The 64,945-nt window shown below is 45.1% G+C and overlaps 1 protein-coding gene across 2 annotated transcripts; it reads right to left on the bottom strand.

Annotated features, from left to right (window-relative positions):
* Positions 1 to 4,702: 4,702 nt before the first annotated feature.
* On the bottom strand, positions 4,703 to 63,863 carry LOC142955197 (nuclear factor of activated T-cells, cytoplasmic 1-like). Of its 2 annotated transcripts, XM_076096643.1 has the most exons (10): positions 63,743 to 63,863; positions 59,503 to 60,577; positions 57,573 to 57,732; positions 48,954 to 49,156; positions 45,370 to 45,542; positions 44,254 to 44,394; positions 35,156 to 35,211; positions 33,026 to 33,158; positions 26,080 to 26,706; positions 4,703 to 6,720 (listed from the first exon to the last, which is right to left on the bottom strand). In XM_076096643.1, the coding sequence occupies exons 1-10, from the start codon at positions 63,861 to 63,863 to the stop codon at positions 6,665 to 6,667; spliced, it is 2,745 nt and encodes a 914-aa protein (XP_075952758.1). In that variant the 3' UTR covers positions 4,703 to 6,664. The 2 variants fall into 2 exon arrangements, 1 of the variants encoding a protein (XP_075952758.1); XR_012955811.1 differs by lacking the exons at positions 26,080 to 26,706; positions 33,026 to 33,158; positions 35,156 to 35,211; ... (4 more) ...; positions 59,503 to 60,577; positions 63,743 to 63,863 and adding an exon at positions 8,404 to 9,112.
* Between the last annotated feature and the right edge of the window lie 1,082 nt (positions 63,864 to 64,945).

Raw genomic sequence — 64,945 nt, 5'->3', positions numbered from 1 at the left:
TGGAGTTTGTGGTTAGACATTATTTATTATAATCCCTACTCCTAGTTGGACAAATCATAACCAAACCACCAACAAGAAAGAAATAACTAAAGCAGCGAACTCTCACTCCATCATGTCGGGAAGTCAGTTCGCATGGGTTGCATGTGGGGTCAGCTTTAGGTCATACTGGGCATCCATTAGTGGCCTTATTTAGAGTCTGATTCTTTTAAGAGGAGTGATTGGCCAGCAAAGACAAAGAATCATTACCTTTGCCCGCCCCCTCCCTGCCAGCAGTCAATAATGAGGGATCATTAAAATGAATAGATGGACATTCCCCTTTTCTCCGGATCCTTATTGCAAAATCAGTGTCAGGGGAAATGAAGATTGAGCTCGGAGAAGGCGTCTAAAAGCCTCACAGTGATTGTCGTGAACTCATCTCCAGTGCCAGGCTCCTTTATCTACTGTAAGAGTCTGCACCTGCCTGAACTCTTGACTAGCAAGGGCTTTTACTGTAGCCCATTAAGAGCATCCCTAATGTGCGCTACAATGTACTTCAACGTAAACATTCTGCATGTGTGCCGAAACATTTACAGCAAACAATGGAAGAATTATTGCTTTGGATGTCTTGGACGGTTTCTTTTTTTGATGCAGAAATAGAGCTCTCAGAGTAAAAGGGATAATGAAAACATCGACTTTGATGTGGAGAGTGGAGAACTCATGTGTTGTGATCATACAAACAGACTCTTAAAGGTGCAATGTGCAATGTCTAGACACATGCTCCAAAGAAATAGGGGGCAGCACTTCACCACTACTACACATAATATAACTTAATTTACAGTCACCAGTCACCAGTGGCTCCAGGAGACTTATCCCACCCCAACACAAATCCAGCTACTGTGGCACAAACCCCAGCTCCGGGAGTCCCAGCAGGCTGGTGGAGTGCTGGGTTTTCCCTGTGGCTGAATTCAACCTAACGGCTAACTGGAGGTCTGTCCGTCTCCCGGAGCCGCCGTTCCCTCTCCTCCCGGCGTAGCAGCTTGCCGGCGGGAAAGACTAAATAAAAGTGTTTTCTGGTTCGTGCCACTTGATTTAATCCAATGAACACAATATCAAAATGTACACAGACCATGGATGTAATATTGACAAAAGGGCGGGGACTAGCAGGTTAGCATGCTCACTTCAGTAGATATCTCTGCAACACAATACATAGACGTCTTTGACTTAACATCAACACTGCAACCTCTTTACATCTAGTTGATAGTGTTACTTCATTTTTTAAACAAAAATTCTGGCCATAGCTCACACCTTGCATCCGATAGTTCTCACTTTTCACATCCGTCTGTTATTCAAACATCTGTCCCGCCGCTAAATTTGTATAAATCCTTGCACAACATGTCACGCATCACAAAAGAGAGAGAGAGAGAGCGAATCAAGCTGAATGATCGCAGATGGAGAATAAAAGACGGCACACGATTTTCCAGGCCCCCATCTGGTTGCCTTTCGGAAGGTCTCTTAAAGTGTCTTTTAAAAAGGTGATTTGTCTGTGCGGTCCACAGTGACCATGTCAGCGGGTCATCTGCTGGTCCTGTCACACGTGAAACGGTCCCATGAAAGGGGTCGGTGTACACCTGTGGAGCCCCCACCGAAAACCCCACCCTAAAGAGATTTAAAAAACACATGTAAACACATGCTCGATTCCACACACACATGTGGTCCTCGTCTTCTTTCTTTATTATCCATAAGGTAATCGATTAGACGGTCTGTTTATAGTCATCTGACATGTAGCTCTGAAAAAAAAAATCACCAAAAGTGGCTCAAGGGAATTAAAAAATCTAACGTGGGACTGGCTTATGGGACAAAACTATCAGAGGTCCCTAAGTATGGTCAAGCAATCATCTCTTTAAGCATCTCTTAAAGCCACCCCCATGGTTCTCTCAACATGCCCTCCATAACAGAGGTATACTGAGGATTTACTGCTTTCAGATGGCCGATGAGAGACGAGGGCAGCAGCTCCAGTGCTGTGCCTATATGCACTCACTTTATAAAAGCCCGAATCAAGGGCTCTGTGGGAATACATCGGGGGAGGAAGCAGGGCCGTAAAGACGCTATAAATCCATACAATGAAACTTCTGAGCCGTACCCTCTGCCAGGTGCTGTGAGCATGCGGACCCTGGGGAGAAAATGGCACGCGCTGCAATCATCATGAGCAGGGAATGCTTCTTGCATGTCTACGTTGTTGTCTCCACTGCGGGGGGGGGGGGGGATGCTGCGTCTGCCAGTCATTCATTCAGCCAGTCAGTCAGATCACCACTCAGTCACTCAGTCATTGTCACTCTGACAAACAAAGAAAACATAGAGCTAAACTGTGGTTGTCAGTCTTGAATGAAAACAACAAATTCAGCACCTTGAGGGGAATAGACATGCTTATTCACTCTCTAAAAATTTGGTGAGAAGTTTGACAGAACTTTCTGATGCTTCCATTCAACCTGAAGCTACAGACAGGAGACAGTTAGCTAAGCTTAGCGTAATAGAAACAAGAGGAAACAGCCATACGCAGCCTTTTTGCGTAGTATCTTGACACTGAAGGTTTGCGCGTAGTTAGCGTTGTGAAACGGTCTCGGTCAACGTTGTAACACGTAGTTAATGTTGTGAAAAAACACTTAGTTAGGGTTACAAAAATCATTGTGGTTCAGCTGAAAATAAGTACGTTTTGTAGAGTAAACTACGAGTCATGTGACTCAGAGGCGTAACGTGACATAACGTTGTCAAATCACTTAACTCGGTTTCACGCGGGATATGAGCACAAGTCCTGTGTTTGCATGAGGCAAACACCCACCCGCCCTTAGAGGACCTCTCACTCTTTCTGCTACTTTCACTGAGTGTCTAATACTGATATGGATGGGTTTACATTGGAGTTAGTTGAAAATCCAGTGCGTCTCATATACGGCGCAAAAGGGTGCCTTGTGCATCGGTATCGAGACGCCAAGGACCTCTGCCCAAGCGTCAGTATTGACGGGTGAGACCGGGCTGGTCCAAAGGTAACAAAATCTGCCAATCAGCACCTCTATAGCTCACTAATAAACACACTGTATCTCATTATATTTTGCAAAGAAAGTCAAATTTTGTCATCCCTTTTGTGTCGTTAGTAGCTTTTTTATTATTAAAAGGAAGTCTCAGCCTGCTGGAGGAGAATGAGAGACAAACACATTTGAGTTGTAGTTAGTTGTTATAGTGCTATTGAGGAGTAAGGAGCACAGCAGCATCTAACCGGACCCAAGTGATATTTGCAGGTATGTTTGTGTGCTGTTTAATGTACTGCAGCTGAGGAGTTATTTAGCTATCTAGCCTACAAACTGAGGTTAGCGGTGCGTTCTTGCCTGGTGAATGTTTGGAGAAGGCAGGACAAATGATTTCAAGAGCGGATGTGTATGTTGAAGTAAAAAAAATGAAAGCAATTCAATTTCAGTTGGACTTTAATAGTGTAGCACATGCATAATTCAGTGTTTGACTCTTACAACTGAAATATTATGAACAAAATATGAATGCAATGATGTAAAATGCTTTTAAAGTACTTCATGAATCGTATTGCTGCGTGCAGGTTATGTACTTTTGCTCATCAAAAAGTAGATGCCGGTCTTTCAACAGATGTCAATAGATTTTGAAGCTCCATTTGTTTTCATATCATGGATATTCCACTGATTTTAGTTAGTCTCTCTGCTTGACTGCTGCCTGAGTGGAAACTATGGCCCGGGGTCATCTCGCCACTGTGTCAAAGGGTATACGGCGCCGTCAGAGGAAGATCAAGGTAAGAAGGACAGGGTGCCAGGAAAAAGGGGCGTGGCTGCATCTGTAAATAGTTGGGCTATTTTAGGTTTACCACGGTCATACAGGGGAGCACCGCCTAGGCCTGCCTTCTGTCACTATGGGGATGGGCGCTTCATAACTTTGCTGGATGGAAAACGTCTGGAGGACTGGCAGCTCCCACGGCGCTGTGTCGTTTCACTCATAACTAACCACCGCTAACAATACTCACCGGAAAACACACAGGCCTCTGCTTGTACTTGGCAGATCAGCAGCTTGTTGCATTTCATCCTGCTAAAAGTACAGTGGTAGGTTTGTTTGTATTTCACTTTGAAACAAAAGTGGAATGTCAAATGCCATCTGTTGACGGATTGAAGTGCCCTCTTTGCTGGAAATCCCATAGGAAAAATTGTAAGATGTAAATCACAGAGTGCCTGCAACTATTCTGTAGCAATAGTAACGGTAATAAAGTAAAATGGATAAATACATGTGAATATTAATTTTAAAAAACTGATACACTGTATTTTTGTGCATCCCCAAAAAAGGTTTGGGATAAAAAAAAAAAAGAAGGTTTTCCCTCCTCTTGTCAATGTCGAAATGTCTCTATTTCAGGCTTTATTAGGGATATAGCTCCAGGTTGGAACAGTCAGAGGTTTACTAAGGTCAAGCCATATAACACAAGAGAATCACACAGCCAAGTTAAAGTGAAGACCTTAAAACTGAAGCATAGCCATATGGGCCATACTTGTAATAGTCAAAGAATGCTTTTAGAGGAAAAATACTGAATCCATTACCAACTGATTGACTATATTTTTTTTAAACAAAATGTATAATCTTGGACACATAGAACTAACTAAGTTTTTACAAACTCCAAACATATTTAAAGAAAAACATTTACTTTTAGTAAAAAAAAAAAAAAAGGTATTTTGAAAAGGCTTTAATCATTGATGCACTTGCTCACACGTAAATACAACATCAAAGTGATCGAGAACTTAGGTTATGTATGGTCACCATTATGCCATTTATTAAGTCATTGTTGAGAACACATTGAATGCACTTAAAACACATTTCATTTTTCATAAATATTTCATATTAAAGAGAAATATGTTTCACCTTGTGCCAACAGAGAAAAGCATTATAGAGTCGCAACTATCTTGTAGCCAAGAAAGAGAGTAAGGCACAAAATAGAAACCTTATTCATACAGTTTAGTCATGCTATTATACGATATGTCCGGAAATGTATTAGGAAGCTATATTGTGAGCTACTGTCAGCTAAATGATCCCCAATGTTAGTACTCTGTGCATGCTCCAAAAAGACAGATAACATGGGAACGACTGCAGCTGTGTGAAAGAAGAGTTGACGAAGACACGTTTATGACACGACAGTGGAATATCAATCTACAATATTTGGTCTGGAAGCAAGGAAACCTGCTCTGTTTCTACGGTAAAGTGCATAATGTTTTTTTTTTTGTTTTTTTGTACGGGGAACAGCTCCACGCTAAAGTCTCCGACAGAAAAAGGAAACTTCGGACAATAATTTCACCAAAGATAAAATCCTTTGGTTAAAAGCACATCAATTATTGCCAGCTGTAAGTAACAGTCCTGCCAACTCCTCAGTGGAATCGGCCGAATGACGAGTAAAACTGAGCCTGCCGCACGCGCAGGTCATCCCTGTGCCTATTTACATGCAAACTTGCAGTGCAGAAGAAGTAACAGACAAATATCGATATTGTTCCCGGAGTATTCTCATCTAAATTCAGCAGGTAAGCATACCGTTGTTCAACTTTCTTATAGCTGGGGGAGAAGAAATCTCTGATACCTGCCTCAATAAGCCTGTGCAACCAGGGACTGCCGTCATAGGATATGTGCTATATTTGTCTCTGATTGTCTGTGCATCATTATGTCATGGTGTGGGTGGGAGGGCTGGAAGACCGGGGCAGGTGGATTAAAAAAAACAAAAAAAAGGCACTAAGGTGAAAAGCATAATGCAGGGTAGTAGAAATGGTACAAGTCATATCAGAGAGAGAAGTTGAAAACTAAATAGCAAACTGCATGATATAAGCATAAGGCATACATGAGTACATTTTCAAATACATGTTTATACAAAAGCATATCATACAATAACATTCACTATAAATGAACAATGAGATAATGAGGAAGCGAGAAAAAAAAAAATACATTTCTAATCTATTCACAGATTCCCTACATATTTTCCAGCCTTTTATTCTGTTTCCCTGTAAACAAATCATTGAAATGATACAAAAAAGTCATATAAAAACTTCCAACTTTGGGTTACAATGAACCATTTGCATTTGTGTGTCACTGCCGCCGTCGTCTGCTGTCAATATCACTGCTGTAAGGCACCAATTCGGTTGTTGTGGACTGACTGCACAAACAAATGAACCAAAGTGATGAAAGCATGACACCTATCGTCCCATTGGCCTGTCCATGCATTAACATATAGATCACACTGGAAATGAAGATTGTCATTTGTCAACGATAGAAGTATTTCAGTCTCATTGAGCTGTTTGGTCCGCTAAACAACCTCTGCTGTGAATTAAGGCAAGTGTCGTCGTATACGTTGCCCCTGATTTCACTTCCCTTTATGTAAATATAACATTCATCTGTTTGTTCGTATAGAGCCTGCCAGCGATTGTCATTGTGAAGCTGCAGCGAGCCTTCGAGCTGATGGGGATGATGGTCAGGTGGGAGATCCTGGTCAAAAATGTACTCTTCATCATCTGGATCTCTAGTTTTCTTTTTGTCCTCTGTCGATGCCGCTGCTGTTTGAGTGCATGTGTGTGTGTGTGTGTGTGTGTGTGTGTGTGTGTGTGTGTGTGTGTGTGTGTGTGTGTGTGTGCTGCTGCAGAAGACTTCTGGACGTCTATGCATGAGTGTGCACGGAAATGCTGGAGAGGTCGTTCCTGATGATCTCGTTAACTGTGGAAAGAAAAAAGAAGTCGTGAATTATTATTAACTTGTCACGTTGAATGGCAACTCTGATCATGATTACATTTAGTGAAGAGAGGCGGGCTAGAAGTTACAGAGGTAAGGCTTATGACAAGGAGGTTGTCAGTTTCAGGCTGGTACATACAACAAAACTGCATTGAGGGATTATGTATCTGTTTTTGATGTATCACAAATACGTTTCTATTCTACCCTGCAGATTTCCATGTGGGTATAGATGGGTCAAACAAACACAGGACTTTCACACAGGAGACAGCCGTTTGTGTCCCGTGTGAAACCTGAAGATGACATTGACTAATTTTGAATTACGTCTGTGACATAAATAATCTTACAAACATACTTATTCTGAGCCAATTCATGATCTTTTTAATAAACATAACCAAGTCATTTTTTTGTTTTGTTTCAATTTACAACATTAACTACGTGTTTAAAACTGCGACTGCAATCCGGGAGAAAATAAGTTTCCCTCGAAACATCACTGAGAATACAGTTTCATTTTATGGAATGTAATTTTGCAGGAGACAGGGTTGTCAGTTTGAATCGCTGCCATTTTCAACCAGGCAAAGTGTGCCACTGCCCTGCTTGAAGGGGCTCGAGAAGTACTTATCACAAGAGAATTGTGAGACATGTTCTATTTGTGTTTGATTTGAAATGTTGCCTCTAACCAATGAAATCACATCAAATGTGGCATTTATTTTTTTCCTAACAGAGAACACTTGAAACTTTGACTGAAGACGATGTTACTCTAGTGCTTGCAGCCTGCAATAAATACTGTCACACGAGGCAATGCTGCACTGAATGCTCGGCGTAGATGGCGTCAAGTTGAAAAATACTGCAATCCAAACATATCACTGTGGATACCAGCCTTTTTAAACTCCTATCTGCCCCGTACACACATCTCTGTTTTGAAGTCATGGTCTTGTCTTTCCTGCACTAGTTCCTGTGCCCGCGCCTTTCCCACAGTCGGGCAGACACAGATCTGTCCCCTGCCTTTATCGGCTCTGTGTTCTTTGGCAAAACAGAGGGAAGTGGCTGTGAAGATGGCGAGGACCCTGAGCCCTGTAGCTCAACGCAAACAAGAAAGCTCCTCAGTCATAAAGCGGGCCGATGCAGACAGAGACAGAGAGAGAGACAGAGACAGAGACAGAGAGAGAGAGAGAGAGAGAGAGAGAGAGAGAGAGAGAGAGAGAGAGAGAAAGAAAGTCTGGTGAAACCACCATCCGCAGTGAGGAGCCGAGACAGGAAGTCCACCCACTCGGAGGCCCACAGGCCTGCAGTTTGTTATCACTAGATACTGTTTGGCGATTGGCGAAGCATCTGCACGAGTCCTTTTAATACTCAACCGTTTCAATGCTATCGGTACAATGCCATATTGAACGGCTATGCTAACTTGTCTTTTACAACAATGTTGCTGATGTCAGCTGAACTGACCTATGGGATATGAAGTGCAGAAACCCCACAGCAATATGTACATGTGTTACATAAGGATGGAGACAGAAATGCATACGCAAATAACAACATAAATAATGTGTCACAGATTGCAACTTTTAAAGAAGTAGGCCACACACACACACACACACACACACACACACACACACACACACACACACACACACACACACACACAAACAAACAAACAGATTGCTTGGGACTCACCTCCCTTAGCAGGAGGAACTCCCATTGGAAAAATCCCACCTGTGCCAACACTGCTGGGTGTTTTCAACTCGATTCCGCTCCAGGCCAAACATGCATTTACATGCTGAGGTTATTTTTAGCTCTGCCATTGCAGGACATAAAGGAAGTGCAAGCGAGCACATGTAAAAATGAGATGATCAAACTTTTAATGTCCATGCTCTTCTCTGTCAGCCGAGGTGAGAAAACAGCTCCAAGGTAATTTTGAAGAAGGGAAGGGAAAACCCAACAGCTCGCCGGCAAAAAGCCACAAATGTACCATTTATTTTTCTCAGAGGGAAAGCAGTGGCTTCCTTTCTTCTTTTCAGTCATTGTGAAAAATAAAAATAGTGACGTCTCCTCCGCCCACATATAAACTGCGGTGTTATTTTGCTGCGTGTTATCAACTAATATTTTCCATCGGCATGCTCGACAATGTTCCATTCTGAAGAAACGAGTGATGAAGAGAGAAGAAAGGTAAAACTCTGGCCTCTGTGTTTTCATCTATGTACTCTGTGAGCAATGTGAGAATCTCAGAAGCAGGATGTGGCCGACTGTTATACCACAAGACAACACCAAGCTGCTATTTATAGCTGTTCAAAAGGGTAGCTTGCTTTCTACTTGCACTGACTTCTGGGAAACCGAGAAGTTGTAAAGAACAGTTGAGGCAACCTGAATGTGCACAGAAACACATAAACAGGTAATTCCTTTGAATAAACGCATGTGCACATGCTATATTGCAAACCTGTCAGATTGATTTTTGGCGACAGCTAACCAAATGCATTGGGTTGAATTTTGTAAAAAAAAAGAAAAGAAAAGTTAATTGAATAGATTTAATTTAGTTTACACTTTTGATTATTTTTTGTCAAAAAAGAAAATGTCTCAATGCTGACAAAAGATCAGGTGTCACAGTTCTGCCAATGAATATTTTTCAATTTTTCCTTTTAAGTCAAACTTTTGTGTCTCACCTTCCGTGAAGTGACTAGATAACCACAAATATGCAGCATAAGAGGAGACAGGAAGACGTGGGGAACAATTTGTCCAGAGAGGAAATTGGCTCCAAAAATGAAAGATCTCTGTGGACTAGGCCGTGTAAAGCTAGTTGCAGTGGTAAAAACATGACAGATAATTATTTTCCTCTTTCCTGGTTTCTATGTGCTATTGTATTAAAGAACGCAATGTTACCCAATAATGTGTTTGCTGTCAGATACGTAGATAAATGAACTCTCTGTGGCCTGGCATCGTTCGCAACAGCATCGGAAACTTATTTTGTTTTTTTTCTTTTTCCAGTTGCCCCAGGTTAATAATGGAAAGCTGTAACTGGGAGGACACCCTCTCATGACTAAACAAAAACAGTGGAAAATTAAACTCCAAATATTCCACTGCTGTAAAAAAACTGCCCTGCTAGTCTTAGTTAAAAAGAGTGACATCCTTTATTAGCCGTAGTGCCGGTGCAATCAGTTAACCGCAGTCTGGACCTGTCAGGACGTAGAGTTAGGGCTGGGCGGCTGTGAGATCTATTTCAGGCAGGTGTGAGTGACACACAAATATGACGAAGCTTCACACTGATGCCAGCCGTGTTGAACACTTCAATGGACAATTCAGCTCCTTTGTGAAGGCCTACCAGTGTTTCTTGGCAGTGGCTTGCAGCCAGTGTGACTGCTGGCTGAATGAACGTTGACGTCGCTAAAATAATCTGTCTGTATCAACTGTGACGGAGAGTGATGTGCTTCGAACTGCCAGAAAGGGGTGGTGCAGTACCTCACCAGTGTGGTGCTTACATCAACAACACAGTGCGGGTCGACTGTTATAAACTGCACCTATGCAACTAGACAGGTCGTCTTAGACTAACCACAGCAGAGAGCCCAGACTGAGCGGGCTCTCATACCAGAAATAGCACAGCTTGCGTAGGTGTAGACATGATGCTACAGGTAGCGTGAAGACACAATCCAAGCAAGGAAGTCCAGTAATGCATCTATGTTTTTGAAGATGCCAAAACACTGCACAGCAGTTTATAATTGCAATGAACCAGGATTTTACAGCTGTGGAAAGTTACTATTTCTCCATTTTTTGATGATGGTAACGCCACATCAATATGAATCGCTGCAAATATTGGGGAAAAACGGCAGCGATTCCAAAACCAATCAAAACTAATAAAGACACGTTGAGATGTACAAAAAGTTACTTCGTGCTTATATGAGAAACACTTGGAAACTGTAAAAATGCGAGGAATTTTTGAGTTATGGTGCTGCAAATTTGGCCTCTTTCGTACTCAGTAATCCAAGCATGGGCATTGTGACCTCAATCGTCTACTCTGAGAGTTCAGTGTAAACCTGACCTGCACTGGGGATTTAGTTAGCATTGTTAGAGGAGAGTGCTGTGCATTGGGGTTCGATAACAGCCGGGCTTCCTCAGAGAACAGAGGATGCCCTATGTGGTTGGGTGAGAAGCAGAGCCTCCAGGACTGAGAGCCGCTTCGAGGTTCCTGCCGTCGTAACACGATCTCCGTTCGGTCAAATCAGGCCTGACTGGCAATGACCCGGCAGAGAGTGACTTCACCTTCCCCTGGCTTCCCTCAGCTGACCATCAAAAACACAACCTCTGAACTCTCGTTTGTAACGGAGGACTTCCTGCCAGGGACTTCTGTTCTCACTTGGAGTCTCTTGATGCCGAAGGAGCAGGAGGGCACCTTCCTGACTTTCTCTCACTTTCACTGCACGAATAAACGGCAGCTGTGCGAGGGTCAAGGACCTTCACACTGTAGCGTGTAGTAGCACACCAGGTTTGTGAGAAAGAGGAGGTAGCTTCCGTCGATTGTGGCACTCACGGCATCGTTTGAGCAAACAAGTCTGAGTCACTCAGGCTCTTTCGCTTAAACACGGATAAACACTGGCTTCAAATCTGCGCAGGCGCTCACGGAGAGCTAAAGGAGACTGGCTGCACGACAGACTCAGATTCAAACGTCATCTGAACCGCTTTCATGTGATTTGGTGGGGAAGTCGAACTAAAGCTCAAGACTTGCTGGGAGAGAGACAATTGAATTTCCTGGTACATATTACTTTTGTTTCCCCACTATATCAAATCTTCTCTTGGGCCTCAGCAGAAACACTTAATGGACAATTTGCTGCCTCCCACGCACGGCTCAAGCGGCTGGACGCAGAGAGAGAGAGAGAGAGAGAGAGAGAGAGAGAGAGAGAGAGAGAGAGAGAGAGAGGCGCAGACAACGTCACTTATCTTGTGCTGATAACCAGCAGCGTCAAAAATGGGGAGGGGTCAAAGGTCAGAACACACACATAAATGACACAGAGGGAGAGGGAAATAAAGATGGAGCGACTGAAGAGAGAACGATCATTATTCCCACAGATAAACACAAATGGAAAGAGACAAGAGTGTTCCACTAATGCTTCATCATGATAAAGTGCTTCATAAATTCATCCGAGCCTCGCAGGTAGACAGCTTCTAATCCATCGCAGGGATCCCTTTGGGCCTAATGATGTGATGATATGTACAGACAGCATATTTCATCCCCACAGCTAGGCGGATGTGTGAAGCCCTGGGCTTTCCCATGTGGAACCACTCAGTCTCCTCAACCGACACAGGAGATGGGGAGAAGAAGAAGAAGAAGAAGAAGAAGAAGAAGAAGAAGAAGAAGAAGAAGAAGAAGAAGAAGAAGAAGAAGAAGAAGAAGAAAAAAGAGATAGAGCTGCAGAGCCACAGTTTGTTTTAAAACAAAGCTGAGTCCTACCATTGTTATGCCGATGACACCCAGCTGGTCTTGTCATTTCCCCCCGGGGACACTCAAGTGGAGACACGCATTGCTGCGTGCTTGGCTGACATCTCGATGTGGATGACGACACACCACCTCAAGCTCAACCTGGACAAAACCGAGCTACTGTTCCTCCCGGGGAAGGGTTGCCCGCACCGAGACCTGTCCATCACCATTGATGATACCGTGGTGACGCCAACTCAGACTGTGAGAAACCTGGGTGTGACCCTGGATGACCAACTGTCGTTCTCAGCAAACATTGCATCGGTTACACGCTCCTGCAGATTCCTGCTCTACAACATCAGGAGGATTCGCCCCTTCCTCACTGATGAGACGGCGCAGGTGCTAATCCAGGCTCTTGTCATCTCCCGCCTGGACTACTGCAACTCACTACTTGCCGGAGCCCCGGCGCTGGCCATCAGACCTCTGGAGCTTGTCCAGAAAGCTGCAGCTCGCCTGGTGTTCAATCGCCCCAAGTTCTCCCACACAACTTGCCTTCTCCGTTCTCTACACTGGCTACCTGTAAGAGCCCGCATCCAGTTTAAGACTCTGGTGCTAGCCTACAGGGCAGTGAAAGGAACAGCTCCTTCCTATCTCCAGGCCATGGTCAAGCCCTACACCCCGGCCCGACCACTTCGCTCTGCTACCTCGGGGCGACTGGTTGCCCCGTCGCTCAGAGGTCCCTGCGGCCGATCGACCCGGTCGCGGCTGTTTTCTGTCCTGGCCCCACAGTGGTGGAATGAACTCCCCACTGACGTCAGGACGGCAGAGTCGCTGCCCATCTTTCGGCGCAGGCTGAAAACTCACCTCTTCAAGAAGGCCTACCCTTCCGCTTAGCACTTACCTAGCATCTACTGTATTCATACTAGCTTATTGCACTTATTGTTTTTATATTAGCTTGTGGCACTTATTGCATTCCTTTGTTTCTGCACTGTACGTTGGCTCTGGTTTATGCTCTTAGATGCTTGTTTGAGGTAGGGACATGCACTTATTACTTCTGGTGACTAGTTGTTCTCTCGAAAACCGATGTTGAATACACTTATTGTAAGTCACTTTGGATAAAAGCGTCTGCTAAATGACTGTAATGTAATGTAATGAGTTTACTCTGAGAGCTGAGGTTTTACAACTGCCCTGCAGCAGCTGTGTGGTACTGCGAAAACACAGCTGTGCCATGGGCTGCAGCCAATCATCTCCTCACATTGTGAACGACGACGCCATGAAATCTATGATTTAGACGTAGAGTCAAGGGTGTTATTTCCACTGGGTCAATCCTTCTCTTGTCCCCCACACTTTTATAGTTTCAGGTTGATTTTTCTCTCTGAACATGTCCACACGGGGTACATCTTACTGTCCAGCAGCCACAGTCCACATGACAGAAGATCTGAGTTGATAAAAGTGTTGAAACACTTTGACTTCCAGTATTACCTCAAAGCATCAAATTTAAGGAGAAGTGGAGCTGCGAGTGCTTTGCATATGTCCTGGGGCTGGCCTGTCAGGCAGCATACAGGCTAAGCTACGTTATTGCTGCAGGTTGTTTGGGGTAGTATGCAGACTGGAATGGATACCTGCAGACGCCCTCGGGCAGTCATGGAAACAGTGTTGATTTTGTTAATCGCCATCAGTGGGCGACTCTTATGGTTGCAAAACGTCTGGTTGTATAGAAGTCTGTGATAAAAATGACCCTACTCCTCACTTGATTTATTATCTCAGTAAACATTGTAAACATGGGTTTACGGTCTCATTCGCTAGTTTCAGGTCTTCTTCAATACATTATGTTCATGTCGTAAATTATGGTCCATTTAGAGTTAGACCATAAAGCAGGGTATGCTTTAGGGGCGGGGCTACCTTCTTGATTGACAGGTCGCTACCGTGGCGTTGACCTGCCTGGGAGTTGTCCGTGTTTTCGTCTTCGAACTTAAACCCTTTCACGGTGTGTTTTCAGTTCATGAAAGTTGAATGTAACATTTTGGTCACCTAAACATGTCTTACTCAGCGTTTGGTTGCACTTAGCTCCACCCTCTGGTTTCATTTCTGGTTCCATAAGAAACAAGATGGTGAGGGCCAAAATGCCGAACTGCAGGCTTAAAAAACGGCAGTCCACAAACCCGAGTGTGATTTGACTAAGACGAGAAGACGATGAGATGGCACCGACGTCAATAAACACTAACGGTGATGCCATCAAACACGCGATATCATTGACAAATAAAGACAAGGGAAGAGAAGGTGACACTTTTTTGTCACCTTCTCATCCCCTCTCTTTCTCAAACACACACAGAGCAGGGATACCAAAAGAGGAGTGATACAAACCCTCTTTTGGAGAGGCGAAGAGAAAAGAAGAAATAAAGCACAGAGTGTAAACAACAAGTGCTCTGATGTCACTGAGGAGATCTCCAATCAATATGTCTGCTGCTGTTTTTAGTCAAGGGCTCCTGGCTCAGTTGGATAAGAGAGCTGGAGCAGCACTGAGAAATAACAATGACACACTCAGTGCATCATGTGGAGAGTCAGAAGGGAGCTGGGCTCTAATGTGCCTCTCTTTTCAGAGGACATGCTTTATAGTTGACAGCGGAATCGGACATGTTGCCAAAGCGAACGGCCTGACCCTGGAGAAATGAGGTGTCGGCCTAGTCCAGATCAGAATCACTCAAAAACACTCGAAAGCAGTTACTAGAAATGCTGTGATCCGGGCTGGCTTGAGAACCATAAAGCAGCAGTATCCCAAATTAGAAATCTAAAGACAACAACTTTTAGTGAAAGCCCCACCACTGATGTGCTTTTTTTGGCCACGGCGGTGCACAACCTTTGTCTTTGATCTTGCATGGTGTGCTGCGCCTCTCCCTATCTCAACTCACTCTGTCTCTCTTTGTGAGTCTGCCACTTCCCTCTCCTCCTCCTCCTACTCTCATTTCCTCCCGGGCCCAGGAGGCCACGGGTGTGCTCACTCGAGGCTGGTCTCCTGAGAGGATGAAGGGGAGGTGTTTACATGGTTGGAGCTGCTCTCCAGTGCCCTCATCACTGACTGCTCTGTAATCATTGTGCAGTCGGTTTGCATCGCATAACAAAATAAAAACATATATATTAACAGTCCAGGAACAATGAACCTAATTTAGTTTAAGAAACTGATATGTTTTTCTTTTCTTATCCATTTTGTAATCTTGTGACCCTTATTTATATGTTGGGTTCTGACCTCTAGGTTGGGAACTATTGATCTAGCACACTAACTGCCATAAGTGCACTGGCACATAAATATACTGTGTGCACTTTTTCAACAGAAAAAGAAAAAGGATGCCACAGTACCGCCCACTCAGTGATTTTGATTGCACAGTTAAGTTTAGTTGTGTCGAGTTGTATTTATTTAGCTGCAGCGGAGGAACAGCACAGCCAAACTCAACAATCAAAGTGTTTATCAAAAGCTAGCATAAAAGTAAGAAGCTAAAGAGCTTCTGACATTCAGTGTGCATGGATGACTTGAGACTGTGAGAAATCAAAAGCTCAGTTTCACACAACTAGCGAAGCATGACCGCGTAAAGCAAACACTGAGGCCCGAAAATACACCGAAAGCTGAGTGAAACGCAGACATTTTTGCGATCGAGATATGAAAGGAGACGGATTAAAACTCCTTGCTCGGCTCATTGCCGATGGGGTCTATGGTAAAATAACTCAGCCATCTGATGAACTCGCGGTGATTGATTCAGAATTAGAAACGTATGCTCCCGCGGAGGCCGAGGCGGACGGCCTCGAGATTTCACTGGTTTTGAAAATGGCACACCATGAAATAAATATGAGCATGTTGAAGCAATCATACTTCGGTGCGTTGCAGCTGTCCGAGTGAGAATTTGGCAGCGCGCTTGCATGCAGTGCGATTTATAACCGCGTTTGTGTTGTGCTTCTTTAAATCACCTGTTGCCTGTCAGTCGTTACGTGAGATTTCACAATTGTTTTTGTTTTATTTATATGCAGAGAAACTGTGCTCTCCGTGTCCAAAACGGTGTACCTCAGTGCAAACTTTATTGTTCGCTATCCATCACAGATAGATGGCTCAGAGAGGCTCCTTCCTGTTTTTTGTAATGTGCATGTCTGCCTGTGAGTGTGTATCTGCACACCATGGCCTTTGGTTAACCTGTCTGTTTGGCCATCCGAGCATTAGCTCTGCTTGCCGTCGTCTGTTAGCAGGAGCTTTGCGCTGTAAGGACACCAGAACTGCTGTCAGCTGTTTGCTCGGTTGGTCAGTTACTTCAAAACTAATTGGTTGTAAGGAGCATCCAGGCCTTAGAAGGGACCCTAGCACCGTTTTTAGACTCTTCCTCTCTTCTTCGTTTTCCTCTAAGAACGACAGCACAGGTCAGTCATCTTCAGCTCAAAACTAGCGACAAGCATATTCTGCTGAAAGTCACATTTCCACTGATCCAGCTTCTTGACGAGCTGGAGAAAGGTTTGTTTCTTTGCAGGCTGCATTACATAGTATACTAAAGGTAAGTAAATCTTAAAAAGCTCCTGCTGCACACAAGGACATGGTATCTCTCCCTTCAACATCCCCGCTGAGCTCGAGTGCTCTGTACTCAAGCAGAGTGTGATCTGATTAACACCCTGTCTGCTGACCCCGAGAGCTACCCTTCAACTTTAAAATCCTCGACGCCCGCGGGGATTCGAAGACATGCAGTGGAGGAGCCGGCCTCAGGCCACATCGTGGATCTATTCAAGTAGACCAGTCTGGAGGCAGGACGATAGGCTCTCTTGGCAAATGTTTCCCTTATCTCCTTTCCATCGACCTCGCTTTTGATTTTCGCAGGCAGAAGAACTTTCATCCATCTGGAAACCGTGCAGTTTTCAAGAAACTGAGGCGTTGCCAGAGTCAGAGATGAAGACGGGGGCTACTCCTCAAGGGATTGTAGGTGAGACAGACACGTTTGCTGTCATCTGTAAATCATAGAACCGCATTTTCACCTGCTTCTGTTTGTGCTGTTTCAAATCACACAGCTTTTACAGTTGCTGGGGCTCAGGGACTGAACCCGCCACTTAAATACCTTCACAGAAACAAGAGCCTGTTATTTTACTCTATGACGCAGTAAATCTAACGGATTTAATTAAAATGTACATGACATTTCGGTTCACATGGTGTTTATGGGGCGAGCTTTCCAACTCAAGCTCCCTGTTGATTTGAAACAACGGATTTACAACATGAACAGAGAGAATTGTCTTGTCTTCTACTGGACGGTCCAATGGGTTTGAGGAGTCCAACAGAAGAGTAAGTCGTGAATTTGAGCATACAAATCCGATGAAGTTAAATGATACCACTTCCTAATAAGGCACACTCTTTAAAGTGTTTATAATCATAAGTCCATATTAATGGTTAGTAAATAACTTGTGTTAAGTTTTGTTTACTAATAAATACCCTGAAAGTTGATGTTAAGCAATGATTTTTAAAGAATTTTTGCACTTAACACTTAACCCCCACTTTAACCCCTGTATTTAGCATAAATAACAAGTATATTAATATGTAATAAATAGTTTATAGCAGGAAATATATAAGGACGTTTCAAGTGTTAATTTATGTACTTTGCAACAATTTAAACTATAAAGCATGTGGTTAACGAGTGATTGGTACCACAGTAAAGCATTGAACACGTCATTACAATGTGTGTAATCGCATTCATTCATTAACTTTCTAAACAGATGCATGAATCATTCAAAGAAAGGATTCAAAACTGTTCATGAATGTGTTCAGAAGATTCAGTTTGACGACAACTTTCCTACTCAAGGTCCACTTGCTAGATTTCTACCGGGGCTTTTAGCTGCAAGCCATGACCTTCATCAGGGGATGAACTGTTTTCAGTTGTCACGAGATAGAAGAAAAAGTATGCATTTATAAATACCCAATTAATAAAGATAACACATAACTATAAAAGTATGCCAATATGTAATACTTTATATAATACTAATCATTTGAATACATAAACCCTTAAAATGTCCTTATATCCGCTTGTATACGATATCAAAGTTATGTTATAAACCGTTTATTACTTTTTTTTATACTGCTTAGAAATGCTAAGTAAGGGATGTGGGAGTAGGGTCAGGGGGTCGGTTAAAATAAAGTGCCATATTTCAGTGCTAAACACAGCACAGCAGTTAGTTAAAAGCCCCTTGGCCTTTCTTGAGCTAAAGACATTAACGGGGAGGTTAGGGTAGCGCCACTGGTAGCCTTTCATCAGTTAATCTCTCAATGCTTAACACTATAAAAAAGGCTTACTGAGCGTGAAAGGATTTCCCTGTTTGTTAGCACGTTGTTTTGAAAGGAACTGAGCTCAGCTGAGTACAATCAGGAGAGTCGGGGGACCCGTTGAGGTTTATAACTGCCATGGGTCATATGTCAACAGCAGGACACTTACAGTTCAGTGGTTATGATCATTCCCTCCCCTGAAGTAAACCCTGGCACCCACTGCTTGGTAAGTCTCTGCACTGCAAGCGGCCACTGGTGGGAGAGGAAGAAAATGTGATCTTTAACTTCGCCGGTGTTTATCTTTCTTTGACTTTTATTGTTTGGGTTTTAACGCGGTTTGAGCTGTGAAAGGAGCACACACTGTCTCTGTGTATGTGTGTGTGTGTGTGTGTGTGTGTGTGTGTGTGTGTGTGTGTGTGAAGAACAGGGACAGTTGGAGAAGCTGCTAGGGAAAAATCACCAAGATCGCATGCTACTTTCTTCCACATCACATTTTCCCCTCTTTCTCTTAGTCCGTCTGTGTGTCTGTGTCTCCTTTATTCCTTTATGGTTGACCTGATTCTCCTCATGCTCGCTGAGTATTCCTGGATGTGATGAGGACATGATGAGTATCTTCTGACCCCAAAATCTCAAAAACACTTAAGATGGGGCTGTCCCTCTATTTGAGGCCCGTAAGTCAGATATCACGCTGAAAAAAAAATTAAATCACAGATCCTCCCCTCAAGTGTTTGTCTCGGGAAAGAGTTCTAATAGCTTTTTTGACAAATTCATTATTTTGACAGTTGCATTTCACGTTGACCTGCCTGTGTTTGGAGTGATTTGTCAATGGACTGTAACACAGAAACAGGGCACATGTGCATTCGGTTTATTGCCCTGTGACAGATTCGACTGGGACTCTCACTCTTTCAAAGTTTATATCTACATCTGTATTTCCCTTCTCCATGCACCCCCTCCTCCTCTCTCTCTCTCTCTCTCTCTCTCTCTCTCTCTCTCTCTCTCTCTCTCTCTCTCTCTTGATGACTGACTGGCTCCCCCCTCTCTTTTTCCTGAGGTATCTACACATGGAGGAGACGGCAAACTCTGCCAAGAGTTGCAAAACCCGACGGCTTTCCCCAACCCCACCGGCTGGATCAGACTTCTCTGCTGACATCCGTCGCTGCAGGATACTATTTCACTGAGCTAACAGATTTCAGATGAGGGGCTGTTATTAAGCGGTCTGGGACAGAGATCTGCTCCTGTTTACTGATGCCGCAGGTATTTATTTCCCCTAAATACAAAACCCTGGAACTGTGGTTTTTATGTTCAAGTGTCCAAGAGCAAGACACCCCGTGAGCTCCAGGGATGTTGTCCAGAAGCTGATCCTGACCCCTAACATCCCCGTGGAGAGCCAACAAATAAAAATTTGTTTTTCTGCGAATAAATTCTGCTTGTTGGGTGTTTAGTATGTTCCCTGGACTGTATGAGTTTTCCATGTGCTCATATTTTTTAATGCTAGCAGGAAATATCCAAGATTTGAGGCTAATTTATGGTTTCTGTGACTGCGTAGCGTTTGTGGTGTTCGCAGTAATATCAGATATTTCCACAGAGGAACAGTGATTTATGGTAAATGCAAATGTAAAGTAGCGGTGTAATGTTTGCGGGGATTACAGAATGTTCTTCTAATCACAAACACACCAACATGTCATCAACATCATAACCTCAGAGCTCTGCACATGCCACAGAGACCCTTTGCCCAATGAACACCTGACGCAGAAAAGAGCGTAAATTGATTGGATCTAGCCGTAAAGTAAGTGGATGCGGGCTTGGACCATGCTGAAAAACAACCGTAACCAAGGCGTAGGTAGCAAACTCGCAGCCTTGTGGAAGAAGGAGACTCTCTCAGTTGTCATCGCGTCAACCACACTGACATTTGTCATGTTGTGATTCAGTAATGAGAGTGTCTGGCGTGAGGTTGTAGCTCCATGATCACAGATGTACACAGGAAGATCCCATCCAAGCCACAGGCCCTGTCTGAGTCCTGACCCGATGTGATCCGTGCGGCTCGGTGGCTTTTCAACGCGTGTTTCCTAAACCTCAGAATGTGAGCCACAGAGGCTGAGCCTCCTAAACTGCTGCGTCGGGAGAAACTATAAGAAATACATGACGTATGATGAACTGAAGTAATATAACTTTAATGAATAGACTCAAACTTGTTGGAGAAGAAAGCCCTGTGGCTTTTACACGGCTGTATGTGATTGTGTACTTCACTGAAGTCCATTTGGCCTTTGATGCCGTGTAACTGACTTCCATACGAAGTCAATATTGTGTGCCTTGTTTTTACAGTTTGGAAAAATGGACAAAAATAAGACATAAATCCCTACAGTAGCAAATCTTGCGACTCTGCGTCACACACTTCTGACAATTGTGGCAAAATAAACACTAAACCCATTCAAAATCGAAAGTCTCCCATCTACATGTGTGCGTGTATCAGATCCCAGACACAAAAGAAACCCAATTTGTTTAGATAATTTAGCTGCAGACACATTCTTTCTCAGTGACTGTGGATATTATGACAGAGCGACTGAAACCAGACCAGATCCTCTGGCTAGCACGAACACACATAAAAGCCAGCACGCTGCGGTAATGAATGTACTGAACTCTTACAGATTCATCTAGCTGTGCTTATCAAAACGAATATTCCCAAAGGTTTTTAACAAAGAGCTCAAAATCAAAGAGCTTATACTATGTGCCACTGTCATATGTAACCACTTAGATCCAATTATTTGCTAAACTGAAAGTAATCTTGGACAATAGTGTCTATAATTGAGCTGGTCACAACCAGGAATCTAAAGGCTCTGTTCAGCCAACGGGACAGAGATAAAAGAGATGTAAGAGGAAACAGAGGATGCGAAGGTAATCCAGAGGACTTCCACTCAACTGCGAAGGTATTCCTCTTCTATTGCAAAGACGCGATGGTATTCTCTGGGTTTTATTACTGTAATGTACTGTATTACAAACTAAGGCAGTGTTTAAGCAGACCTGCTTTAAAAATCACTTCAAGTTTCCTGTGTGCAGCTACAGGTTGTCGTTTTTTTTTTTTTTACCACCCATTTGGCTCCTCTATTCCAATGTTATACGACCACAGTTAAGAAGTTTGTCAGATCAAGTGATACTTTTGTGTCTTTTAGTGAAGTTTTATCAGCGAATTGATCAATTATTATCATCCACAACCTCGTATACAACCAGGTCAACAAATATCTTCACGTTCACCCCTTCAAGTATTTGGTGAGCTCTGTAATACCAGCATAGCAGCTCTATTTGCACAGTATAAGTAATGGTTTTGGATCTTAATGAGAATAAATTGAATCAAATCTATTGCTGATCCCAAAAGTCTAGTTGTTGATCCATTGCTTCGGTGGTCAATGACTCTTAAAACACAATCCTAGAGTGCAGCCGAGCTATTCCTTTTTTCCTACGACTATAAAATCGGCAAAGCTCTAACTTCGGCTTAAACCTCACCGTGTTAAGAGCTACCAGGAAAGCAGGATCTCTAATGAGAACGCAAGCAATGACAACAAGAGTAAAAAAGCAACAGCAACACATCCTCTTTGTGGTCATAAATAATAAAAAAGCCATCACCCTTCTTCTTGCACCCGTCAATATCAATATGTCTAGAAGGAGACTGTGTTCTTGGCATTGCACTTAACTACAAGACAGCCTTTCTCTCTGTGCACTATTAGCTTGAGATTGACCTGCTCCTAAAAGGCCAGAGGGGGGTCAGAGGTGGAGTGTTGTGAAAGCACCGGCGGTCAGCACTTCCACATCTACCTGACTCTATCAACGAAAAGAGACACACACACAAATACGTACTGTCTCAACATACAGGAGCAGCTCTGCGTTAGCGACACCCATTAGACACTTCAACCTCCACTTTAATGAACACCGCGCCCCCTGCCCCCCAAAATCCTCCTCCAATCCCAGAGCCAGCCTTGCGGCAAACTCCAATGTTAGAGACTCAGCATGTTTTCAGCGCGGTGCGGACGTGCTCTCAATCATCATTAGGGGTTTTTGCGGAGTCCTGGGGTCTGGGAAAATTGCCAGAATGTGTAAAAGTTTCCACGAGGAAAGCCTTGAGTTGCCTTCGGAGGCATCAGTGGTGGACGGAGATCCTCAGGAAGGTTAGAATGCCTTTTTTTATTTTATTTGTAAGTTGCCAGAGGGAGGGAAGGCAAGGAGGAAAGGAGAGCCGACAACAATTCTGTTTTCATTTTGAGAAAAACAAGCCTAGTAGAGTTTCAAATGCATCAACCTTGAATTGGGGAGGAAACAATCACAAGGAAAACTACCCTGAAACACGAGGCAATCAGAGCGCACATGTCAAATGTCAGAAAATCGACAGAGGCTGCGTTGCACCCTGTGTTTTTCTTATTTTGGGGAATAAGGGCCCTCTGTTTCCCGGAGAGGCAGCTGGTAGAAATCTGGCCCTCTGATTAGCACTAGCTCATTTGCTGTCTGCTGCGTTCAGCTGCACTTCATGATATCACCCATCGCAGCGGCAGCTAATGAGACAGGACACACGGCAGCAGCCTCACAGGACCAAACAGCCAGCGCACTACGTCTGCTCTACACACACACACACACACATCTGCAGCAAAACACCTATAAACACCAGGAATAGAGCGCCTAGTGAAGGGTTTCGCAACAAGTGATGTGGGGAACTTACCAAAATAGCTTGTGTAAAAAAAAGAAGAAAAAAGCCACGTTTAATATCAAAGGTGTCCATGCGTGTTCGCGTGGGTATATGTGGACGGACATGTGTGCCAGTGGTTGTTTGAGACAAGAGGGGGGTATGATGTCACCAGGAGTGCTCTTTCAGACGTGTGACAAAGCCTGTCGTCACTTTAGCAAATTTATTTTGGGCCTAATTAGTACGGCTAACACGGCAAACTCAAATGCGGCAGACCGTGTTTTTCATAAATTCTATTTTTGTGCGCACTGATGTCATTTGACTGGCATTTTGCTCACAGTCATGTGCCTTGTAAAGTACAGATAGTGGGCTGTGAGCAAGCACGAAACATCTGAAAGCTTGGGTTTTATTTGAGTCCCACCGCGCGTTGTTTACGACGGTGAGTCAACGACGGTGAGTCAACAACGCAACCATGCAGAGTCTTCCAGGAGCGCTGGGTGTTTCATCCTCAACCCCATATACTCTGAACCCCGCTGACCTGCTGCTTTATGAGAAGTGAGACTGAAACAGGTGAGAGCCAACAAGCCACCGAGTGAAAACAACTTCTCCCACGTCGATCTGACTGCCAACTGGATTCTTCCCATAAAATCTTACTGCAGACGCCCTGAATCGTTGCCTCGTGTCTTGCACTATAGCTAGTAAGCTTCTATCGCAGCAGAGGGAAGAGTTTAGCAGATTACAATGGAGACTGCGTACGGCAGTCAGGGGGGTTTACATCCCAGACTCCCTCCGCATGCTAACCAAGCTCCTCGCGGTACAGTAGCTCACCGTTGATAAGTTGAGTGATTTCTCAGGGGCTGCGTAAAATCTGGGCCTGGCCAGAGAGACACATTTCCTCTGGCTGATGAGAGCCGGAGGCCTCGGCGTTCGAGCGTGGGAGGCGCTCTGCTCTTGGGGAAGATCAAGTGTGCTCCCGCAGACTCCAAATCACCGGCCCCCAATTGCTGGAGAGGAACGCTGCTCTACATTGCTGGCGTTAAATCACCGCCGCTGTGGTGAGGTCACCCCCCCCACCCCCCACCCCACCTCCCCCCTATAATGGAGTGCTCGGCTCGCTAACGTACGGTGGTAATGCGTGCGGACGTGGAGCGGGACGCCCTGCGAGCTGCCTTCCGATCTTATTTATTTTAGCTTAGGGCTCATTTGGGGGGTTTAGGATAGGCCCGGGCCCGGGAGCGGTAGATGCTTTTGGAGTATGCTGTTACCACCGCACACTTACAGGGACTCAGCGAGCTCACCACAGACGCTTGCGCAGACGTTAGGTGATGCAAAACGGCAGCGCACTGAGGTTTTTCAAAGGGGCTGCTTCACTGTCCTTGGGTCAATCAATACGCATTCCTGCACGTCCCTAATGCAACTGTAATCACTGGCTGAATACATTTGGCCACCGGGTTGGAGAGCGAGGGAGCCTGCTAAAGTGACAGTGGATGGAGTAGTCGGGAAGAGAAACAAGATTACATGATTTCACCTTAGCACTGCTATGTACATTCGGTGTGTCTTCGTACTGTTGGTGTAAAAGGACCCCTTTCCAACCTTATTACAAAATGCTAAATAAAGCTACAGTTTCACTTCATCCAATTAAAGCTGAAATGAAAGCTCCTGCCTGCCACAACAATTGAAAACAGCCAGAATTTCAAATGAGCAGTTTTGCTTCAAAGTAGATTTCCAGAGCAGTGCCATGAACTCAAGAAAATGAGGCAAGAGAAAAGGAAGAGGAGGAAAAGCGGGAGAGAGAAAAGAAACAAAAGTTGGAAATCAGTTCATAGAGCTGATAACAGACAGACACCCCCCCCCCCCCCCCCCCCCCCCCCACCCCCCCTCCCCTGTCTCTGTGTTGTCTGTTTATGAGGTGAGGACTAATGGGACTCATCAGGACTGACAGATATGCTGACAACTGCATTTCAACTCAATTACAGTTCCACAGCAAAACTCCCCTGGTCCCCTCGTTCCTATCGCCCCTCTACTTCCAGAGCTGTTGATTGAAGTGTGCACACACACACACTCACACACACACACTTTACGTCAGTTTTCTGAACAAAAGGTCCACAGGAAGGGTGATATTCCTGAGTTCAATGCGGATCTGTCTCCCCGCCACCTCTATAAGGACAAACTGGCACAATGCCATTGATGTACTCTTATGAATCTATGTCAAAACAACAAGTGGAGCCTCTGCTAACACAGATAACAGGTTGGCGAACTGAGAGACATCATGTGAGATGGACTCAGGAGGCAATAAACTCGACCATATGGTCTCTTGGGTGTGACTGGTTTCATTGCCAGAGGGAGAGCAGTGACCCCACAGCCTCCCCTGATGACGACAGCCGTATGGTGTCGACTCCACGGGGAAAAAGACAGGAAAACAAAGCCACTGCCTTCCGCCTCCCAGCATCCCTCCCAGAGAGATGATGGGGAGGGGGGAGGGGGGGAATGGCTCGGTTCAGGAAACCCCTACCCATTGTTTTGCTTCCTTCATTAGTCGTTGTGTCAACAGTTTGGTTCGCTACGCGTGTGCCACTGTTTTAGTTCTGCTGCAACCCGATTGACCTCACTGCTCTCATGTTTTGACAGATTGTTTCAAAATCCCATCATGGCAATTTAGCGTTTTACAGCGAAGCAGCCACTTGGACAACATAAGCCGGACCGCACGTTTCACCAAAAGCAAATAAATCTGCTGCGGTCTAAAATTAAACAAATGTGACGTAAATCTGCTGCCAGAATTCCATCAGGAAATACTGAGGGGTGCAGCAGGGCGCGGGCATGTGTGGGGGCTTGCAGATAAGCAAGAGGTGTTAAATAAATGCAATGTCCTACGTAAACAGCCATCTTTTTATGGCATGGACAGAGAGCTAAAAAAGAGAAGCTTTCGTGTTGAAAAACAAAATGCCTCCCATTAGTCAAATTGTTATCAAATGGAAACTTGCAGACAACGTCACCTTGTTTGTCTTAACTCACCATCATCTAGGTACATCTGGTCCAGTTCCTGGGGCTCCCGTTTGACGGTGATGGCCATCGAAGGGGGGCTGGCATCTTCGGGTAACAGGCTGGGTGAGCTCCCTCCGGCCTGGGCATGCCCGGGGCTGTAGGCCTGAACGAACGGGCTTTCCGCAGTCCCCCCAGGAGTGGAGGGGTGGGATGCCGGGGAGGATGAGGGACTGCTGTTGGCATAGATAGCATGGTAACCATGGGGCCCTGGGCTGTTGAGGTGGATGGGGCTGCCTTGGGAATGAAGCATCCCTAGGGGAGAGTTGTGGTCTGGCGACGCTGGGTGGGCGAGGTTAGGGTGGACAGGGGTCTCCTGGATGGGGGGCACCCCATGGCCTGGCGGTGCCGCATGGGTGGGGCTGTATGCCACGGGGGACAGGTCATGCAGGGTGGGGCTGGAGCTGGGGGACGACGATGGCATGGCAGCATGGCGAGGCGGGCAGGGAGGGTAGCCACCAACCAGGCAGGCATCATGGTCGGCTACAGGCATGACGGGAGTGAGCCTGGGCCGGCTGTAATAGGGCTTTGAATGCATGGGCAGTCTCGCAATCCCCAGAGAATCATATTCATCATTGGGTTCTGTCTTTATTATCGGCACTGGGGGGAAAAAAAGTAGAAAGAAAGGTGGAGATATTAAAAAAAACGTGCAGGGAATCGACGTGGCGCAATGAGTGCACGAGCGAGGCTGAGTAAAGCAGTGAGCAAGCACAGTTGTGGCCGCGATACCCTCCGTAATCCAAACAAACAACCACCAGTGGATATGGGCTCCGTGTCAACTTGGCTGAGCTCTCTAACAGAGGAACCCTCACGCCTCCCAAACCGCCACCCCTCTTTACCGCATCATGAAAAAAAAAAGAAAAGCAAAAGAACAGGGGGGAAAGAAAAATGGATGAGTCATCAGTGTGGAAAGCCACAGCTGGCTCTAATAATGAATACGACCTATTTTCTTTGGACTCTCCTCCAGCTCTGATATCCAATAAAAGACTACTTTAAAGCAATGGGCTGCTGCTGCTGTTGCTGCTGCTGCTCAAGGAGCCCAGGACCCCAAGGTTTCCTCCACACTCTAGAAGTAATTGTTTCTCTCAGGACCAAAAGATAGAGGGAGAGGGTGAACAAAAAAAGGAGATGATTTGATTTTGATCAGGCCGCCTGAGCTCCTTAAGAGGCTGTGGAGCTGCGCCTGTGGTTTCAGGAGCTTCAGGCCCCGGCTAATGGAGGAGAGTGCAGTGGCCCCACTTGATCATCCTGCCTCCGCTCTTCTAATTTCTAATCCAGCGCAGATCGTCTGCACGGTTTCCTGATTGCTTCTGACGGACAGGTATCACATGCTTCCTGTTCGCTGTCAAGAGCAGTTATCGAAAACAACTTTCTATTAATTGAGAAATTTCAGAACGGAACCATACGGCCTGGGTTGGGAGATGTAGCGAGGGATCCGCATTAACAAGCTCGCTGCTGAGTTATTATATAAGTACATGTGCACACACTGTGCCAGCGCTAAGCTAATAGCGCAGTGTTAAGACACCCAGATGCATAGCAAAGGCCTCTGAGTCACAATGGGCACACTGTTTCTATTACACATTGTTAAAACGCGTTAATGGGTGTGGAGAGCGTTTGATGCCAACCATTAAGAGTTTTTGGTTCCAAGTGACATTTACTCAAAGGCATGCAGATGTCAATATGAATAGATGACTGTCTAAACTGTGTGTTTGCGTTCGTACGTGATAGAACCTTTGAGCAACAGCCAACAACAAAGTGTGCATATGAAATGACCAGTGTGAAGTGTTTCCTATGAAAAGCTGTTTTTTTTGTGGGAGTTGGATTTGAAATGACATTAATCACACTCGCAGCCTTTGAGATTGCCGAGATGCGTTGCGGTGATAACGCAGCAGGGAGCACATTTACGTCAGCCCTGTCTGCTTTCAGAGACCGGGGACCGGGGACCGGGCCCGGCGTCTGGGGGAGCGTCGTAAGGCGAGTCCCATGATGCGCGGGCCTCCTCTCCAACAGCCTGGGGGAGTAACAGGCACGTCACATGGCTCAAACTACATCCACAGCCTCAGTGATTCTCTGCCTCTTCCATGCCTTCAGTGTGAATGGATGGCACAGTGCCATGGAGTCAGGATGTGTGATGCCAGAGTTGCATCAGCTGAATGACTTGCAGCAGCTACATGAGTGAAAATAGTGTCACATTTTCTAAGAACGTCATGGTTACCAGTCCTCGTGGTTAATGATGATTTACACCAATAGGAAAAAAAGGGATGAAAGAGGCAGATCGCCTAGCGTTGGTGTCTGGAGCTCACTCTGGATGCCCTTCTTAAGATTAAATAAATCTGATACCGCGTCACAAGATGTCCTGCCTTTGACCAAAACCAGCAAGAGAATTTAATTGAGGGGAATCAGCAGTATCTCAGAAGGGATGGGATGCTGTTGACCTTTGCAGCCCCACTTTGTAATCCGGTTAGAGTGTATTTTTTAAAGAGCAGTTTGGTTTATTGCAGCTTAAAGTTTTCATTTCCAGCGAGGTAATTTGTCAACATTATTTTCCTGTATGCCCTCTGACTATGAGCAAGACTGGCGAAACAGGAAATCAAATCACGTTGGACTAATGGCACTTCTTTTAACTTTTAAACTACCCCCCCATCGAGATTCTCCCTCCTCTGCCACAGATATAAACAGAGGTCTCCACCCAGCTCCATCCATCTGTGTGTCTCCTTTCCACTTTGTACGAGAGCTGAGAAAACAGATTCACCAGGCTAGTCCCAACTTCAGCTGGCTTCTATTTCCTCCCAACCTGTGGGTTATGGCCCACAGACAGTTGATGTTCTGCACATGGTTTTCTCTCCATCTCTGGCAGTTTCCCTCCCCTGTCTGCTCATATTAAACTGATCAAGCCTGATCTGGGTATTTTATTGAGCACTCGTTTCCTCTCAAAGGGAATGGGAATCGGGACATAGACGTGTGCATCACTGTATTCGATTAGGAAGGACCAGCAAACAGAGCTTGTGTGGACACCCTCTCTACTTGCCGCCATCGAGCAAGAGGCGATTATGGGATGCATAAGGTAATGATTGTCATTTCCGACCGCTTGTTGGTTGGGATATGACAATGTCAGAGAACTGCGCAAAACAATTATATAAATCAAGGATTGTCGTGTTGCAGAAATGCTGAACTCATCTTGTTCTAACGCCGTGAATCTGCAGTGACATTTAATGGAGCAGGTGGTAGTTCATTAACTCAAGAGGTACCTGGTGCACTATGCCCCACTGTGTAGGCAATCTGGTCACCCTGTCTACTGTTGGCCTTAGTCTGCTGTAGGTGTGTCTGACAAAGCACAAAGCCGTGGACAAGACAGAAACAGTTCAGCCTTTGTCCAGTTTTCGGGGGGAAAAACATGACTGTGCAAATATTTCCAAAAAAAGAACAATGTGTGGTTCATTAACTTTTCCTGTATGTGTCATAGAACATGTTTCTGACGTCCCCCCCCCCCCCCCCCCTTCCAGCTTCCAACCACAAACCAATGCAGCGGAGGGAGTCTGCACCCGTTTGCGTTAAGAATAGAACTCGATCTTACAGAGGAATCTCCAAACGGCCTGTAAAAATAAAGGGGTTCCGAGAAGTTCTTCGCTCAAGCTTTCGGTCACTGCCAGGACTTTTTTTTTTTTTTTTTGCCGTTTCTTGTTTAATGTGGTTGGTGAAAAACAGTTTTTCTTATTCGAAGAGCGACACGTCTCTACTCACGCAATAACGATTGGAAGGGAGCTTGGAAAAGAGGGGCTCATTCCTGGAGCCAGACAAGGTGTTCCGTATGTTCATCTCCGCATCACAGAAAGGCAAACGGTCTTAATCAGCAACAAATGTCTTCTCGATCCATCTGCTGAAGGCAGCTTTGCCTCATGTTCAGTAACTTGTGAGCAGCAAAACATTTCTCTTGATTGGCTTTTCATGTTTTTATGTATTTTACTTAAATAAATTCATCAGGATTAAACAATTTTTATTAAACTTTCTAACGGCCAGGGTCTTTAATTCTCTGAAGCCCAACTGAAGGGCATAAAGACACCATGTGCTCTCTGACATACTGTACAGTGCTAAAGACACATTTCAAAGAAGCTGTTTCTGACTGGCTCAAATCATACCCCAATGGCAATGCATCAACAGGTCAACAGCACCCCTCTACTCATATCACTGAGCCGTATCTTTGTCTATCAGCTAGAGTGAAGAGCGGCCATGACCCCACTACAGACTGCATCTGATAATATGTTATCATTTCACGTTTTGGAGGCAGGGCGAGGTCGACAGAATATGAGGATCTGCTTACATGTGTGAAACAAAACAGTCTCTATCGAAGTAATATTCTCGATTGAGATGAGCGGAACGCACGGCATAGTGAAAGTCGGCATTGGTGTTTAGCCACAATAGGTGCCAACCGCATTTGCATGAAAGAACAACAAGATGCTCACATGACCTGAATGGAAAATAAAGGTGGTTTTCACTAGCATCTGTGTCCCGGAGTGTTTGCTTCATCCTTCCGCTGTTTCAAACAAGTCAGGCTATTTAAAGGTTTGGCTTTGCCTTTTTATAGATGAGCAGACACCCGAGTGTGAAAGAAATGTTCTCTCTAAACAACGTCAGTGACCACAACTGTGCTTGAAGTGGGCCGGAAGAGTCTTTTCATACGAGCGAGCAAAAAAGAAAAAAAAGTGTTGACAACGGTGTGTGTGTGTGTGTGTGAGAGTCCTCCTCCCCAGCCCACCCCGAGTACCTGGCCACAGTGTTGGTTGTTTCTCTCAGTGATGACACACATACATACACACACACACACACGTGCACACACACACTGAAATCTTCAAAAGCAAACAGCTTCACTAGGATTTCCTCATTCTTTGTTGCTGTATTGAAACCCTCTGTGGCAATTCATCATTGCCACAGAGGGTCTGCTTACACTCATTATAACCTTTGTACAGAATTCTTTGTGAATGCTTTTCAATGGGAGAGCACTGATTAGTCACTATGCCGGTATCATAACGAGGAAAATACATTTTTGCCATCGTATCAGTATTTCTATCTACATTTATAATTACAACTATTGTTCTCAAACCCCCTTAAAATCTCATTGACAATGTATAGCCAGTGTCAATGCTAATGCAAGTTGCAACTCGCGACTCCGCCGGCTGTGATGTTACTCCACCAGAGAAATTATGGTTTTTTTTGTGTCGCCTGCAGAGGTTTTCTCAATGAAATGAGATTACTTCTGCACCCAGAGCAGCTCTGCCTCAGCTGCTATCCAGCACAGTTCCAATATTACACTCTAGATTCCCTCTTTGACTGAAATACTGAATATTTGTTTTTAGAAATGTTGTATATTTTATTGTGTGCTTTCAAGCGAGTGGTAAATCTTAAAATAGACCTCAATAGCTTGTGATCCGTGGCCTCTTTGGCTGTAACAGTTGTGAGTTAATTATGCTCCTTTGCGAAGACACTGGCCCTGCTTGTGTGGTCCGCACTGTACTTGCGGTTAACTGGCAACAAAAGAGAGAACACAACAAGTCATCTTTTAATTAGAGCTGTGTTTATGCTCAGGGAAATGACTTAGAGATGCGTAGTGGAGGCTGATAAGCCTCTACATCTCCGCCCTTCTCTCTCCCTCTCCTCCCCGTGGAAATACAGTTTGTGAAATGGATCTGCTATATAAGGACACTGTTCGTCAGCCCTACGCTGGTCCAGTTACCCACGATGAACTCGTTCGTCATATATTCAGGCATTTCCAAATAGGGCCTTGCTTGACTTTCGCTCACAGCCTCGTCCAAAATCCCAAACACTTATCTCCTGTGGCCATAAATACATCTGCTGATAATCTAAATGTCTCATCGTATTAACTTAATAAGCAATGCATGCTCTCCCAGCAGCATTAGACCCATTAGACGACTGATCAATGAATACAAGGTAACATTGTTTTTGATCTAATGGACTTTCGCTGGTTATCACGCGTAGGATGCAGGTCTCATAAAGGTAAGGTTGCTGGTTGGAATTCCTAAACTAGCTGGGACTATGTGGGGAAACCAGCCATTGATCAGGTGCCAGAATAGTTGTTTCGTACTCTACGAAAGACCCAAAAGCCCGACTGCTTCAGTGAAGCTGCTCAAAGGACTTTGCCACTATAAACGGGAGGCGTTGTTACGCTGAAAGAAGAGCAAGCATGCTTAGTCAACTTTCTCTGAACACATAAAGATAAAATAACAGTATTCCAGTCGGAATGGTTGAAAGTGATACCAAAGCTGATAGTTCACCTGCGCCCATTGTGAAAAGTCAACAGCTCGCAATGCAATTTTGAGGCTGAACTCTTCTCTAAACTCTCAGCGATACATTCTTCAAATTCCAATGTGAAAGCCATCTATAAACACTGAGGCCAGGGACACATGATAAACACAGAGAGAGGTATTTCTAGGGTTTTCAGGTTGCTACATGAATGACAGGGCAAAGCACTGCCTGGTAGATGCACTTGTGTGTGTGTGTGTGTGTGTGTGCACGCATGGGTGTGAAAGTCAGGTCGCCGGGGGGATTGACTTCTCTTCATCAACAGCGCTCGGAGGCTCTGTCACTCAGCAGGTACACCTCATCGCTGGGGAACGCCGTCTCCCTCCAGAGTAAACACACCTCACATCTTCTGCTCTCACTCGCAGGCTACGGGCCGAGCGGTGCCAGGTGTAAATGTCGAAAACGCCGACCAACAAAAAAACGGCCGCAAATTTCGCACGGCATGTTGACGGCCGCGAGAAAACTACAGTGGACGGATGTCAAGACCTGGACAAATACTCTATGTGACGAACGCGGAGCGTGCAGCTTGTGAAAAGCGTACATGTCTGTCAGTGATTTTTTTTAAAAAGGAAAGGAAAAGAAAAGAAATATCTATGATGATTACCGTTAGGAGGCAGGTAGGTGAAGCGCTGGTACTGGCTCCTCTTCCTTTTGCCGTTGCAGACGTAGAAGTTAACCTGTACCGGGCTGGATATTCTCTGGTTCCTGTACGGCGGGATCTCCACAACAAGAGTACTCTAAAATACAAAGAGACACCGTAAGATATTTCAACTTTATGAGATAAGACAGCTGCCGATAGCATAGAAAAATAACAGTGCCTTCATTAGTTGTATTTACACATCAGATTTCACTCTCCAACTCTCAGTTTGTAGTCCAGCTTCCTGCAGCCTATTAATCAACGGCTATGTTTATTTTACTTCATTTAGGGTACTGCTTCAAAGAGGCCGGACTGGGAACTGATCTAAATGAGCTCGTCTGGACTGTGTAGACGCAGCAGTAGACCCCCATGAGGTTGGTCCAGTGCCCGTGTTTGTCTCCGAGGAAAACCCCAGGGCTTGGCTTTGTACAGCATGAGAGGAGAGAGGTAGCCGGCTTATTTGTTTGCACAGCCATGCCTCCCTGCGGAGAGGCTCGCCTGTCCCCCTCCCCCTAGGCCAGAACTCGGCAAGTCTGGACGGATGTGAACTTTCGACTGCTGTCTTGATGACAGGGGAACATGGAGGGAATTTGCCAGAGTTTTTGTGTCTAATTCCTGGGATGGCTGTCACTCTCACTGAGGTCCAAACAGGCTAGAGTGACAGGAAGCAGGTTTTTGTAGGTCATCGCTGTGGATGGAGGGAGCTGTGGGGGGGGGTGAGGGAACTTGCGGCCTACGCCCCCGTCTGCTCTCCAGATGACGACAAAGAAAACATGCAGGTGGCTGATTGAGTGTCTCCAGTGCGTGCATGTGTGTGCGTGCGCACATGGCTTTTCCCTCTCCATCCTAACCAATGAAAGTTAGCACGCTCTGGATGGCAATAAAAACACTGTCGGGCAGGCAGTCTGGAGCACTTTAGGGTAGTCTGGTGGCAACTGACATAAGAGGAAGGCCAGAGCCCTCTTGCCTTCCCTCCCCACTTGTTTGTTAGATCTACAAATAAACACGCATTTGTATTTGTCTTTCATCGAACCTCGCCTGCCCACACCGCCGCCGCCCCGGCCGGGCCTTGCACGCCCCGCTAATTTTTCCAGCATCTGGGACCCCAGCCATGGCACATCAGCAGCCCTACAGGCCAATTAGATAGCGGTCCATATTTACCCTCCTGACGCAACCAAGTAATTTACCTGAGTGAAATAGCAACAACAACAAGAAGAAAAAACACCCTCAAGTTGCAGCATTTAAATGCGTGTGGGTTATTTTAGACCCTGTGCGAGCGTAAATTGCCTCAGGTAGTTTACACAAATAAAGGGGGAGGTGTGTGTGTGTGGGGGGGGGGGGGGGGGGGGCAGCATGAGACGTCGCTGATGAAAGGCATCGGCAATGCAAAACATACTGTCATCACGCACAAGCAAACGCGTTTTTCGCAGATCTCGTACTCGCACTGCAGGCAGACCTAACGATCCTCAGTGAAGTCTTGATTAAATCCAGAGCACAACCGGGCTTTCTGTGGCACGTACAACAACATTCGCTTCGTTCCCTTTCACCCCGGTTTGTATTAACACAATCTGAATGTGTGGCTGAGCATCAGTAAAGCAACTGTACTGGTTTATTTTCTCATTACGGCTCTTATGAAAAGCAGCAGGTAAAAGCAGGGGTGTAATCCACTCTTGGCTGCATGATCCCAGCACAGACAGACAGACAGTTCAAGTCCAATTCACCACACCGCAGCACTTTGCTGTGAACTCAACGTCTGGCTATGTTGGGAGGACTGTGGCGTGCGTGCCTGTGTGTGTGTGTATGAGTACTTCTATTTTGTAATCCATGCGTGCGTGTGTTTTTGTGTGTTGGAGGCAAAAACAATATGACAGCCTCTGTTTACTCCGTTAGGGTATAGAGATTTTGTGAAAATTCCATTCAGGATTGCATGGGCTAATCATCGTATTCTATGTTGCAACTTGTAATGCCTTAACAAAGGTTACATCATTGCAGGGGACAGATGAGGAGGAGACAGAGAGGAAAATATAGAAATTGTCAAGGGAGGGTGGGACTGAAGACAGCGGGAGCATTTCCAATGAGTCTTTGAGGTGCACTTACATTTTTGACGGAGTCCTTGTCAACTTTGGCTTCTGTCTCCCACAGATGATGCCCATCTATTGGCAAAAGAATACAACACAACATTTAGTATGATGCTAAAAACAAGATAGACCTTAGATGGAGGGCGGCTATAATCTGCAGATGATACTGATTATCAATGAAGAGATGTGTGGTCTGGCGGTGGGTAAGGGGATTAGGATGGGTAGTGATGAAACAATTAGCTGATTATACAAGTCTTTGAAAATTGAAAACCTTTTTTTCACATTGATCCTATCTCACTATTTATAATTCATATTATTTTGAATATTTAATTCTTTATCAATTAATGTTTTGTCTACATTATGTCACTTTTTGTTATTGCCAGGGTATATCCTACAAATCAATCCAATTTGATCACAATAAAAATAAAAGAACATTGAAAACCTTTAGGTCTCAGAATTAAAAAATGCAAAACAAAACAAAGGGAAGATATAATTTTAGGTTTTGGAAAATTGTGATGGGAATTTGTCACTATTTAATCCAAAAACATCATGAAGTTAAGCACTAACTTCAGCCCAAGGTCAGATCTTGAACTGGGACCGCCCACTTTCTTATTCAGTTTTCATCTCTGTTGAATTTATCACTATTTCTGTCCCTTCATTAAATCCTTGATTAGATTCTTTCTATTCTCCCCCCTTATTTCTATTCTTAACTCTGCTCTAGAAAAAAAGAGTAAAGAACAGCAGCTTTTCTTTGTTCTCTTTCTTCTCATCTCTCTCGTCTTGTTGTGGTAAGGAGGTTCCCTTTGCTGCCATGCAATAAAAGGCCTGTGAGCTACTGCAGCTGTTGGAAGCCTGCAGAAGCTCAGCTCACATTCTTTGGGTTTTCTCCGTGATTTCATGCCACACCTTAGCGAACAGACTCTCGGGGCTCTGCTTGGGCAATCAGCACCGACCACAGTGTATTTTTGTTTTCTTACTTTTTTCAGAACCGATGACTCACTAGGGCTGTCAGAAATAGAGGTGACACAGAACAGTCTTTGTGTCAGTGGCACACCATGTGAGGCAATAGCATGGGCAACTGTGGCACCGCTACTGTAAGCTAGCAGCAGCCGTGACTTTAGGCTGCTGAAACGCTGTGCTTTGCTTCTGGGACAGGAAGCCATCAGATAAGATAATCAGAGTCAGTTTCCAAAGAACTGATAGCAGAAGTCCAGCATCTCTGGAAGATGTAAAATCCTTTGTTTTTTTTCTTTGCCCCCCCAAAGAATTATGTTTTTCACATCATGCAGCGAGTAAAAGAATAAAGGATCCCAGCCACGGGTGGTTTATTATTGGTGAGCTGTGGTAGTGGGTGCCGGTGCTCCGCTTTACTATTCAGAGGGTGTACATCAGCAGATATCTCTTTCCAAAATGGCCATATTAAAAGCCAAGGAAAGAGAAAAACAGACGGTGAACAGATCAGATAAGGCTTTTCTATTTGAACTCGGGGAAATCAGAGTTACATATGGAGAAATGGAATAGAAGCAGGGTCCTATAGGACTGCCGTGTGGCGCACCGAAATTACACTGTGTATTTGGCAGGTGATTGAGATGCTGAAAAGAATGAGGGGCGCACGTAACGCTGTGAAGAGGCTCAGAGTATGGAAGGGCAATCAGAGTGAGCACAGACAGGGAGAAGGTCAGAGAGACAGAGACAAACAGAGATGAGCGTTCCTCATGTTACATCTAGGGGAACCAAGAGGGAATCTCACCCGCCTCCGCTCTGGGAGACACTCCAAGAGGGAAACCTTAGACCACGACGTCAATCCTAACCTCCACTGGTAAACATGTTTTTCAAACTTTTCTTTCTCTTTCACTACCTTCTTCACGATCTTGTCTCTCACCTTTTACAGCTCCACGCCACTTCGTTCCTCCAAACTGTTCAACAATCTGCTCAGTCAGACTTCAGCAAATCTGAAACCGAGACGCGAATTGGGATGGGGCCACATGTTGCATACCTTTGCGAGTCAGAGAGCGTGCTGTAAGACTGATAACCGCAGAACTTTCCATTCACTGCTTCTTCCCTGCAACATCTGCAAAATGCTTCTGTTCCCGACAACACCTCCGCCTTCGCGCAGCAACCACCCACGCGCGCGCATCGCACACACGCAGCCACAGTATCCTCTACCTTTGTTCAGGCCTTTCGGCTTGAATGGTAAGAGTGGGAAGCACGTACAATAGAGGGTATAGGAGATTTGTCCGGAGAAGTCTTGCTATAATCCAGTGAAATTTAAAAATAGAAATGAATGGAAGCTCACAGACAAATAGACACTTGCTCGCGAAGGTAAACCAACCATCTGCCTTTTGCTCTACATGACTCACTTTTGCAAATGATATCCACAAAGACTAACACCTACAGAGACAACCAGGACAACACACTCATCATCAGGCAATTAGGCTACATGCAGGGTGAGGCGTCTTGGAGTCTTCTTCAATTCTTGACAACGCATAATGTTGTGTTCATGGTGTTAACACAGCAACAGTGTTGCTGCTATGGTAAATCTCACACAAACAAATCCTCTCATTTTGAGTATTTTCATGGACTTAACTTTGGTTAATGATAAAGATGTGTGTCCTCCATCTGGTGTCATCAAAAGGCAAACAACCGCTGCAGACACCAACTATATTTTTAGGAAAATCCTATTCCTTGGGTTTAACAAAGCCCAAAATAGTAGAGTAATAGCATCTCTGTCCTCACAATGACTTTGCATATTTTGGCTTTCCACAGGTGATTTCTTTTCTCCTAAAAAGTGTTGCGTAATGCACAAGAACTTCCACAGTCCAAAGAGAATATTTTTGAGGATGGAAAATATGATTCAGATTCTTAATTGCTGAGAATTTCTCATGAAACAACCCAGATGTATTTTGCAGCTACGGTAGCCTATGTCTCTTTTTCCAGAGCGATTTTCAGGAGTATTTTTCTGTCCTGTTTACATACATCAAGTTTATATTCCGCTTTAGTGCCGTTTTGCTGTTCCTACCCAAAAGTAAAATACTTAAGTAGTTTTACACATAGTTTCACATCAATTGGTTGTCCAATGAGGAGCAAACCTAAAAGGCCAAAAAGCCAAAAAGGGGTTCCCCCGTGACTGATCCCAGAGGTGCAGCTGCTTTCCCCTCTGATGCACCTGACCTCTGCCAATCTGAGGAGTGGTGAAACTGGAGAAAGGTGAGGCTGCTTCAAATTGAGAGGCTTCTGTATAAATCAAGACCTGACAGTAGATCCGTGATGGGTTTATAGTCAGAAAGTGAGTTATTCTTGGTGTAAAACAGGGAAAGCGTGAGCTGACTTGACCCGTGGGTGCAGGCTGAGGAGGACGGCGGCCAGTAGAGACAGATTTTTTTCCTTTTATCAAGGCTCCAGCTGTGTGGCATTGAGTCTGAAAAGGATCTAAAAACGGAGAATGATGGCTGGAACACCATCCAGACATTTACATTCGTATAGTATTTGTGTTCACATGGAAGCCATCATGGTTGGTTGCTCTCCATGGTGTGTTGCACAGTATATCAGAACCTAGGGAAGGGTCACTGCAAGACCCTTACTGACAGAGCCTTAAACTGACTGTATGGTGAGCGACGACATTCAGGTCATTAACATAGCAGTTAACAAATATGTAAAAATATAATAGAGTAATGTCTACCTGAGTGGGTAAGTCACTCTCCCTCTGTGTGGGCTGTTATTCTGAGCTTCTCTATGCTGTGTTTACATAGCCAGGCCGGCAGCGCATGTCTTTTAGTGCATGTGGCTACCTCATGGACGCCGCCGATGGCGTCTTTGTGGAAAGCGTAGCGCACGCCCTCCGGTTCTCAGGTAAACACTATTAGCCGTCAGCACTGTTGCAGTTGTTTGCAATGTTAGCCCTGTTAGCACGGTTAGCTGCTCTGAACTATTTGCAGACAAAATGCTTTTCCGGTCCATCCTCAGGTAAACACTGTTAGTTCTGTCGTTTGCCGTACTTTGTACTGTTAGCGCTTTTAGCACCGTTAACTATGAGCCGCCGGCTGGGGCGCCGCCATGTTGAGAGGCAATCAAAATGCTCTCGAATGCTCTTCCCTTCCAATACTGTATGTCATGGTTCGCTCTTTTGGGGTAGCGACCCATCCGTTCCTCTCAGGCACAGCAGTAGTTACTCGATGCTTTATGGCGGATGGCAAAGAGCATGAGAGGTTAAGTCCCTCCAGCTCTGTTAGAGGGCTCCTCTTGGAACTACAATTATTGCACATACTCATTGATTTTGGTGCAGTATATCATCCTAATTAGACAGGATACTGAAACTCACACTGCTCTAATCTCTAGCCTGAAGCAGGGGTGGAGGATGACCGTACACTGCCATAGTGGCAAAATATGAGCCAAGATTATGCAGGTTGTTCTAGCCTGAAGCCAAAGGGCAGTCTAGACATACCGCTAGAAGTACAATACATCGACCGATTAGTCTGGTGTTTAGACTTGTCTACTGTAGAAGTGTTCAACGAAGTATAAACAGTCTATGAATGAACTCGAACAGTACAGATCACAGACAGTGAGGTCTGCGTTCCTCGAATTAAAAAGGCATGAGGATCCAAATAGTTCAGCCCTTTTGCTGAGGAGTCTCCACATGACAAGGGAAATAGCCAAAGGGTATTGCTGTGGACTCTTCTGTCCTAATGTTACAGATTAAACTGTAGCTCAGACTTCTCTTGGTCCTGAAGCAGAGGTGAAGACCAGACTTCTCCCTGCTGCAGTCCAGGCATGTGTGTGGTGCTGCCGAGCTCTCGGCAACGCTCCAATCCGACCAGATGTAAAAACTATCGAGCTCACCAGGGAATTCCCTCACCTCCCCTCTGAGTCAGAGTGTAGGCTTTCCCCAGCCCTCCCTCCGTCTGTCTGTCTGTCTGTCTCTATTTTCCCTGCCTCTAGCACTCATTCCATCCATGGAAAGCAGGGCAAGCCAGAACGCACACTGCAATAGGTGCGCCAGGTATGTCCTCCAACTCCTGCGCCAAAAGAGCGGTTCGGCCAAACCGAAACACTGACACAACCTCAAGACATACATATAATAAAAAACCAAGCACGACGATGCAACAAAAAAAAAGATGGAAAGTTTCATAAACGCCCACATTGCGGCTACGTGGAGGGTACAACTCTCCACGGCAGAGAAAAAAAAGATAAGGCCTATTAAAAATACATGTCAACAATAATTACCATTGAAAATAATGTTTACATTACAGCAGAAAGAAAGATGTGGACTTGAGGTTCTTGAGTCTATCATTATCCAGCTACAGTCCGATTCATTTGCTCTCTCTATGTGTGGTCTGTGATGAACAAAAAAACTAGGAAGAGCAGTTAAATTGATTCATCCATTGAAGGAACAAATAAAGTTTATTCACTGTATAAAAGTCACATGACCCTACTCCTGGCATTCGTTCACTAAACAAGTCAAGATGAGAGCAGCATGTGATCACTTCTACCCTCCGATGTCTCAGTACACAAGGTCACAAACAGGACTTCTAAGGACGCCCTGTCCATTTTTGTTTGCTTCCCCTCTTCCTCTCCTCTTCCTCTCCTCTTTCTCATCTCTCTGAGGGTCTTGCCTTTTCCGTTTCACCCCTCCACAGGGAACCCCTTGCGGATGACTCACTGAAAACACTTCCTACCGAACAACGCAAACAGGCCCGCAGGCGAACAGCAATAGCGCGCGCCCACGTACACAACAACAAACACATACACACACACACACACACACACACACACACACACATGCAGTGGAGGCACACAGTTTGCATCAGTTATCCTGTGGGTGACGAAGTGGAGCAGAGGGGATGGACGTGGCATTTGAAAAGTAGAAGTAATTATTTTTCAAGGCGCATTAAGGTCTCCCGCAGTGGTGACAGCTATGAGCTCTGCTCATTTGATACTAAGGGCGTCTCAGGGGGGGGGGCAGAAGACAGACAATCAAAACAACACAGAGTGAAGGAGAGAAGCAGTTTAGTGGCAGTGAGAGACATGATTTAACTGTACAGCAGGTTAAAAGAAAACACATATGCAGGGTTTTTCCTGCTTTAGAGATAACAACAAATCTGCCCATCTATGATCATTCGCACTGGTGCATTATGTACTAGTCAAGCACACACTACTGTATGCTCACATAATATTAGGCAGATGCATAAAGTAGTTCTTACTTTAAACATTTAACTTAACCTCCTGTCAGATGGAGTTTACTATTTGCCTTTTCATTGATTGATTTCTAGCTTTAAAAAAAAATCTGTTTCACTTAAATCCACCCTGGCAGCTGGCAGCTAATACTTTTCTCACTGTTAAGATGATTCCAGAGGCCCCTAAAACCAGTGTAAACTAGGATGATTTTGATGATTTGAGTCAATGATTTGCCAAGGACTAGTGGATGATTTTGGGGTCCCTGTTCTCATCGCTTAACCAGAAACTGTTAATGGGACAATCTCTCAAATGTTGATGTCATCCATTATTTAGGAGTCCAATAATGAATTGACATCTCCTCTTGTTTTCAAAGCGGGCAATTCCAAAACAGTCATCTGGGTATGTTTGAGCTAAAAGCAGCTACATCCTTGAGTGTGTGAAAGCAAATGGAAACAGTTAAAGAAATACATGTATTTATGATTCATGGCTGTCTCATTTGGGCTAATAGGCTTTTGCGCTGTTTGTGATCTCCCTCTGACTCGACTTGGGCCATTTAATCGTTCACAAGAGTTGGATTGGGACACTCGAAAAAACCGTCTGTTGCTCCTTAGGATTTGTGGAATTTTCTGGAAGGTGTTTATTGGAGTCAATTTTGGAAAATGAGCAGCCGTCCTGATCTCTGATGGCAGCAACAGTAATGGCTGTCACCACTGTGGCAAAATAAGTGATTGGTGTCATGCCGTACAAAGAGCTCGGCTGTGCGTGTGCGCATGTGCATAAAGTGTGCCCACTGTGTGTATAAGCACACGTCTGCGACTAGTAATTATTGCGGCGCAATGCTCTGTATTTCATGGGTGCATTTAGTCATGAACTTTTCCAAAGGAAAATAAAACCAAAGTTATAGAAGAAATCTGTAATATAATTATAATTTTATTGGGTTCATTTTTTTTTCCTCATACCAGTTTGGTCCTTCTAAATCAACAGGAGCAATTTTAAGTCTGAGAACCATTATGGAACAGCGGGATTCTCCGATTAAAATGCCAAAAGACAATATTTTGCAGTATATTCGGGACATAAGCACTTTTCCACACTCATACTTGCTCCTAGATAGTTGCCATTAGTGAGTGATGTGTGCGTTCCAGTGTGTGTGCATGCGTGTAGTGTGTTGCTCTGTCTGTAATGGGCTTTTTGACTTTGGAGACCCTGGAAGTGGTGGGTCATTAAAGTTTACATAAAGGCAGACTAAGTAGTAGACAGACAACCTCTCTTTCGATCTCTCTCTCTCTCCTTCTCCGCACCGCAGAGACGGAAAACAAACCACTGAAATGTCGATGGCAGGCGCGAGTGTGGGGATCCCGCTAGCGCAGAGCTCCACGCCGGCTAATGTCTTTAACGGGTATCGAGGATAGAGGTAAGAAGAATTGGAGGATGAGGGAGTGAAAGGAGAGAATAAGAGGAAACGGAGAGCCCAGGGTAGTCAGTGAGGGGGTGAAAAAAGGGTAACACAACCTTGAAGGGGTTATGAGTCTCAAATAGCAGTGAGAGGAGAGGCGGAGGTGTTGTGTATGTATGGGCTTTCCTCTCAAGGGGATCCCCCTCCATGACTAAGTAAAGCCAGGAGGAGGGAGACCCCGTATTACCAAGTTCATCCACCTCCCTTCACCCCATCTCTACCTATCCCTGAACCCCTAAGGCGCTTAAGAGTGTGCAAGTGTTTTAGCTCGTCTTATTTTGAAGACACTGAAGGACATTTTTTATATTTTTTTGGGAAATTCAGCATTATTGAAGCCTTTCTTTTCCCTTCTAATGTTGAGACTCGATTTTACAAGAGCTATGTTGAAGCAGTCATGAAGGTTTCAAGTATTCTCTATTGATTTAAGTAATTAATTCAGTAGTTTTCTAATTAACCTTCTTACCTAGTTAATAGCAAGTAAACAGCTGAAATGAGATTTGGGAGAAGCTAGTCTCATTTGCCGTGTACTATATGCTGGGGAGATTCATAAATGTCTATTTTGCATCAAAATGTTAACTCTAATATCTCTATTTTGGGGCTTCTTGTTGTAGTACTGTTTGGAAATATAGCAGATTGAATTTGACTTTTAAGGACTGTGTCTCGTACGCCCATGTGAGTTGGACATGGTTGCATGCATGACACAATAATAAAAATGTCATTTATTCATGCACTTAGGCCTGCAGAGAAGGTCATCCTCTGATGCTCGGGGCTTGTTTTGTCTGTCTTTTTATTTCACTGCGCTGACCAAAAACCTCTTGGTGACCTTAATCTAGAATAAAAAAAGGAAAAGTCGATGTGAAAGTGTAAGTATTTCTGAGTGTAACAAGGAGTCATCACCAGAAATCCATGATTAATCAATTGGTGGATAGCATCAGAGATGCCTCCCACATCCTTCCTTACTTATCGCTCATCAACATTGTGTTTCAGCAAACTTCACTGTGCTTGACCTTTGCTTTGATTAAGTGGGTGGAAATCAAGGAAACGATCATTCACTTGCAACTTTGCACTTCACTGCCGCGGTGAGTATCCGGTAGAATGGGTGAAAGAGGGAGCTACAGCAGTAAGAGTAAGGGAGATGGTTAAATGTCAAAAGCAAGGGAGTCAGGGAGGGAGGGAGGGAGGGAGGGAGGGGAGAGAGGGAAAGTGAGAGAAAGAGACGTTGCACATGCCCTGGTTGTGATTCATTCCTTAACTTGTGGCGAGCACCAGCGAACAGGCAATGGAAACTTCAGCAAATGTAAATACGCTTTGGTTAAAAATATAGTGGCTTAATGCACACCACATGTGGCTCTCTGGCGGGGCCTGCTCTATTTTGACGGGAGGAGAGACGGAGGAAATGCGACGAGGGAAAAAGGGAGAGAGAGACATTTGAAAATAGATATTAAGAGGGGAGATTGAGAGGCAGTAAACATGGCCGGGTAACGGCTGCTTACCCTGGGCCTTCTCCACGAACACCACCTTGGAGTCAGGGAGGAAGTTGAGGCCACTCAGGAGCATCATTTTGCCTCCGGTGGCAGGGTAACTATCCACAGTCTGCTTCTCCACCAGTGGAAGCTCCTGAGCTGAGCGCTGGGCTGCGGGAGAGGGACACACACATTTCAATACAGTGTGTGTGTGTGAGGAGCCCCACATAAACTCACTGGCTTATCTCCATCCACTCCATGAAGCACAAGCCCGGCACACAGCCAGTCAAACAGCAGTAAAACAGACTTATCAACTTTATTATGATGATTTCATGACCTCGAGCTAAGAGGGTTTTGGCCAACAGCTGCACTTTAAATGACATCGAAAAAAGGCGGACGACTGATCAAAACAACATTTTCATGATCTGATCCTTAAGTCAGTATTTTCCATCGAGAGGCCTATCGCCAACCACCTGTCTCTGCTTTCTGTAACTGTGGCTAGCTAGTCGGCTTTAGCCTCTAGGATTTGGTGATCAGATTCACAGCCAGAGTAACTATTCTATTAAATATATTATCCCACTGCATCATTTCAGAAATGGGAACTTACGCTTACGCGCTAAAGAAATCTTAAATTCACTGCATAAACCTTTCTCAGTAATGATGAACCAACTCAGATTAACATCCACTTTAGACTATAAACTATAATGCCAGCTCTGTCTCACCTCTTACCTTTAATTGGCTTTCCTGGGTACAAATAACAGCACACCTTCATACACAAATGAATGACAAAGACACAAAGGTTTCTTTCAATGCGCTCAGTCAACCGTGCCAAAACCAGAGGCTGGCAAATGACCTTTGTGGAACCTGTGCTAATGGGGTAGTCTTACCACAATAACTTGTGCATTCAGTCATAAAATGTGAGTTGAAACAGATAACACGTGTGTCTGGCATCACGTACAATGCATCTATTGCTTTGGCCAAATTGCTTTGATCACATAAAGCTTATTGGCTGCAGGGGCACTGAATTTGCTCCAGCAGGTAGTAAAACAACAGCTGGGTTTATTGGATTACAACAATAGATGCCACCTTTTCCTTAAGTGGCGAGCAAAGAGAGCAGGCGTGCCAGTTTATTTCTGTGCAACTCACAGCATTCGATGGGGTTGGAAGAAGCCTGCAGGGACAGCGTCCTGCCGTTGGGCTGGTTGATGTGCACACGGAACACCAGTCTCACGCGTGTGTTCTTACGTCCGATGTCTGTCTCTCCTTTGCGAAGCTCGATGTCCGAATTGCGCAGCTTCAGGATCCCTGCACAATCAATTCTAGGACAGAGGCGGGGAAGGGTCAAATTTAACACCATATTTCAAAGATGACATTCAAGATAATGGAAGAATTACGTTCTTTTTTGTTTTTGTTTTTAGGCAGACCTGTGTGCTTCTACAAAACAACTGGCTTTCCCTGTTACTGCACCTGGTGTAATCATGCAGGATACTCCCCAACACAAGATCTTCAACAGAGAGTATGGACAAAGAAGTGAAATGGGAGCAAATTTGATGACTCTGGCTGTTTCAACATAAACGACAGTGTGCCGAGAAGCCCGCTGGTGTTACAGATCAAGCTCTGGAGGTCCACTGGAGCATGACCGCGTCGTTATTAATACTGCGTGTCATCAAAGACAGAGTTGGACATTAATGACTTCACGTCACAGTTTTAAAGGGTCACGGTGGTCCAAGAATTAGCAGCTCTCTCTGGAGGAATCCTCGGGACTGAGCGCGCCATCAAACACGGTCCCATCAGCTGCAGCCGGTATACACAAAGTCACTTTTATTACTAAGCTGAGCGCACCAAGCCTCTCCGGTCCCTTCACACCATTGGAGCCTTACGCTTCATATGTTCAGGGTTGAAAACCCTCTGCTAATCATTGCCACGTGTAGCAATAGACTCTTTTCTAAGCTGTCTGTCTTTATTTCGTTTCACAATTTGGAAGGCAAAAGGGGTGAATTTTCTTTCCCTTTTCTGAGTGGAAAAAAGGCATTCATTTTCAGACGTGGCCTTTCATGAATTTAAATAAAACTAGTGTGGCTGGCAAAAAAAAAAAGTGAGCGAATACGAATGGGATATGGTTTGGCACTTCTGTTATTTTACATGGTAGCTTTTTTGGCACTATTCCTGGAACAGGGTAAATGTCAGGTTTTATACCAATCCATTTCTCCCCTTTTACTTTGGTTTGGACAATTTGAATAAATAATAAAAAAAAAACGATATGCAACGCTGGCTACCCACTCTTTATCAGCCTCGCATGATGCAAGTGTTGTGTGATGCATGCAGTTTTAAAATAAACACAGGATGAATCTCCAGCAAGGAAATGTTTAGACTAGACATGCTCAATATGTGAGCTATTAAACAACTCTTTCATAGTTACTGTAGATGTAACAGTCAAAAACCTATTCTAAGCATCCCCTTAGTGATTAGGTTACATGTATTTATGATCATACAGTATATTCATTTGTAGAAGCATGCACTTTACTTTAAATTGAGCTACTGTAGGTGTACGTGCATGAGATGGATTTTCCAAGAGTAGGAAAGAAAGACTGATTGAAACTGTCTGAAAGTTTGATTGCAGTTCTCGACTGTCCGCATCCCACACAGCGAGCAATGATCGCTGGCACGAGAGCAGGGAGATGGATGCTGCGTTATCAAGACGACTGTTAAACAGCTCAGTGGAAAGAGACAGTTGACGGCTTTTCATTGACCTTTCAGACAGTCAGGGGAGAAAGAGAGAACTTTCACTCCTCTTCCGCGCGTGTGCGCTGACGACAAAGGGGAACAGAAACTTCCTCCTCGAATATTTTTTCAATATCGTGTTCATCCTAAGGGACGCGTTAAGTCAAATGGGTGAGGAGCGCCCCTAAATGTGATACAATATAAGGGATATTGTGGTATCGTTGGAAAAGATATTGTAAGGCGGTAGCCTACGGATGTTAAAATCACCCATGCACAGCAAAAGCAGGCCACTGTCCAGTCAGGAAACTCTTATGTCCTATGAATATATTCAGAATCTCCTGCATTTCAACAATCATGAAAAAATGTCCCAAGAAAATAGAGATTCATTAAATCATAACTAATCCGTATTTTACATTTTTCAAACCAGTAGGATAAACCTGAGGCGCAGTAAGAGGTAACGGTCTTATGTAACCTATGTTCGGATACAGTGGTTGTATCCATAACACAGAGCTCTGGGCCCCAGTCCAACAAAATCCACTGCAGCTTAGTCTGAATGGAGCCCCAGGACAGGAGCTACTGCCTGGACACACTGCAGAGCACAGGCCCCTACTGCAGGTCTGGAGGAAGAGAGAGGCCAAGGCTGATTTACCTCAGGCTACAAACCGATGCTAACTTCTTTTTAAAGGTAGACTAAGGTCGTATTTAGGAGAGGACTTCGGGCACTCTTTCACAAAGTAAAATGTGTCTGTTCATTTCTGTTTGAGCTCACAGACCACAGGAAGTCAAAAGGAGCAGACAGCCTTCCTGACTGGCAAAGAAACCTAGCTTGCTGGCGAGCTCATCTTATGCTGAACACAAATGTTTGCTCACATTCATATTAGCAAATTTAATCAGGTAACGGCAAATTGTGCATTAGCACAACCTTCAAGGGCTTCGGAGTTGGCTAACAATGCTGCTGTTTGTTAGTGGATATGAATCAAGCACAACAGCTTTCAAATGGATTCAGAGGTTTTCAAACTTTTCGTACTTACACTCACATAGTCTATTTTTAGGCATAGTGTTACAGACTGCCACTGGTGTTAATTTAGATTACCTATAGTTCCTCACACCTTCATGGCTTACTTGGGCACTTGAATTGAACACCACCATCGTTACTGCTATTAGCAACACCTGTGTTGTTCCTACTATGGCAAGTCAAAATGTCTGCTATGAAGGCCTATATTTACTTGGGTTTTAATAAGCATATGTGTGCATTCAAGATTGTAATTATACACCAAGAGTGATTTTGTGCACTTTTTATTCCTTTATACATTTTAAATTGATCTTAATTGCCATTGTTTTGCTATTGCTAAATGTCTACCACAATTGCAAGTTCTGTTCGTGATGAGTGCCAGTTTTTTGTTTTATTGCACATTGCAAGCCACAGGGCTAAGGGAGAAATTGTGAGCATCAAACATTTCTGGATCACAATTGAGGGGTGCGGAATTCCTTTCAGCAGAGCTTTTACTTCAGTAGTGGTGTTCTAATACATTCAACTTGTTGGCAAATATTGGCCAGGCCTTATGTAATGGGACTACATCCTACTGGACAACCATGTGTCTCTCAGCGATTCATGGCTCTAGTCCGGTTGTTACTTTTTAAGTTATTATTTGGGCAAAAAATTCCCCACAAAACGTTCGTGAGTGCTCCTCGTAAAACATTTACTTTACAACTGCAAGCCTCTCAACTTTAGAGTCCTAAGTCACCCAAGTGCCTATTTCATTTCCTTAGAAATCATGCATCTCTGGGAGTCAAAGCACGGCTCTCACTGTTGAAGGCCTATTCAGAAGTGTGTGCTGTAAACCTATCATCGGGAATTCTGTTTGTAGAACCTAAGCAAAGAGGAAAGTGCTGAGAGAAAGAAGCCAGTGTGTGTTATTGTGGGTGCATTTTAAAGAAAAGAGTTACTGGTGAAGAGAGTCGAAAGTAAAAGACTGATAGGCGACTTGTGAAGGTCTAAGGGCACTCACATGGCTCTCATGTTGTTTTCAGGCAGCAGAGGGATCTCCAGAACTTTGGTGTTGGATTGCATGACTTCATGGCTGGCGGTGGAGACGGTTTTGCCAGTGATGCGGTGAACCTGGTAGAAGGCATGTGGTCGCAGGAGGCGGTCGTCTGCGGTCCCGATGAACAGCTGCAGGGTGAGCGGCTCGCTTTCCATGTAGCCATAAAGCTGGCGGGAGAACAAAGGGACCCAGGTGAGAGGCAACATCAGGTTTTTAAGACCTCCATCTCAGGCGACCCCTCATTTAGGAAATAGAGATTGAATGCCCATCGGCTCCTGATGGTTAAAGGGGCTTTTAATGATAGCTCTGACATGGTAGAGCTTCTGCAAAAACAAGCCCTTTGTCTTTGTTTGCTTTTTCGTTGGGTTGGAAACCTGTTTTTAGTGGTCTTTGTTGTCCTTTTTTAGCTAGTTCTAAAAAACGTTTTGGGATGTCTCTGAGTCTGTCTGGGGTTAGGGATCTCCTCTGTACGGAGACATGGAGGCTGATGGAGATGCCGGCTTCCCAGAACTTCCCTGATCTATTGAAAATGGCATTGCTGCTGTTAATAAAAGTGCCTTCAAAGAGACTCAGTGGAAAATGACCTTACAGAGACAAAATAACCAGGGCGATCATCTCAGATCTGCCTCAAGGTGAGATGCTATAAAGTTTAAACTCAATGAAACTAAAGACATTGACAACCAGTACTTTGAAATGATTGGTGTGAATAAAATGTAAAATAAAATGTAAATCAAAATGCACGTGTGTTCAATAATTCTGTTTTCTCTGACAATTACCAACATACATTTAGAGTCGTATAAATGTGTCTTTATGGGTACGGTAGTTGCAAAATTCAGCGAACTTCACACCTCAGTTTAATAACACCAAAACACTACGTGGGGCTTGGCATGCAGACGGGATCCAGTCCTTTACCTTTGGGCAGTTATGAACATGCATTATGATTTCCATTAAAGCTCAGAGACAGTGTCCCACTGTGATGAAAGAGAGTCCTGTATCAGAACCACCACTTCAAACAACTACCACTTCCTTTTGAAGGCCTCCATTAGCTGCTACCGCTCAAGTAATAAAAACATCAAATCTTTTAAAAAAGAGAAGAAAAAGCTCCGTAGCCATGCGTAGTTTGAAAAGCACTGTTGACTTTTTGGGGTCAACACCACTTCAAATATTGAGTGCAACTGCCAATTTACATTCAGCATCCCTGGATCATTTTCTGACAGTGTCTAAAGTAACATTATTTGATGATTTAACCAAGTGTATAATGGCTCAAAAATATGAGGCAGGGTTGCGAATTCCAACGTGTGGTGAAGGACAACTGATACCTTGTGAATAATTTGCCAACCAAATGTGGATTTCTGGTGGAACTGAGTCTTATGCTGCAGACCTCCCAGGATCCCGCTCGCTCCGTGCAGTGCAAAGTGGTCATATCGTCAAATGTGCGGATGTGTTGTGTGGACTCAAAAATCTCTCCAGATCTACAAAGACAACTGCAAAATCAATCTGGTTCAAACCGAGAAAAATCCGAGAGGACTGACTTCTCAACGGGTGGACCTCTTTGGATCCGCCCAGGTGGCTACTTGACCGCATATGACATTTACTGTGAGAGATCACTTACAGTAGACCAGGGCTCACCAAGCCATGGCCATCTAAAAACAAAATCCCACAAATTGGTCAATTACCCCAGCGCACACCAGCGCATCGCTTCTGACCAATTTTCTTTCAGCTCAATCCGAGTGAACGCAGTGGTAGCGTCGGATGGAATAAAAGCCCCCCCGTTGTTTGTCTAAGACACTGAGTCATATAACAAAATGCAGACCACATGTAGCCTATGACATAATCTGATTAATGGGTTTATAATCACCTTTGTGAGGGCGGTCAGAGATTGGGCTGTGAGGAAGAGGTAGGTCGGTGGAGGACTGGAGAGCTACGTCATTAGTAGCCTGTGGAAATTAGTGCTGGAGTGTCATGGACACCTAGTGTCTTCGGATTGAGAACTAATTTGTCTGGGTACTGTATTAAACGTTGTCTGGCCTGATAATAAACATGACGATTAAACGCTTTTGGTCTGTACTTGATGACAGATCTTTTGGATTTGGGACAAGGCAGATGATGTGTTCTTTTTCTCCCAAGTAGAGCAATTTTCAGTATTAATTATGTTGAGTAAAAATAGGATGTGACTGGGCAGCGGAGGCGAGCATATATATCCATATGTCTCAATATTCTCAGCAGCCAGTGCTTATCGTGCTCTGCTTTGATTCAGATTTCAAGGAAGTGCAAAGGGAGTGTTGAAGCTAAAGCTGTCGTTCATCTCCAGTTCCAACCATCCTATTTTTCGCTCCAGCTCCGCGTAGTGTCTCTAGCAGCTGTCTTGACCCGCGAGCTAGTCACACATGCTAGTCATCAGTGAGTTAGGCCGAGGTCAGGGGCTTCTTGAAGTCTTGGCATCCCAAGGGACCACTTCATCTATGTGGTGATCTCACCGGCAGACCCCGCTCTGCTTGTTATATTTTACTTATGGTGTCACCAGTGGTAATTATCCATAGCCACACATGCTACCAGTTACTTGTGTATTGACTCGTGAGAGCGCTACGGTGGAGCATGAGGTACAAATCTGAGACGCCGGAGCGTTAAATTGCATGACGTTTCCTTGTGATTTAATAAAACGCAGGCAGCCGCGCTACAAAGCCGTGTCGTCTGTCACTTTAGCCTCAGTAGACTTCTTCGGATGTCTCGGTGACCTCCAACCATTACATCAGCCGACACGTGGCAGTAAGGAGGCCCACAAGAGAGGCAGGAGGGAGGGAGGGAGGGAGGGGGTCTTTATCCCTTCGCTCGTCTTGCGGTAGCGCACGATGACGGTAACGTCTGTGCTCAAACCCGTGGTGACCTCACGCAGGAGAGGAAGTGATTAATGAGGTCAGGTAGTCCTCTTGGTGAAGGTGGTCTTCCCAGCAGCAAAGGGAAGGCGGTCTAGTCCCCCCCTGGGCAACCTCCCCTGACTCCTTTACCATATGTGCTCCTCTGACCCCGTCACTGAGATCCCCCTTTGCTTCTGTGATGCTTTCCTCAAATGCACACCACAAGCAGAGCACAAAACTTACTTCTTCATTTTATTCTCAAAGGGGGAATAAGATGAGAAAAATGTTGAGACAGTGTCGTAAAATTTAAGTATGGGCTGACAACAGAGGCTTCACACACACACACACACACACACACACCTGTGACCTCAGCTTTGTATTTGTGTCTAATGCAGCCTGTGAGGTTGGACCGGAGCGCAGCTAATTTTGTCCAGATGAGCTTTCCGAGCTGTGACTGCAGCCTATCTGGCACGCGCACTGTATATTTATTTTGAGATAATCTAAACCGAGTTCGAATCCAGGCTTGATTTGCAGCTGTTTCAGGGTGCCAACTTCTGCCACTGTGTCAGCTAGAACCATTTACACCTCCCACCGCAGGCTGCCTCTGCGCGAGCCATTTCTGATAGCCGAGGCTCAAGTGAAACATTGTGGATACGGCAGATGATGCATTAATTGCGTAATTGCACGCAGCTGTATTGTCTGGGTCAGTTGTGATGATGTGGACGGGGTGTCGGGCTGAAAAAAGTGAGCGGTGGGTTCATCCCATGCACTTTCCACCATTCATCTCCCGGTGCCTTTGGGCCATTAAAGATCCATCATCTGTATCGAAAGTTACCGCACTTGGGATACAGCCCCCAATGTTTTTTCTTTTTTCTTTGCTTCAATCATTGAAAATCGGCTGTGATCAAATAATGACAGAGGGCTTGCTTTTGAACTGATTGATATATATATATATATATATATATATATATATATATATATATATATATATATATATATATATATATATATACACCTGGCCTCAGTAGTTCAAAGACTTCAACATGCATTGTTTAATAATGACTTGCCGGTAAATTAGATGTGTCTGGCCTGGCAAGAGATTGAGTGTGAATAAACTCTACAGGCCTGCAGTGGGCTGCCTGCTATCCCTCTGCAGTGATTTCATCACTGCCTGGAGAAATGTCATGACTCGTAGAGGTCCACGTGGCGCAGAGAATTGGGGAGGGGAGAGGAGAGGCAGAAGACGACTGGAAGCAGCAAAGGAGGGTGTGGGGTGTGTGTGTGTGGGGGGGGGGGGGGGGGGGGGGGAACTGAAGCAAGGGAGGAGAAATACAACAGCAGATTCAGGCCTTTTCCCATTATCACGCTCCCCCCCCCCTCTTTCTGTCAAGTGCTGACAGTCCCACGGCCAGCCTGTGCTGTATCCAATTAAATGTACACTCGTCCAAGTTGTCTCTCCTTCCAGACTTTACTCCATCACCCTCCTGCCCCGCTAATGTCTCCAGTCCCTCATATTGAATGCATCAGGCAACATATGCAATCCTTTAATGTGCTGCATATCCATAGCTCCAAAAGCTGCTTCTTATTTTTATAAGCAACCAGGCAGCTAAAGTTTTTGTTGAAGCGAGCACTTCGGTGTTATGTCATTGAGGGCACAGTTTCAAGCTCTAGCCCATGTCTAGACCAGCGAGGGTCCAAATTCCACGTAAAAAAGAATGGCTATATTACCAGCACATCCCGCCATAAGACGTATCGCCCAAACCTACAGAGAATTTGAGTAAGATGATGCACGGATGACCGCTGTGTCCCCTCCAACGGCACGACTAACCCACCAGTGTCTTACCTCATAAATCTGCGGGCTGTCTGGTTATCACCTCAAACCAGTGAAAACGACGCACATTTCGCTGCACTTTTTTCCACGTGCTATTAACCGGTAATTAGTGGTAGCCCAACACCAGTGTAAGGGAAGCTCCGCAGATGGAGAACCACAATTTAAGAGTGGCATAAATACCCCTTTGGGCAACGAATAACAGCCCTGACTAAGCTCTAACAGCACTACAGGGTACGCCGAGGCTTTTGAATATCAAACAAGAGGCGGCAGTAGATTTAACGAGCAATTAGCAGCTACAGTATAGGATGCTGCAGATCGGGGATTTTTTTTCATCGAGACATTACGCAGCCAGCGAGCGCCGGATCCCAAGGTGAAACCGCACATGCGGAGGACCGAGCACATGTTTGCCAAGGTCTTTCATGTCGTCGTGGCGGAAACATACTGCGAATTTGATGTGCATTACATACAGTTGCAGAGGAAGGGAGATGGGTATTAAGTCACGCACACGTTAATAGGGACGATGGCCACATCCTGTTGAAATTACACCGTGTCTGTTGCTGCTTTAGACTTAATGAGAGACCGAGTGTGTGTGTGTGTGCGTGAGGGGTAAAGCCCTATAGGCCAGTCATTATCCTATACCAATAAGCCATATGCAGGACTTTGCAGCACGCCGTGCGATGGGTTTAATGCTCCACAGGTGTTGCTGTCTGATGTTACTAAAGGTCTGGCAGATGTCTGTGTGTTTCCTGACTGAGGTTGAACCAGAAATGACTTTGCAACGTCTTCCGCTGAACCCGCATTTCAGATCAGAGCCGGGTCACGTCCTCGGTCAATATATTCTCAGTGAAAAAAATTATTGAGCACATTTTCACCTTTTACCCCAATCAATCAATGTTGTGGTTACATTCTGAGTGATGGTAGACGTTTTTTTACCCTGACCATGGCTTTGAAAGTCATCCTGTGGACGTTTGGCATAGCTGTGGTGAGAGAAAGGAGAGTCTGGAGCCGATAGAGTAGCCGAGATCCCCTTAATGGTGCTGTGGTCTGCTGCAGTAAATAAAGTGGAAAAGCAGCCGCGGGGGTCACAAAGTAAGACCAATCGGGAGAGAGGAGGGTTAAAAGGCCGTGGATGCGGAGGAGGGCGAGTCCAGAATAAATGACGGAGATTCGGAGCAGGAAGCGTAGAGAGCCGGCGCAAGCAGCAGAAGGGTAATGAGTCGAGGTAACCCATGATCTAGAGGTTTTCATCAGTGTGTGGCCGGAGCACACACTCCATTCGCCTAGCTCCGCTGTGGGTGCTTTGGGGGACCACACTGGATGTGGTGCGGTTGATCTGCTGCAGCTCAGGGTGATGTCAGACCTTACAGATGATAAACTTTCCAAGAAAAAACACCTCTGCTTGTTATCAAGTAGCAAGACAACAACAGTAATTGAGCAGTTGGGCGTCTTGGTTTGATTATCTGTCAGTCGCCGTCTCTCCTGGGGGGGAAACTGTAAACTGTAGAAACAATGTGCCCCTTCATGTTTTTCATCTTGTTTTTTTTCCTCTGCTGTTGCTTTCCAACACACATGTCACCATCACTCACAGCGCACATGTCTGATCATCCATGAGCTTAAAAAAACAAAACAACAGAGCTGTGGATGACTGGGCTTCAACCGAGGGAGGCCTGCTGGTGTGGGTTTGGGAGATGGTTGAAGGCTGAGCGGATCACAAGGAGTGACATCCTCAGGCCCTCCAGGGAGGGAGGGAGGGAGGGAGGGAGGCATCGGTGCATGGAAAGGGGAGGTGGCGTCCGATGGGTGCTGGGATTCTGACTTCTGACTATTCACCCCCACCACGACTTCAGCCAACCTCGGTGCCACCGAGGCCCTAATCAGCAGGATGCAGAGCATCTCCAGGGGCAGCCCAGCCAGGCCCCAGCTGCCTGGTGACTCCCTCTGCCCCCCTCTCTCTCCCTCTCTCTCCCTCTCTAATCACTCCAGTCTTAAGCACAAACACACACACACTTCCTTCGCCGCTTCCTACACCCGTGTCCCTGTGTCATTATTGCACCTCACCCATCCTGCCACCCATTACCACAGGGTACCGGGGACTACAGCATGCTCTATCCTCCACGACAACGCAATTTCACCCAACACTACAACAAAGACTAAGAGAGCGACGGAGAGCGAGAGGCAGTCAGATTTATGATTTGCACTCCAAACTGTGCAAAGAACTTCCCTGAAGATACCGCACATGCTCTTCTTCTTTTTCTACAGTATACCCTCTAGCATGTACACATGATTGCGTATTCATTGTAGATTTATCTTTGTGTCAGTGGTTTGAACTGTGATGAAACCCTCGAGATATTCCGATTGACTGCACATGCAGTATCAGACGCATAAATCACTCCTCACCCAAAAGTAAGAGTAAAGTGTGAGCTATGCGAGTACGGGGAAGGTGTGACGGTAAAACAGATGTTATCATATTTTCTCCATGACTACTACGCGCCAATAATTGGATAACACACACGGTAAGACTTGAAAACATCCTTGCAAAGTTGCCAATGAATTGGTGTCTGTGTCATATGAAATAAACAACCCGGGCCATTGATGTAAATGTGGACAACAGGGTGTATGCAAAAGACACACAGGACGCTTACATATGACTTATTTTTACTCCGGCCCCCGGAGTGAGTCAGAAAGCGGTGTGAACTAAATCTAAACCGGCCTCACCTGCCACAGCTGTGCACGGCAAGCCGAGTCTGTTCAGCCTCATCGGGGAGGTGCGAGGGAGAGATGTTGATTCGCCCGCATGTGGACATTCAAAGGTTTGCAATGAAAGGGAATAATTACCTGTATGCACAGAGACAGGCCTGCTTATAACATCACGTCGGCCAACAGCTGTCAAGTGCGTTTGACATCGAGCAGACCGGGATGTGCTGAGAACATCTATTTGCACAATAGCTGTGGTAATGCCTAAGTGTGTGACAAGGACGGACCACCAACCTGAAACTGAAATCTGCGACCTGAAATCTTTAAAGATCCAGTCTGCAACAAAATCCTCATCAATAAATGCCCCTGTACGTTATTAGTATGAATGCAGTTTCATTTTGAATTGACGGCATTAAAGGGTAAATTGACGCACAACCTTCAGGACACACACACGCCGCTAGATCCCCACCTTAAGTAAACCAAGATGTCAGCGCAGTGTGATGACAGTGTAGCAGAGAAAGGACCTCTGTGCTGTGCTGCTGTGGTGAGGCTGACGTGTGCTCTTTGCATGTTCGCCAAGCACAATAGTGAGAGGCGATGGTCCTGCTCTATACTAATTGAGTCAGCATGCACTGCTGCTGCTTTTTGCAGCAGTAGATTGACTCCCGGCTTCAGGGAACATTAATAAGACGGCATACAGCAACATGCAGAAACATATGGACAGTGGTGAGGGCTTTTGAGATCTCCTTACTTTGCCTGACAAGTTAGCAGCGCTAATTTAATGACATGTTGAATATTCTGTACGTTTTTTAAAATCCCTTACATCTAATCTTCCGATGCAAACTTTAATAGATGAAGGCAGTAGTACATCCATTTACTAATATTTTTTGGTCACATTTTAATTCTGCAGAATGAGCTGTAAGACTTTTTGCAGATAATATAGATTTGAAAGTACATCACATAATTCAGAAATAAACTAAAACTGACCACTCAAATCTGATTTAAAGATTTCTTCGGTAAAAAAATAAATGAATAAATAGAAAAAGCAAGAGAATGCCAGTGTCTGGACTAATGAACGAAAGGTCATGGCTGCTCTGACTTTGCTCTGAGATCACATAAAGTCAGCAACAGCCAAACTTAAACACAAGTGTGTACAGTAAATCTACAAACCACCCGCTGGCTAACACAGTGCCGGTGACATACCTGTACGACAGGGTGGCTACCACACAGCGCCTTCACCGCCCCTCGGCTGCCTTCGGTCTCATAGTGGGCCCTGTGGTGGGACTTCGGCTGCACCTCGACCTGTAGGTTGTACGGGCCGGAGCAGGACGGAAGCTGCCAGTCAAGAGCTGGCAGAGATGGACTGCAATAACATGACAAATTGTTATTAGGATCAAAATTACAACACACTCTTGTTTCTTACTCTACTGCTGATTGATACAACAGTGGATCAACTTTTATGGGAAGGACAAACACTTTTTCTGCTAAACACTTGGTGTCTGGTTAATTTAGCTGAAAAACAGGAATTGCTGTGACATGCATTTCCAAGTAGCTTATAATAAAAACAAAATTAAAAAGAAGCTTTTGTTCCCTCAATTTTATTCGATTCTATTCTTAAAACTGTGGTCACATTGGATTTGCCAGAGAACGAATTGTGAGGTTGCATTTTTTCCACAGTTTCCATCACTGGAATCACAAAGTTCAAAACTTGCTTTAAATTAGCCTCAAATTAGGACACTTCTCCTTCTCTGTTTCATCATGGACTGTAATCTAATCAATTGAAGTAATTCGCTTATACGTGTGGAATTCCTCGGCCCTTATATTTGAAAAATAAAGGAGAATGTGCCCTGGTGAGAGAGCGGTGTGTTTTGTATTATGGTGTGACAGATGGGAGTTAAGAAAGTGACAGTGGGAGGAAAGACATTTCTAGGGCACAGAAACAAATCTCACACAAAATGGCAATCCGCCTGTCCTTTGATACAATTATCAATTCCTAATTGATAGCTGTATAATCCTAAAGAACAGCCACGGTCGTTTTAAGACAATAGATGGAGTTATACCATGGAATAGGGTCAGCAGTACACCCTGCATGATATCTCTTTCTCAGAGCTGCAGCTGGCCTCCCTTAACATCATTGTTCTCGAGATGGAGAGTCAGAGCTTCCCATGTGAACACCGTGGAGATATCTAAACCAAAACAAACATGTGCAAGACAATATTTCGCTATGCCGGATGCCTGGTAAACGCAAAGCCCTGACCCGGAGGGTGGCTCAGCTGAAAACAATCTCTGGCATCTTTGTGGAACTTGCGGGCTGTTTGTTGACCCAAAACGAACTGATTTCCCCCCGCGGGGCTTTATCTGCCCAGTCAGGGCATGACATCAGGTTAGCCACACAGAGAGAGATGGGCCGATGGCGCTACAGACCACGGCAGCCAGCCGGCTGATTAACCCACAGACTGCTTCCCCTTCAGTCAGGGCTGTCACCATTACTTCCTGTTGCTCACTATCTTAATCAAACACTTGATTTCCGCCTGGAGACTGTGTTATTGGCTTGGGAAAAATGCCATGACGGAGCCAATTGAAAATGAAAAAGCCTGTTTTGCTCAAAAGTCTAAATCAATGATATAGTTGAGTGCATACTCGTGTGCATTTGTGTGATTGTGTCTATATGAGTTATTATGTTTGTGTGAGGGCTGCTATGGTAACAGTGCCACGCAGATGCTGGGCAACTCCACCCTGTGAAATATGATTTATGAAATAGTTTTGATCTTCAAAGAGAACTCCTTTGGAAGTGAAGGGCATGCAACTTTTGGATTTCTTCCTTTTGATATGGCCTTTGAAGATTAAAAACTAAAACTGAAATCTTGTCCGTGCAATAAATTAGCAAATGGAAACTAAAACGCAAAAACAGGGCAAAGTAATGGCATTATTGGATGAATTGTTTTTCCTTTGCACTGTCTGAAAAATGTTAAGGCATTCCTTCGGCAGAATGTGTCTGTTTAAATAAGTAAACACCTGTGTGTGCTTTATAGTCTTCTCAAGACCAATGGGTGGGTTTTCACACTGACTGGTTGGATTTGTATGCTTTAAATTTGTTACAGTAATAATGAGTTGCTGGACCGGCTCCACCTACCTGAGGTAAGGCTTGGGTTTAGACCAGGAGTACGGATGCTGGGGCACATCCAGGAACCCTCCACAGTAGCTCTCCTTCTTGAGGGCCAGACGGGAGGGGTAATCCTCATGGCAGAGCTCCCCGTCGGGGTCCAACTTCAGGCTCATGGAGTGGTCCAGCATGGTCTTCCGTGTCTTGATTGGGATCCCTTCCCCCAAGTCTACTACTCCATCTGTGGTCAGAGCGTTGATGGCGGCCACGATGGCAGAGTTGGTGTACTGGTTGGTGTTGGCCTGCCAGTTCTCATCTGTGACACAGACCCTGGGGGAGCCGTGTGGGGATGGAGTGGTGGGCGACTGGTTGGGTGAGCAGGATGTCTGACGGTAGGTGGTGCCATTGAAGCTGTACTTCCTCTTCCCCATGCCGCCGTTGTTGACTCCGCCGCCTCCACTGCACGAGGGGGAGTTAGGCCTGGAGCCACGGGGTTGTGCCGGCCAGCCCTCCTCGGCCACGGCTCCTATCTGAGGGGAGGTGGAGGGTGAATGGTGAGGGGAAGCTACAGGACCGCTGGCATGTGGGCAAGACATGAGCGAAGATGAGCCTTTGGGAGAAACGCAGGGGGACTGCCAGGGAGAGTTCTGTGGGGAGTTGTCGTAGTTGTAAAAGCCTGACTCGTAAGAGGATGCCTCTGAGTTACAGCTACGAGAGGAAAGGCTACTTGCTGGGCTGAGGCAGCTGGGGTCGCGGTAGCCGTCACCATTGGGCAGCGTCAGCGTCACGATGGAGTTGACGCCTCGCTTGATGATGTGGTCCTCACTATTGCTCTCTTCTACCTCATCCTCTGGATAATGGCTGTAGGCAGTGATCTCAATACGGGGGCTTTCCAAAGCCGGGGCCCCATTGGGTCTCAGGCCGTGGGGCAGGTAATAACCTGATGCTGCGTGGTTATCATTTTGGAGGCTGTAGCCTGTCTGGTGGCAGGAGGAAACTGAGATGACTGGGCTGGACTGTAAAGTGTGGTACTGGGTGGCCAGACAAGGGTTGCCCATTCCCAGTGGAAGGGACAAGCTAACATTTGGTGTGTAGCTATATGCATCTGAAAAGAAAGAAGCATATTGTAAGTATATGGAGGGTCTAGTATATGACAACAAACCACTGCAAAAGCACAGAACCATTACATTATGGTGGCGATTAAATATGATTGCATTTTAGAACAATACCCCTACACAAATCTTACCAATGTGTCCCGCGGCGAATGACTGCCTCCCTTCTTTATAAACATCTGGAGAAGCTTAGCAATCATCTCCAAGCATTTACTGTATGTGGTTGCTGTGCAGTCGCAAGTTGCACTGCCAGTCTGTTTGTTTGATCAGTTCATCTAAGGCTCTATTTGGCACTCCCTGCTGTCATATGTACTCTACACGAAATTCCTCCAGCAGCGCTGATGGATGCCTTATTTGATTGATTGCATCACTCACTGAGTGAATTAGGCCCTCCCCTGTGGAAAACTGACAGCACTCTCGCATCGCTCTGAGCTTGTGATTAAGTCAAAGAGAGTTTGCTGCAGCGTTGCACACAGATGCGCCGTGGTACACACACACAAACAAAGGGCACGCACAAGCGAGCGCACAAGGAGATCACTGGCAGACAAGTGCATTGACATACAAACTTGGTCAGTGTAAGCAGATGTAGCCTAGCAGGTATGCCACTCCGGTTGGCCTTGTGGCGGCCGGCTGCTGCATCACAAGTTGTAAACTTAATGTCAGCCTGTTAATTGAGAATGTCAATAAGGGTAAAAGTGGTTAAAGAATGACAACCGTTCAGTCACAAACCCAGGGAAGGGCATTCCCCTTGATGCAGCGCGCTATATTTGTTAACCACAACGCTGTGCATCACATGAAATGATGAATCTGTCACACACCACATAATGTGTGGGTGGGAAGTCTGAAATTAGTTTATGATTGTCTATTTTCAGAGGTGATTATGCGCCGTGCATCAGACAAGCTCAATATACCACAAGTTGAGTGAAGCCTAGGACACTTTTGACAAACATTAACACAACACAGAGAATGTTAAAATGAAATTCGAATAAAACTAGTCAGCTTTTGTTTGGCTAAATGCAGACCTGATGTCTGACATTTTACTGCCTTTTTTTTTTTTAAGCATAGAACATAACATTTCTGATCCCAGTACAGAGGAGTGCCCTCGCACTGTACAATATACAGGACATACAAGAAAAGAAAAGACACCCTCCACTGTACCCACCTTTCTCAGGTTCATTCTGGACACCTTGGCTGTACTCAAACACATAGCTGAAATCAAACTCTTGCCCCTCATGCTGGAAACTCATCTCTGCACAAGATGCAGAGAAAATTACACACTAATTCTCAACATAAAAAAGTAACGCATGCCTTCAGCTCACGTCTCCTCTGATGCTCTTCTCCTCTGGTTTGCCCTCTTCTAGTGCTGAACAGATGATAACGCCCTGCCCACTCCACCCATTGGGACACACCTCCTTACTTCAGGGCTGACTGACTTTGCTTGAGAGCTACAGTTGTTATTCTTTTTCCCTTTGAACCTGTGCGCGATCGCAGCGCTACGCTGCAACATACTTGACTTCTTCTACCACCCACTCAAACAGGCGCTGGGGCTTTCACTCCTGTGAGCTGCATGATCTTGAAACTTGGCTGTTTACCGGGTCGCACACGTCACACGTCTGCTGAACTAACAAAATTATAGCAGATCATCATTTGTGGGGTGAAACAAAACGAAAAAGAAAAATGAGTCACTCTTGCACTCAAGACAGAGCCTGCTTGCTGCAAGTGTATGCAGTGCATTCGAAAGGCAGTGCAAAAGAAGTTAATTTGAAAACGCATCAAACTGATTATAGTGTGCTCGTTCTATACTCCACAATTTTTTCTCAATTGATCAAAACACTCTCCCCACAAACCGAACCAGCGTGACTAAAGAAGGGAGGGTTCTCATCCACAGGGATTGTGGTCTATGGCTGGGCTCAGACTGACGGGACCTCAGGGAGAGATAGGTGGTCGCCCACAGAAGTCATCTGCAGCCTCTGGAACTAAGAAGCCTGGGGCCACTTATCACACATGGCTGACTATAGGCTATGGCAAAACACAAGTAAAGTGTGTGTGTGTGTGTGTGTGTGTGTGTGTGTGTCTGTGTGCTTGCATCTGCATGTCTATGCGTCTGAGTTTATGTATATGTGTGATAATAAAGCAGCCCATGGCAATATTGCTGAAGCTGCACGTGGTTAAGCACTTCTCTTTGTCAAGCAAGCTACCCGGAATCCCTGAACGCACAGATCTCAGCTCTCTCTCTCTCTCTCTCACTCACACACACTCACACACAGACACGTCTGTTACCAATTATCAGGCTTAGGACTGAGGGACTGAAATGAATATTAATACAGCCCGCACCCATCTGTCTGAAACCTCAAAGACAAAATTAAATTACCAAAATCCACAAAAAAGCCAGTTACATCAGCGCCAGGAGACACTGGGAATTATGACAAGGCAGACTATCAATGACTTCTGATGGACCAAATCTAATTTTTCTACCATAAATGCAGAATCAAGAGCCTTCAAAAAACAAAAAAAACAAGCCTTTCCTTCTAATGGTGAACCAAGGATGAATCATCCTCCAAGCTAAAGTATCTCCAAACAGGGCACAGAAGCTTAAGCCACCCCCTGATGTTGCTGTGCTGTGGTTGACCTCTGACCTCGCCGTGCATGGGGAGAATAGAAAATCTCCCCAATTTTTAACATTATGTATAAAGAACAGCATTTGGACCTTAAATCAAGAGGAGTTCAGGTGACAGCAACAGCGTAGACACCATCAACATTCTGTTTTTGCACACAACGAGAAGCACCTGCAAAGACAGTGCTAAGTTGATCTTCATGCAGAGTCAAGATCAATCCAAATGTATTTGTTGACATTTTCAGAAAAAAACAATTGTCACATCGGAGGATCATTCAAATACGTTTCCTCAGAAATAATTGTTTTAACCTGTAATAATTGGTATTAATTCATCAAACTGACCAAATATTACTCAATATTACTCAGGTTTGTACCATCATATCTGCATGTGGATTTAAAATTGACAGCTCATTTTCACTGATCACCAAATAACCGCAGCGCCAGGTGTAAACACATCTTTAATATATATATATATATATATATATATATCTTTAATAACACATATTCATCTTTGAGCGCTGGTTGAAACGTGAATTGACGTTACCTTCTTCTGCAGACTTCATATCGGCGGCGAGAGAGGTGAGAAGCTGGTGTCCCCGCACCTTACCGGCTGTTGCTCCAAAACTGAACTTGGAATCGACGCACAGGCAGAAGGTATCCTGCATTCAACAAGCGATGTGGAACTTTCTCCGGCTGCGGGACCGCCGACCAGCAAACGAGAGACGAACACTGTTCGCGAGGAGCTGAATCACTTCACACGCCGTCAAATGAATGCATCGTTCGCCGCGAAGTCGGAGCGGAGCGAGGCGTACAACTTGGAGCCACGGCGCGGTGGAGAGATCTGGCACCGTCGGGTGTGGAGAGCGGCGCAGGTAGGGGCCGAGGTGAGCAGAGGTGAGTTTGACTCTCTTACAGCTCCGATGAAGCTCTTGCAAGAGTCTCCCCGGGTCGATGACGCAGCGCGGTTTGTCAGAGGGGCCGGCTCCGGTGCTTTTAAAGCTGGAAAACACCCTCCGTCCTCCCGTCAGTGCGCCGCCCATCCGGGGATGACGCGCTCCCGCAACCTCCTGGACCGCCCGATGATGTCTTCTGCCCCGGGATCCCATCGGTGGAGGTGGGAGGTGTGTTTTGAGATGCATGTGTGTGTGTGTGTGTGTGTGAGAGAGAGAGAGAGAGAGGGCGACAGAGAGAAAAACAAAGAGAGAGACCCTGCTCTAAAGTTTAATCTACAGTCGCAATTCTGTATTATTTTCACATCACCCACACATTGGCTTAAAGATAATACTTGCACTAAAACTGCCCATAGTTCTAATGTCTTAAATTATAATTACATTTACATTCTAAAACGATTCATCACAACTGATTAGAAATGCTCCCAAGTGGCTGATTAAACATTTGACTTATCCTACCATGAGTTAATTTAAACATTAGTTTCTTTATTTCTGGACATTTTTCTAAAATTGAAAATATATAACAAAACATTTAGTTGCCATTCTGGAGCTTTTGATCACGCAGACTCCTCACTCTTCCTCAGCAGATGGAGTTTGCTCACGTTGTCGTTGAGTTTTAGATGTTCAATTGTTAATTTATGGCTCAGATGTCGACACAGAATTGAAATTTTATGATTGACATTCTATGGTTAAACGTCACAAGATGGTCCATCTGGATTGCCAATAAAGCTAACGTAATTCCAGCATTAATATTAGTCTGCCTGCTGTATAAACTTACCATAGCTCAGCTACTGTAT

Source organism: Anarhichas minor, unplaced genomic scaffold (assembly GCF_050575085.1).
Source record: "Anarhichas minor isolate MPS153535 unplaced genomic scaffold, ASM5057508v1 ptg000022l, whole genome shotgun sequence".
Classification (NCBI taxonomy): Eukaryota; Metazoa; Chordata; class Actinopteri; order Perciformes; family Anarhichadidae; genus Anarhichas; species Anarhichas minor.
The sequence above is the reverse complement of the archived record's forward strand: the minus strand, read 5'-3'. Positions and strand labels throughout refer to the sequence as shown.

Bases quoted from the DNA above. Each gene is read 5' to 3' on its own strand.
- LOC142955197 (XM_076096643.1), bottom strand. From the start codon at position 63,863: ATGCAGGATACCTTCTGCCTGTGCGTCGATTCCAAGTTCAGTTTTGGA. The intron at 57,733-59,502 runs GTAGGTGGAGCC...ATGTTATTGCAG, and splicing joins AAACCCAAGCCTTACCTCAG to TCCATCTCTGCCAGCTCTTG. The intron at 6,721-26,079 runs GTGAGTTAAGAC...TTCTTTCCACAG, and splicing joins CCAGATGTACCTAGATGATG to TTAACGAGATCATCAGGAAC.